The following is a 72,089-nucleotide window of genomic DNA, read 5'->3' as shown; positions in this document are numbered from 1 at the left end:
TTTCCTCTAGTTTCTCAATATTATTAAGAAAAAAAGTAATCTTCATGATTGATCTGTCTGTATGTCAGCCATTATAATTGTAATTTGTAATATGTACTGTAATTGTTTTCAAAAATAAATTCATGTCATTGTGGATGATCACAAGAGGAATTCTATTTGCAACATAGGACTCTAATGCTACGTTTACACGTGGCCGGCTATTTTCATAAACGGACATTTCACCCCCGTCAAAAACAACAATGTGCACACCTGTACCTGTGCCAAACCTGTATGTGGTAGTGTAACAAGAAGCTCAAGCCCACGTTAGCCAATCAGAATCCCGAAAAATAGCAACAACAGCAACAAATCACTTCCTCTTTCTCTTTTCAACCTGTGAACTGCAAATGCAAACATACAATGCACCAACATAAATGCAACTGCTACTTTGAATGCATCCATAATCACCATAGCCAAATGAAAGTGTAAACATAGGTCGCACTTTCGGCGCAGGTGCAAGTTTGTGCATAGGCTACTGTGATGTTGGCTGCCTAACAAAATCTCCGCCTCATCACATAAATCTCCGTTTGTAGGCTACCTGTTTAGACGCAAAGGAGCAAACAGAGTTTTCCCCAAAAAATCAGCCCAGAGTTTTTAAAAACTCCATTTCTCTAACCAGCCACTTCATTTACACATCATCAGAAAAATGATATTTCGCAGTCGCTCCCACATTCAGTGTAGAGCAAGCAGCTCAAACCGGCATCTTATAGGCTACAATACAACTCTGGGACATCATGGCACTTAAAATAAAATTAAACTTGAAAGCTGTCAAACTGTCTCTGCATATCTAATGATAAGCATGGAGAGTGTTTCTGTTAGAAGGCTGGCTTTATGAACTGATATTCGAGAGAAAACTCAGCCATCAAACATCAATTTCAAGTGTTGTTCAACAGAAGTGTCAACTGTCAGTAAATTCATGTCTTCATATCACACATTGGAATATGGAAATTACATTCTGCATGCACTTCTTTCCCCCACATTTTTAGTTAAAGGTTTAGTTAAAAGTGAAAGGTCCCATGTCTTTGGTGTTTGAAACTTCCATAAACTGAGACACGAAAATATTAAAAGTGACTTCTATAAATAGCTCCCACCTATACACTATTGCAAGCTATTTCTGATGCAATCACAAGCCTTGGTAATATCTTTATTTGCTCAAATGAATGTAATTTCCAGCTATTCCCACTGTATAGAAGAGTGATTGAGCACATTTCTTTACCCCTTATTCTCCATGGGACTAGAGGTATACACACTTTTCTTATTACATTTATGAATGTAAAGACATTCTGAAAAGAAAAAGACATCATCATTGTGTTGCGCTGAGATATGGCTGCCTTTGGAAATGTGACAGAGCATCCCCGCTTCCGAATGAGGGAGAAAGAGAGAGAGAGAGGGAGAGAGAGAGAGAGAGGGAGGGAGGAGAGAGAGAGAGAGAGAGAGAGAGAGAGGAGGGAGGGAGGGAGGGAGAAAGAAACATCATAATTTTGAAATGTGTGCCTAAGCAGCATGAGCAACACTTGAAAAGGTTTATGGAGATGTGCTAAAAAGCTTCCCTCACACCTGCCGCTCCATCAGGGGCCGTTTGCTAAGAGTTTACACGGCATTTCTCATCACTCCAGCATTATGGATGTGTACATTGTGAGATGGCCTTGGTTGGAATTCGCAATGGGTGTGCCAGTCTGTGCAGGAATGTGAGGATTTATTCTTCTTTGCTGGTTTGGCATTCTTCTTTGGCATTGTTTATAAATTCAAAGCAGAGATTAAATCATGTATAACACAGGTGTTTGATATAGAAAGAAATGACAGAAAAGGTCTTATACCATAATATGTGAGAGAATTCTATAGGCTGCTAATACTTGTGAGATGCTTATCCTGTGCCTGCCTATAGGGAGGATTCACACCACCTCAATAAACGGATTTATCATCTCATAAATCTGACGCAGATGTATTCAATGAGTTAACACTGAGTGCTGTGGAGTGATGCCTTATTTGAGTTTTGTGTATATACAGTATCCTAATGTTGACATTCTGTCAACATGCCCCCTTATCAGAGCCAACTGACAGGACTGGAACAATGACTAGTCTAACCGGTAGAGATGCATTCAAATGTTTTTTGACTTTTACTATTTAATAATAAATGCAGCATCCATTGAGACAGAATAAAGAAAAAAAGAAAGGAAAGAAAAAAGAAAGAAAAGCAGAAAGAAAGAAAGAAAGAAAGAAAACAGCTACAACCGTTACATTATGAAACATTATGCAATATAAAAGAAAATCAGACACCTTGAGTGCAAGCACATGTCCCCTTCAGGAGATGAAAGCAAGATGACTTGATTGTCAGGAAAGCCACAATTGAAATGCCTATTGATAATCTGGACATTGTGCATTGCACTGAAAGCGCCTATAATTTCATGACTACTAGAACTGCCGTAGCGGGCATTTTGACCCTTACATTTTAAACTTTATATTCAACTAGCAGGACTGTGTGTCTTTTTTGTTGTTGTTTTTAATCATTTTTGACCCTTACATTTTAAACTTTATATTCAAAAACAACCAGGACATAAAACTCAGTGCAGGGGACTGTGTGTCTTTTTTGTTGTTGTTTTTAATCATTTTTTAAACTGTCTAAATTACACTAATTCTGTTTAGTTCTGTCAGTGTCCACTGTGTGTAAGTGTTTTGAGATTCAGCTCCTGGCATCATCAGCCTTTCCACTGACAGTAAATACACATTGGAAGCAGCACTGGGTGTTATGAGGATAAGGCGAAAACAGACTTTACTATAATAAGAGGTATGGTGACCAACAGGGACATGACATCTGAGTAAACGTCCATGCTCTCTTTAGATGCTGTTGACCGACATCATAGTTACCACATACCTGGCTCATAAGAGAAATGTGTGGCTATATTTACTGGTTGAGCTTGACACCTTACCAGGCAGGCCTAATTAGCTTTAATTAAGCAGTCCTTTTCAGTCACCTACGCAATAATTTAACTCATTTGGTTGGACACTTTAAAATATGCAAAAAATAGAGCTGTAGGATCCATCACAAACAATCGGTACAACAACAACACATTGCATTTATATAGCGCTTTCTCAAGGCACCCAAATCACTTTACACCTAGATAAACACTTTACAACCGCCGCCCAGTCCAGCATATTTTTTCCACAAAAATAAGTCACGCTTGTCAAATTGTGTTCATTTCCTACTTTGTTACTGCTTAGCTTCAGTAATTCAGCAAAGTCAGGGTATCTGCTGGTCTGGGTGCTGGCTAAAAACAAAAGGTGAAAGGCATATGATTCTAACTGTCTCACTGAATTGCATTATGCACACTCAATGCTCACTGGTATCTGCTAGACAACAAGTACCAACACATGATTAGTTCATAGATTTCACTTGTAAAATACATTTTATACAACCATACCCCCATCTTGCCTGTTCATAATTCTGAGAAATTCTTGAATTGTGTGCATGTGTGCGTGTACGTGTTTTATGTGTGTGTGTGTGTGTGTGTGTGTGTGTGTGTGTGTGTGCGTGCGTGCATGTGCTTGTGGGTGTGCCTGTGTGTGTGCATGTGCATGCATGCGTACATATATCTACTGTGTGTGTATGTGTCATACTTATGATTACTGTGAATGTATGTGTGTGTGTGAATATCTGTTTATGCACGTGTGCATATGGAATTGGTTAACATGACCCCTGGAGGCAAACATATGCAAAACATTAGTCATCCTAGGCCCTACGGTTCTCAAGATATTCACAGAAAACTGTTGGTGTACGGTCACTGAAAAAATAATTTATTGTATGGCCCCCCATGAACGAAAGTCCACGAAACTTGGCATGCATTCAGAGGGTGTCATAATGATCCTACACTTTCAATTTCGTGCAGTTTTGACCATGTCAGCCAGAGATATTGTGATTACAACACCTAATTTTTTGCTTTTTAATTTTTAACTAGGTGACGCTTAGGGTTGGGTATTGTTTGGGTTTTATCCGATACCGGTGCTAAATCAATACTTTTAAAATGGTGCCGGTGCCTGAACCGGTACTTTGTTTTTAAATTAAAATGGTCTAAAGCATGAATTGCTTTTTTGTATTGATAAGACAAATTTGAACATGAAATTGAACTGTTATATTCAATTTACTATCCATATCTCATTGCTCCTACGCATAATACATTTAAATGTTAAAACAGCTTGCCATGGATGCACACAATGGTAAGCTTTGCTTTGAAGTTTACCCAGTGTATATAAAGTCATAAAGTAAAGTATGTTAAAACCGCTTGCCATAGAACTGCCAGGTCATGGACAACGGCATTTGGAAACAAGCTAATCTAACAGGGACTCTACTTTCCAGTTAATTCATTTCAGTGTGTTCCCAAATGCTTAAAGAAATTTCATGTCTTCCCCCATAACACGCAATAGTTTTGAACATGTAAGGCTACATTATGTCGGCGTTGAAGTGTTTCGATTCCCAGCGCTAGTAGGCCTAGGCATTTTAACAGCAACTATGGCTATGCGCTAACACCAGTCAGCTGAGTTTAATTAAATTAGCGATAACGTACGGAGAATCTCGGAGATGGTTCCGTTTCTGTAGCCTCTTTGCCAGCTAACTTTTAACATGGTCTTCATAATATGCATTGTAATGCTATATGGGCCTCATGCACAAGAAAGATTAATATCATGCCATTATGTTGTTCAGAACACACCGTGAAAACATTATTTCACCTTACAACTTTGCTGATAACATTTAAAATAAATGCCAGTTAGCATTAGCAAGGATATTGTGTAAGGTATACTGTGGATGTTGTTTCATAGCCTTTGGCTTGTGTGTAGTTAGGCCCACTGCTAGATTTTGACAGAAGCTCGTGATATCACTTTAAAGTAAGCTACTTGGGCTCACGCAAGCTGTCAAACACTGTCCACTCACCTATGTGGTGCACCCCTCTGGTTTATACATCCAGTGTTTATGTTAGCTAACTGTATCTGGATGTGTTGCTATCAGAGCAAGACGTTAGAGACAGCGCATGACATGCAGTAAAAAATCACGATTTAAGCACCGAAATGAGGCATCGAAATCCACGTTGTTATTCGATGCAGTTACTACCGTTTGCGTCGGCACCGGTGCCATATTAGAACCGTGTTTCGGTGGCCAAATCTAGTGATGCTATACATGAAATGAGTGGTTATGGAATGGGTTGACATGGCCCCTTAAGATCAACATCCAAAAAAAGGTGGTCCTCCTAAACCCTTCGGTTCTCGAGATATTCACAGAAAACTGTGTCAGCCCTATCCTCCTTTCGGGGGGTCCAGTCCAGTGGACGGGCTACAGATCAAAACGAAAAACAATGGTTCCATGCTATCCTTGTGGGGCTACATGCCCACCAAGTTTCGTGCACCCCGGTCTTTCAGTGTCCCGGGAATCCTTGACAGAAAATTGCTGCGCGGCGGTCATAATAAAGGGGAAAACTCACTAACCATCACCAATATGTTGCACACTCCTTGTAGATGCACGGCAGCTATTTATGTGCCAGAACCATCACCATGTACTAGTTTGAGGTTGAGAGTAAGAGCATGAATGGATCTGTCAATCACACTGGGGGATGATTAGTGGGCCACATTGAATTAGCCAGGTTGGGAGTTTAGCCAGGACACCAGAGAGCCCCTTACTTTTTGCGATAAGTGTCTTGGGCTCACAGTCAGAACCTCGGTTTAACGCCGGACCAGTCTGCTCCATGCTTTTGTTTCTAAAATTTAAGCGAATAACTGTTGTACTTTATCAATGACTTGTCTGTGAACACATTCATATCCGGAATTCTGCATGTTATAATTATGATGTGTACATATTTAAATCATCCATAAGATGTAAGATTAAAAGTGCTAAAACTTTTCGATAAAGTCCTTCATCTTCCTTGTTTTTGCACTGTAATTACTTTTTGCCTTTGGCGATGCTCAAGGCTTGGACGCTAAAAGCTAGATATGTCTGTACAGGGGACCCTGGGGACAAACAAGACCAAAAAAGAGATGTTGAGTGAGAAGCCGCTAAGGCCCAAATAGCAAAAGCAATGCATTATATAATTGCATGCATTATAATTTACAGATCCTGGGTACAACATGTGACATATTTTGGACTGCCACAAGCCAATTGTGTATGATTGTTGAATATTGCATCGTGTTGTGTAATTGGTTGTTGATTGGCCTCCGTGTAATACTGTGAAGGAGGGCTTTTACAGATCCTGGGTACAACATATGGCACATGACTGTTACCACCCAACTGTGTGTTGTCGTAGTGTGAAATAGGCTTGGTTGTTGATCTGCTACTATTGGAAATCCCCTACCTATAGTACAAGGAATTTAACACCTTTCCAAATAACCTGTCCGGAATTAGAAATGCACTTTTAGCATGTTTAATCAGTTGTGTGTGGTAGTCAGTGGATATATTGCATTGTCAATTCTCACGTTGGTCTTTTTCCCTCTTGGGACATTACAGTTAAAGAGGCATTTCATGGGTGACAGGGGTGACACAGTTACAATAAACCATTTTGTGCAAGCGCTATACTGTAGTCAATGACTGTAATAGTCCTGACCACCTAACCTTTTAACCTCCTAATAGATCTGGTAGTTGGGATCTTGGCAGCATCAAATGTCACTGATTTCAGGAGACATAAAGAAACACACAGGGACATTTAAACCATTCTCTCTCCATTTCTATATCCGGAGGATTTGACCTCTGCTGATGATAAACATAAGATCACAGAAATCATTCATATAATGTGTGTGTGTGTGTGTGGGGGGGGGGGGTTGCTGGTGCAGAGAGCCCACTTGATAATTCTATATTATTGTCTGTCATAAGGCTAAATTTTTTAGCAGCGCCCTTGGAGTAACATAGAATAGTATGTATCATTCTAAAAAAGATGTGCATCCTATAACTGAGATACTGTAACTTCCTACTGAAAATGAATTAATAGGACAAACCCATTAAGTATATGCTACACTATTTTTTGTTTATGTATGTTAAACACATGTATATTTAACTGTGGCCTGGAGGAAAGCAAGCCCCTAACAGCTTTGCAGCATTTTTTTGTACTCTGTGCTTTTGCTGGGTGCTTTAGTGGAGGCAACCAGTGTCAGACCGGTTGCTCCAGCCAAATTCAAACACTCTTATAACAGAGGTGCAGTGCGAGGGAATTGAATGTCACTTGCATGCTGGCTTGGGGGATCGCCAGGCCAGTGAACAATTGGGCAGAGGCTGTTTACAGCAGGCCATTGTGATGGTACAATGCCGCCTGGGAGTAGTGGGCCCAGGTGAGCCAAAATGTTTGACCCCAGAGAGCTCTATGGGCAGGCATCCACACTAAGGCTCATGTGCCTTTCAGGACTACAATGTGGACTTGCACATCAAAATGCACCAGCTATGTCCCCTGTTGAGATGCAACATTTTATCCCAGAACAATGCAAGTTCCTGAGAATGGATACAAAAAAAATATATAATAACAATTTGCATTTGTTTATATTTTTGGAAGTGATAGTCTTTCAATTATTTCCTTGACCCAATCAGGATTTTAGGTTGGAGACTGGCCTAAAAAAGAAGGAAAGAAAAAATAACTGCTGTTACGTGGGTCTCACTGTAGAACTTTTCAGGTGTGTGAGTCAATCAGATATAACTTTCCTGTCAGACTCTCCCATGAAGAGCTATTGTTCATCCAGAAAGCTGACTGTTGACATGATTTTATCCACAAGCTCTTCACTAGTCTCATGAACATCTCAACAACATGCCATTTGATCATCAGCCTACAATGTTATCAATGTTAATGTAACGGGAGCAGGAATTATGCTACTGACCCTTGAGGTACAACAACAGACACACTGGATATATATAAAACTCAGTTTTATTACAACATTAAAAAAAATGCATATAAAAACACACCCAATACATATATGTATAAGTAACTAGGTCCTGATGCTTCAAACCAGTGTGGAAGATCTAGAGAAAGTAGCTAGTTAACTACTTCAAACCAGTGTGGGGGATCTAGGGATGGCAGCTAGTTAAGTGCAAGCAGCTACACAATACTGCTTTAAACCAGTGTGGAGGATCTGGCGCCCTCTAGAGGGGAGAGAAATCATAGACACAGTTACTCTAACGCAGGTAGGCCTATTACTAGCGATTCACACTCGTGCACAAAATCACATCACACGCACCCACAAAAGATCACACTATTGTGAAAACAAGGGCAGAATAGCCACAAATGTAAATAGTAGAAGTATTCAATCGAACTAGCACAACACGTTAATCCAAAGGGTGACACGCCCACACAGTTAATTGCTACTATGTTAAAGTCCTGTTTACACAATGGATTTCCCCACCCTGCACACACTTCTAAAGAAACTGTAGCGAGCAGCCTGCCATTCTATCTTAACTATGGCCAGCCTAGTAACACACAATTGTTTGTACAGAGGATGAATGAATAGTCCAGCAACCACTCACGACCCAGCCCACAGTTCGTAATCCACAAACACAGAACCAGGAAGTAGCCGCCGCCTCGGCCTCCTTGTCTCTCGCACTGAAACAGGGTAGTTTGCGCCTCTCGTCGCCAATGCTCCTTCTTGAATGTCAACAGTCGGCACTCCACCAGGAACTGCGAGGAGGAGGAAGTGAATCAGCAAAGTAGCCACAATAAATCACGGGGTAAAACCCACTCACAAGACAACGGCACAATTACTTTCCTTCACATGAAGAATCGGGTGCGTTGGATAATCCTTTCGCGGCCCTCACGGTGTCCGAACGGATGTTTGGTCAATTCGCCGTTGTAGCTGGGAAGTCAGAGGCGGTAATCCCGACGTCTCGGCTCTCGTGGGTTGCGGTGCGTGAAGTATCCGGGCGCCTGTTGCAGATAAAGGGAACGCACCGATGAGAGGGCTTTTATCCCCTCCAGCCACCAATCACGGGTCTTGTCAATTGTCTCCATTATCGGCAGCACCTGTGGAGGAACGTCTCACAAGCATACACACACACACACACACACACATGCACAAACCCCGCCCCCAGACAGTTCATTCGACATTTTGACTGTAGAGCCCCACTACATTTCCACCCCCCTTTGATAGTGCTTGTCCCGAGCACCAAGCGTCCAGTCCAGGTTTGGTGTAGTGTCTCATTGTTCAGTTGGTTACACGGTCTGTTGCGACCTTTAAGGTCGGTAACGAGCAGGAGGGTTCCCTCGGTTGTGGCGGGCTGGATACCAACTAGGGACACGTGTCTCCGGGTTTCGGTAATGTCCTGGGGCTGGGCAGAGCTCTATTATTGTCTGTGGTGGAGCTATTATATCCTGACCAGTCCCTACTGTTCGCAACTCTGGGCCAGGGGCTTCATGAGAGGGCGCAGCGGAGGCAAGAGGAAGAGGTGACGTCGCTGTAGGGTTGAGTGGTATGTCGGCTGGCACTGGGGTCTGTACAGGGTCCAGCTGAGCTGGTACAGCTGGTTGGATTACCACAGGAGCAGCAGGCCTAAAGGGTTCTGGAGGATGGGCTGGCCCGTACTCGTGGCACCCATTTTGGTGACCTTCCTTGCTGTTAACAATCGTCACAGGGTCTCCTGGGCATGGTCGCAAGTTGTTGCGATGGAGGGTTCGACACGGACCATCTTTACCCTCTGGCCGTATCGTGAACACTGGCCGGTCACGATGGGGCTGTCCGACGATCACAAAAGGTGTTGGGAGCCACTGTGGTGCAAGTTTACCTTGAGCCCTGCAACGGACGTTTTTTATCAACACCCTCTCTCCTGGCAACAGTGGCAAGGTCCGAGTGTTCCGGTTGTAGTGCCTCTGGTTCCAGTGGTTGCGGCATTCTGCGTTGTTACGGACAGTCTCATAGGCTTGCAGAAGAGTCTGATGGTGGCTTCTGACCCACCCATCTAGCCCATCTCTACACTGGGGTGGTGCAACGTCATACAACATATCCACTGGTAACCTGGCATGGCGGCCAAAGACAACATAATGTGGAGTCATTCCAGTGCTTGCGTGTGTGGTATTGTTATAGGCCTGTAGAAGTGCAGGTAGCCGGCTGGGCCACTGAGACTGGGACTGCGTTTCAATGGTACCCAGCAGAGATAAAAGGGTGCGATTAAACCTTTCACATGCACCGTTGCCTTGTGGGTGGTACGGGGTGGTGCGTATCTTTCTGCAGCCGTACATCGTGCATAGCTGCTGCATCAGAGTCGACTCGAAGGCTGCCCCCTGGTCTGTGAGGATTCGCTCCGGGCAGCCAAAAGGGAGGATAAGTGCAGTCCACAGGGCCTTCACTGTGGTAGGAGCCGTCTGATCCCTGGTTGGTACAGCCAATGCGTATCTGGAGAATAGATCTGTGATGACAAGAACATATTGGTACGCATCTGAAGGCCTCCCAAGGGACAAATAATCTAAAGCCACAGTCTCAAAGGGGTAGCTAGAAACAATTGGGCACAGGGGGGCTTTTGGTTGGGCTCCCGACTTCCCAACTAGACAAGTGGTACACTCTGCTGCCCATTTCCGGGCATTTGTACTCATGCCCACCCAGTAGAACCTCCTTCTCAGCAACGAGACCATTTTGTCACCACTCGCATGGGCTGCTGCCTTATGATACTCTTCCCAAAGTGGTCGGGCCTGTGCTTCTGGGATGATGATCTGCTTCACCGATGCGCCCGTATCTGGTTCAGCGACACATCTCACCAGGGTTCCATCACACAGCTCTAAGCGGCACCACTCCCGGAGCAAGCAGCGAAGCTGTGGAGACAAGGTAGAGGGGTTATTAACTACAGGGGGTTCACGGCTCACCTTCCAGGTGTGCAGGAGTTGCAAATCAGGGTCATCCCGCTGTTGTTCCCCCCAATGTTTCTGCAGGGCAGGTGGTTCTGTCGGTGCCATGCAGGCCATGGTGTGCACAGTGTGCTCCGTTGCCTCTCCCGGTAGCCGTGACAGTACATCAGCATTTCGATTGGCTGTCCCTGGACGGTAGCGTAGATCATACGAGTAGTTTGCCAGCTGGGCCACCCACCTTTGTTCAGTTGCACCCAGTCTCGCTGTTTCGAGGTGGACCAGGGGGTTATTGTCGGTAAAAACAGTGACCTTAGCTCCCCATAGATAGTCTTTGAATTTGTCTGTAATAGCCCACTTTAGAGCCAATAGTTCCAACTTAAAAGAGCTATAATTTTGGTCATTACGCTCAGTGGGGTGAAGGCTGCGGCTGGCGTATGCTATGACTCTCTCTCTTCCCTCTTGGACCTGGGCTAGGACCGCTCCGAGACCGTCCAGGCTAGCGTCAGTGTATAATCGGAACGGAAGCTGGAAGTCTGCATAGGCCAAGATGGGGGCGCTAAGGAGGGCCTGCTTCAGACGGTCAAAGGCCAGTTGGCAACCCGGTGTCCATTGGATAGGGGCAGAGGGTTTGTTGGCTTGGCCTTGTAGGAGTTGATGGAGGGGGGCCGCTACCTTGGAGAAGGCTGGGATGAAGCGTCGATAATATCCGGCAAAGCCCAGAAAAGATCTCACTTGTTTCACAGTCGAAGGTGTGGCCCAATCACGGACAACTGCTACCTTGTCTGGATCTGTCGCTATCCCTCGGCTGCTGACCACGTGTCCCAGGTATGCCACTTTCCTCTGGAACAGGTGGCACTTCCGTGGCTGTAGCTTCAGGCCATGTTCTTGGAGGCGGCCAAAAACCTGCGCTGGGTGTTGCAAGTGGGTGGTGAAGTTGGGCGAGTAGACGATGACATCATCAAGATAGATGAGGAGATAGTCATACACTTGTGCTCCCAGACAGCGTTGCATCAGCCTCTGGAATGTGGCTGGGGCGTTACAGAGGCCAAAGGGCATACGTTCAAAGTGATATAGACCAAAGGGGGTGGTGAAAGCGGTCTTCTCTTGATCTTCTGGTGCAACCTCTACCTGCCAGTATCCACTGGCGAGGTCAAGGGTGGAATACCACTCACACTTGGACAGGCTAGTGAGGGATTCCTCAATGCGAGGTAGAGGAAAGGAGTCTTTGTGGGTTACTGCATTTAGCTTGAGGTAATCAACGCAAAATCTCCATGAGCCATCCTTCTTTTTGGCAAGGACCACTGGAGCAGCCCATGGACTCGAGCTCTCCTTCACAACCCCACTGTCCCCCCTGCAACTCAGTTCTGGATAGAGGTTTGGAGGAACATGCCCTGCAACAAGGGTGACCCCTGTTCAGTTCTGGATAGAGGTTTGGGCCTGTTGGTCAGGTCCAGACCATGATTTGGGGGCCAGTATTTTGGGGCCAGTATTCCGTAAAACTAGCCTTGTCCGTCCCTGTACATCCTTTTGGTCGATTTGGGTGACTGTGGCCAGGGGGCATCGTTGAGGTAGTTCCATGGGAAATGAGTTTGGATTACAGATACGCAGGGGGACTCTCCCTCCCCGGGTCCAGCTCAACGATCTAGCCACTCGCCATTCACATCCATGGTCCTCCAGGTCTTCAATCAGGACAGGGCAATCGGGCAGGCCAGCAGCTTGCGGTACATGGGCCCAGACGATCATTTCGGCGGAGGGAGGCAACACTACTGGGGGCTGCCGTTTGAGTCTAGCCACACCTTGGAGCTCTAATCCAGTCACTGATGCTTCGGCCCTCTGGCAGGAGGCGAACGCTGCATCCCAGACTTTTTCTGCAGAGGGGGAAAACACAGACTTAAATGCAGCGACTCCTGGGTGCCCACCTTGAAAGACCCCGACCCAACAATCTGTCAGAACGTTCATTCCCAAGAGTCCATATTCGGTGTTAATGCAGTCGTCACGGACAATAACTACTCCCTTCCCCTTAACATCTAGTCCCCCAATGGAATCGCCGTGGGCAAAATCTTTGGATGTGTCCAGCATCTCCACAGTCACGGCAGATAGCTCAGCCTTGGGCCTCTCACTGGTAGGAGGACTGTCCAGGAGGGGCTGATCCCAGGCGTTGACGTTGGGGGGCATTGGGTGGTGGACGCCAAGATGGTCGAGGGGCTGTCTCAGTCTCCGGCGGTGGCTTCCAGTGTCCTTGGATCTCCTCTATGATCGACTTGCCTAGAAGTGTTACCTGTTCCTTCAGCTCTTGGCGCAGCTCAGCCCGCAGGGCTTCCTTTATTTGTTGAAACTCGGTGGCTGGGGAAGTAGGCCGTGGCTGAGATGTTGTAGCAAAGGTTGGGAAAGCACTGGCTTCCTCTGTATGGACCAGCTCCCGCTCTAAAGCTTTTGCCTCCTCACAAGCCTCCACAAAGGTGAGCGTTGAGGTCCTTCGGAGCTGCCTCTGTAGCTCCTGCTTCAACGATCCCGTTCTTAGGCCCATGGAAAACGGTGTCCGCAGCAGCTCATTGTCGGTTCCGGTGTTGAGAGGATCCCTAGCTCTCCAACTGTAATGCAGCTCACGCAAACGGAGAATGAAATCCTTGACACCCTCCCCAGGTTCCTGTTTGCAGCTGAAAAACTGGGCCCTCAGCTGAGCTAGTGGTTGTTGGCCTCCATACAGCTCACCTAGGGCCTCTAAAATCTTAGTGTCAGAATCGTGTTTGTCCACTGCCAACAGCACCACCTCCCTTTTGGCATTTGCCTCCAAAGCGCTAAGTACAAAGTCCACCCGTTGCTCTGCATTCAGCCCCTGGGCCCGGATGAAGGCTTCAATCTGCGTTCTCCATTCTAAAAACTTTAATGCACCCCCTTCTCCACTAAACTTAGGGACCCATGGCCCGCCCATAAACCATGGCATAAATGCAGCTACCATTTGTGGCTCTGCACCTGCTACCTGAGGCTGCTCGCGGTTACTCATTGTTGTGTACGTCAAGGGTCCTGCCAAAACTACGCCAAAATTGTAACGGGAGCAGGAATTATGCTACTGACCCTTGAGGTACAACAACAGACACACTGGATATATATAAAACTCAGTTTTATTACAACATTAAAAAAAAGGCATATAAAAACACACCCAATACATATATGTATAAGTAACTAGGTCCTGATGCTTCAAACCAGTGTGGAAGATCTAGAGAAAGTAGCTAGTTAACTACTTCAAACCAGTGTGGGGGATCTAGGGATGGCAGCTAGTTAAGTGCAAGCAGCTACACAATACTGCTTTAAACCAGTGTGGAGGATCTGGCGCCCTCTAGAGGGGAGAGAAATCATATAGTCACAGTTACGCAGGTAGGCCTATTACTAGCGATTCACACTCGTGCACAAAATCACATCACACGCACCCACAAAAGATCACACTATTGTGAAAACAAGGGCAGAATAGCCACAAATGTAAATAGTAGAAGTATTCAATCGAACTAGCACAACACGTTAATCCAAAGGGTGACACGCTCACACAGTTAATTGCTACTACGTTAAAGTCCTGTTTACACAATGGATTTCCCCACCCTGCACACACTTCTAAAGAAACTGTAGCGAGCAGCCTGACATTCTATCTTAACTTTGGCCAGCCTAGTAACACACAATTGTTTGTACAGAGGATGAATGAATAGTCCAGCAACCACTCACGACCCAGCCCACGGTTAAGTAATCCACAACACAGAACCAGGAAGTCGCCGCCGCCTCGGCCTCCTTGTCTCTCGCACTGAAACAGGGTAGTTTGCGCCTCTCGTCGCCAATGCTCCTTCTTGAATGTCAACAGTCGGCACTCCACCAGGAACTGCGAGGAGGAGGAAGTGAATCAGCAAAGTAGCCACAATAAATCACGGGGTAAAACCCACTCACAAGACAACGGCACAATTACTTTCCTTCACGTGAAGAATCGGGTGCGTTGGATAATCCTTTCGCGGCCCTCACGGTGTCCGAACGGATGTTTGGTCAATTCGCCGTTGTAGCTGGGAAGTCAGAGGCGGTAATCCCGACGTCTCGGCTCTCGTGGGTTGCGGTGCGTGAAGTATCCGGGCGCCTGTTGCAGATAAAGGGAACGCACCGATGAGAGGGCCCAGTCAGCTTTCATCCCCTCCAGCCACCAATCACGGGTCTTGTCAATTGTCTCCATTATCGGCAGCACCTGTGGAGGAACGTCTCACAAGCATACACACACACACACATGCACAAACCCCGCCCCCAGACAGTTCATTCGACATTTTGACTGTAGAGCCCCTCTACATTAACCACATTTTCCCTGGTGATGCATCTGTCACAATTTAACTCATTTACTGGTTTGTGTATGTGTATGTTAAGTGTATGTGTTGGTGACTGGAAAATCTGGCTTAAAATCATGTGGTGTCGACTTATAGGCCTTGCTGTAGTTAGTGTGATTTTCCTCACAGCTTTTGAGGCCGCCTAGGGTTACAGATCTGTCTGGTGCTTTGGGTGTAGCCTGGAGACACATAATAGTCTGCTAAAAGAGCTTTAATGCCTTCACTCCTTCTTTTGACTGCTTTAGGCAAAAAATAATTTTAGGAAGTAAATTCATAAGGATCAATTCATAATTAAATCCAAAGTTTGAAATGACAGCTTGATCACGTCCATCGGAGACTAGAAGATCTATACTGTGTCTGGGAGAGGAATATGCATTAAAGAGGTCAATATAAAAATATCAACTGTGTACATCAATCATCACAGTTGTAAAATCACAAAGACTAATTAATCTGACTCCATTAAATTATACTCTTATTTGTAACATTACTGTGCACTTGCAACACTTGGCAAGATATTAAAGGCATGGTACAAAAGGAACTATATGTTAAATCAATGAAAAGTTAATTCTCACAATGCAGTTTTTGCTCACACACTTTTTGCACTATTTGGGTCATTATGTCAAAACTCTACACACAGCCAAATAAAACAGCACTTGGAGACAAACAACTCACATGTATGCCGAAATGAAACACTGCAATCAAAACTCAACAATCCTTTATAAAAATTGAATTATTGCAACAATAGGCAACAAAAAGCAATGGACAAAAACGGTAAAGACATTTTCAGATGTGGAAGCAGGAGATCTATAGTCATTTTCTGAACAAGCAGACATACATGTTAATTATGATCTATGTAAACAGATGGACTAATGTCAGACATGGACTTAAAAAGTACAGAATCATGTATGCAAATGTTTCATATAGGCACCATAAGGCCATGTGTTTGCTGGAAGCAACATACTTCCTAAACCTTGAACCAGATTTCTCTTCACTTAGTTTACTTTTAAATTGACCTCAATACTTTTAATATGACTGACCATATGCTCTGTGTGTCCTTCCCTTTACAGGAACTGTGAGCACATGTTGCAGGTAAGTGTGAGAGAGGGTATCGGGGGAAAGCTTAATGGGAGTTAGGAGAGAGTTAGGGACCTGTAGCCACGCAAGAGAGAATGTGTCGAGGAAATTGAACTTGGCATAATTACTTTGTTTTCAGCTAGGGGTGTAAATACAGCGAAGCTGCTGCTAGCCTCTGTGCATGGTTAATGACTTATGTGCACCAATATGTTTTGCAGGCTAAACGCTAAGGTGTCTTGCTAAGGGGACAGACCTATATGCGGATAGTCTGGATACATTCACAGGCTGTATGTAACAAAAAATGTTTTAGCTTAGAAACCGCCTCGCCTCGTCTTCCTCCGTAATGTCAGGTATACCTGTAGCCTGCACACATGCCTGCCAGTCACTCCTCCTCACGTGTGCAGCAACTGATCAGCTGTTTCCTTCACATGTGCAGCACGTCTTCCGTCAACAACATTTGAATGTAACATTCACATTTAGCCTTGACTTCATCCTTACAATATGATTCCCATCACTGATGTAAAACCTTTTTGACTTACGTTGATACCATGTACTCATCATGCTCATGTAGACAGTAACTATATATTTCCTATTTACTTTTGTAATTAGTAATTAGTCATTTTGTAATTACTTTTGCAATATGTTCCCCTGTCCTTCCTGTTCGTTCTTACAAGATGGCGGCCAGCGGAGAGATTCTCTGAAGGTGCTGCTTGTATAAACAGTCTTTTTTAATAAACTTCCTGTGCACTTCCAAAGTTCTCAGTATCTCGTTTTAAATGTCAGGACCCTCAGAAGTCTACCAATGCAGTGTGGAGTTACTTGGAACATTTTTAATGGTGTAAAAATAGCGATTTAGCTGCATAGGCTATGCTATGCCCCCACAGCTAGCAGAAAACCTTATGCAAGTTCGGCGAAAATCGGCGCAATTCGGAAAACTAGGGGGCGACCGAAGGTGCCTATTGGACACATGTAAGTACTCGGCAACATCTTTCAGTGCAGCTAAGGTCAATTTCCCACCGGAATTCTCCTTTAACTTTTACATTTTCGAGCTGGAATATTCAGTCATTGCTTATACTTCAGCCGTCCTGACAGTCCCTCTTTGTGTCCTCTCGGTTCCTCCTGTTAAGACCAGAGCACATTTATGTACAGAGAGGCAATTGCTTGGACTAGAATAGCTGCCTCAACAGTGACAGGCTTCCCATCCCTCATGTGGATGTGGTCTCTGTCCGATTGGCAAAGCTCGCTCTGCAGACCGTATTGAGCTGACGCTGCAAAATACAAACTTTCCTCCCTTTGGTCGCCAGCCAGGATTTTCGACTGGCACCTCTAATCGTGCTAATTCTGAATCGGTCAGGAGCATTCCACTGGATGTGTTCATTATGTCGGATTAATCTTTCGCTGAACTGATGTTGAACCCCTTATCGGCAAAGAGGGAAGAATCCATAATTGGTGGAGCAAGGTTTACGATTTCCTAGTTTTGCAGAACAATTTGCTTGTGTGTCCTATGGAAGACATTTGTATTATGCTGATGAAAATGTTTCAGCCTTGATGCACTGAAATACAGCCTGGCAACAGAACAATTGTGATTTTTGTGTTTGTGTGAAAGTGATTTTCCATTTTAAATATGGTACAAGCACAAATGTCTGAAATGTATCTAAGGCATTACATTAGCATTGGACCTTTCAATTAAACAGAGAGAGATAGAGAGATAATCATCTCAATAGCAGAGCTCAGCTGTGTTGCCCGATATTTTTAATGTATTTAGGGCTACTGTAGGTTGTCATGGAGACGCCTAAGTAGTGTGAATATCCATTGACATTTCCAGAATACAGGCTAGACCATTGACTCATGCTTCTCTGCTTGTGTTAAAGAGAGAGAGAGAGAGAAATAAAGAGACAGATAGAGAGAGAGAGAAAGAGACAGATAGAGAGAGAGATTATATGGGTAAGTGACAGATAAAATGATGTGTGTAATACTGGAGTATTTCCAAATACAGAGATTTGTTAAGAACTGGTAAATGTACAATGGCAAGGAAATGATAAGGAGAATATAAGAAAGCAGATAATGTTAGTGTGCCCTGCAGGGTATGGCACCAATGACAAAACTCCTTATTCATGAACTTTGTGCAGTTCAGCAGGCTGTGAACTTAAACAAGAAAGTAACTGAGTAAAGAAAAAAAGAAAAAAAACAAACAAATAAATAAATAGATACAGTAATTTACTTAACAGTAACTTACACTCCACATTGGAAAACATTTTTGTTTTTAAAATAGCGGGCAATAATGACTTTAAAATATATATGCTGTGTATAAAAACAGTGGGAACGCCAATAAAATACAGACTTGAATAATAAAGGTTTGATATTGTATGGATTCCCGGCACCCCTGAATCAGGCTATGTGCGGCAAAATGTCCAATGATTACAAAACCCTGTTAGGGCTCTGACAAACTGCTGACGACCCACCCTGGACATACGGCAGCCATTAACAACAACAGAGGGTACTGTTTGCTTAACAGGCTGTTTCCTGAAGTACCTAGACTGATCTGTGATGAAATGTGTGTGTGTGTGTGTGTGTGTTGGGGGGTATCTAAGCTTTCTAAGGTAACCTAAATAATTACATGGCTTGTTCTCCCACTGTGATTAATTATATCAGTTGAGAAGGGATTTCTTATTTTAGAGTTCTCTACAGACAAGGGTTAAGGGGAGCGAAGAAAAAGGCATCGCACAAGCAACAACTTATCAAAATCAGGTTGACAGAATCGGGCTACACAGAGAGGGATGTCTCAATTCTGGTGAAATTCAGCATGGATAAAAATATGTTTGCTTTTTTTAACGTGCATTGTGTTGTCCCGTCATGCTGGCATGATTAGCATATTGACATAGTTTCAATCCCTCACCATGCAGTTAACCATTTAGCTTGTGTGAGTCTCTCTCTCTGTGTGTGTGTGTGTGTGTGTGTGTGTGTGTGCATGTGTTTGTGTGTGTGTGTGTGTGTGTGTGTGTGTGTGTGAGAGAGAGAGAGAGAGAGTTTGTTTGCTACTGTATCATGACAGAGGAAGAGGCACAATGCTTGCCTTTGAGCTCTAAAAGGATATCAAAACATAGCCAACTGTCTAATCACACATGCACACACACACACACACACACACACACTGGATAAAAACTACGACCAAATTATTTCGGTAACACTTTACTTGACGGGTGAGTTCATAACCCATTCATGGCAGCTGTCATAAACTGCACATAAAGCATTCATGACTATTTCATGAGACATGACTCAACATTCATACCAAACCTTTCATGAATGTGGAAGACAGAACAACTACAGAACAACTTGTCAAAATAAAAGTCCAACAATCGCAAAGCAGCATTGCCGTTTTTCTCTCCAGCTTTTGTAAATATTTCATAAATATCTTATGAAGTCTACATCGAATGTCACTTTACTATATAAGTTGAAGTATTCTTAATTTTAACTCTGGGAGGTAAACTAGCCTCCATTCAGCTGACCCGTATTTGTGTAACCTGGAACGGTTGGACATTCCAAGTAGCCAAAGATGAGAAATCATCTGCAAAGGTTACATCATAAAACAAATACATTTTTATGAAACAAAAATTATTTGCTTGACCATGTTCTGTCACTTTGGCACTGCAGTAACCCATTGACTCAGATGTGACATGATCAGGTAAGAAGTTTGGAACAAAAACCGCAATGCTGCTTTGCAATTGTTGGACTTTTATTTTGACAAGTTGTCGTCGTTCTGTCTTCCATATTCATGAAAGGTTTGGTATGAATGTTGAGTCATGTCTCATTAACCAGTCATGAATGCATTATGTGCAGTTTATGACAGCTGCTATGAATGTGTTATGAACTCACCCGTCAAGTAAAGTGTTACCATTATTTCTGACTTTAATATCAGCGAGGCTAAACATATGGAAAAGTGGAAAAATGGAAATGAGAAAAAAATCAAGATAATCTTTAAATTAATCTCATCCATTGCAAACCGGGGACTGTATACTTATGGCAAATACAGTATCTCGACACTGAAGAGTTTCATGATAATGTGAAAAAATAGGCCTCAGGAGAGACAGAGCATGTTCTAGAGAGAGAGAGAGTGAGTGAGAGAGAGAGAGAGAGAGAGAGAGAGAGAGAGAGAGAGAGAGACGATGTTACCAATCCAACAGATATCCCCCGCGTGAACACCTCCTTGCCTTTGGCACCAAAGCCTACCAGCCCCTACAGAATTCTCTCCCCTGCACCTTTGGGATAAACATGTGCTTGCATGATCTGTGAGGACACCATTAAGATCTTCTTTCATATTTTCTCCCTTCCACAGAGCCATCTGCCAGAGGGTAGGGGCTGCATATGCAGGGCTGTTTGAACATGTTGATGGGCCTGCTGTTTGCTCTGAATGCACTCCATCTGGGTCTAAAGGTGCATCCTGTGAGCATCCCCCCTGGTGACAATATGCACAAAATGGAAGTAGGTGCATGAAAGCACTTCTATTTATGTGTCTTGGAACGCCATAAAAAGTCATGTCATTTTCACTCTTGCTGGCCTTTGAAAGCCTCCACAGACACATTTAATGTCATTAGCAAGGTATTCACTGCTGATGTTTGTTTATTTTGGGGGATGCAGCATTTACAGGGCTTTTGAGTCGAGTCTTAAACAAGTTGTGGAAATTTGATCTTTTCAGACGGCTTCTGTAGGCAGCTAAATCCCATGAGGATCGGCTCATGTTATGTGATTTTGGTTGCGCTCTGGGTTTTTAAAAGCATAACCAGGCAGATAATCTTATCTTTGATAGTGATATGCTGCAGGGCTGCCTGAGGCCAGCACATCATTAACAATACAGTGCTAATGGTGTGATCTGTTAACATGCCGAGGAGTTCTACTCAACCCTGTGAAAAATGAAATGAAAAAATAAAAAAGTATGAAGATGTTTGCTTGGGACAGTCTGTCCTGGACATAGCACACTAAAAATAAGTATGAGGTTATACCTAAGTGTCAAATATGATATAACACATAGCATAATAAAAAATACATCATGCAATTCCTCAAATGAAGATAAACCTTTGGGTCTTATTAAATACAATAGGTATTATGTTGGTTACCATTCACATTTTCAAAAAACACATTTGATTGGATAATGTCATGTTTTCCTCAAGAACAAAAAAAAAAGTTTTAGTTTTAGCAGTTATGATTCTTCATCCAATGTTTGAGATATGTGGCAGGCTAATGATCTTCTGAAAATGTTAAACTAGGGGCAATCATTATGTTTTATATCCACAAAATGTCTGAAAAACTACTTTGAACAAGGTTGGTTGACTGATGAAAAGGGCACACTGATGTTAGTGTGCCCACACAACCCGCTGTGTTGAAAAGCCATTCTAAAATGAATCCATTCACCAGTACAGAAAAGGTGGGAGCACAAAAAGCCAAGCTAAAAGCTTTGAACTTTAGCCTGAACTATGTTTAAGTGAAATTAAGACAGAAGTGGTGTATGATTGGCTACAATCATAGTGTCAGAGATGGCTTTTTTTGCAAGACTTTCTGTAAAACTTCCTCTATCTTGTGTGTATGATCAAAAAAACGAACTTAACACTAGTACCCGCTTACACCCCTTTGACTTATCCTACAGTATATGTTGCATGACTTAAGTTGCTTCATTAGATAAAAACAGAGTTTAAACTAATTAACATTTCTACATTTGTAAAGTAAAGCAAAGTATTTTTTCTAGCTTACTAGCTGGTATTTCCTTTCCATTTGCATAGTATTGTTATTCTTTATGATAATGATCGTCTGCCCTCCTGTCAGTCATGCCTGAATACTCATCTTACAAATGCTCAAACCTACATGCATGACAATGAACAATGACAGAAATGTGGATTAGGCCTCGTAAGGTATTCATAGGGAAGCTTATCCCAAGAGAACTCTCAGGAGATGGTTTGGCAAACACAGCTAGAATCAAAGTTATACTTTTGCAAAAGAGACACTGTTATTGGGAAACATAGCCCTGTTCAGTATGCACTGCTGTTTGGCACTATATTATTATATTCATGACAAAACGTAAAGTATCCAAGGCAATATGCATGGAGAAACATACCCAAGCGGATCATTCATGGGCCTGAGATTTCCCCTTGTCACATACTTATATATTAAATATTCTCAGTACACAGAAAGTAAGTGATGTTTATTTAGATGGTAGAGGCTTTTGGGAAAATGGGCCTTGGAAGATACTTTTTTGAGAGCTCATGATTATTCATGCCTTGAAGTGCGGGATAACGGCTGTCGATGTGTCTCGATACACGAGATTAATGGATGAGACGGAGGCAAAGAACTCCATGATGCAAAGCAGAGTCCATTAATTCCTTATATTGGGACACCTCGAAGGCCTTTATCCTGCTTATCCCCCGGTTGCCACCCATGTATATAGGTAAGTCTTGCATTTAAAGGGACACCAGGCAACGTTTTTGTGTTAATTAATCATCTTCGTAAGTCGGTATATGGTTAAATGACTCATTACAGGGCCAATGAAGGCTCTCTCGCCCGCCCCTATACTGCCTGTAGGAAGAATATCCCACTTGCAAGTTCGGTGTACCTGCCGACCTTTAGTCTCACAAAGTCTCAGACATTGTGAGAAGCAGGATCAGTTTACATCCTGCATCCCCAAAACAGAGACAGGCTAAAGAAACGCTAGAGATTGTTGCAAACGTGTGAATAATGGCAGAGCCGGCGAATAAGCAGCGAAAACCCTTGACAGAAGATGCAAAGAAAAGGAAAAGAGCTTCAGACCGAGCGAGGGCTCGCACATGTATCGACACATACAGACGGTAGGGGGAGCTTCATAGAGAAAAAGCATCAGGCTTGCCTGGTATCCCTTTAACACAGTTCAGTTTTTAAAAAAGCTAACTCATTCAGTTTGTTTTATTGCTTTCTTTGGATACTCACAGTGATAACGGTGGGTAGTTAGCTTGGTTACAGTTGATTCCATTGTTGTGATATCCTAGTTCAGCTGTCGTTTACTATGGTTGTCATAGTTCCCATTCAAACAACCATTGAACAGTGAATAAACTTTTAGTATTACAGGGAAGCTACACCAGGTCCCGGAACGCTTCAGTTACACATAGCTTAGCCCTTACAGGGAGGCTACACCAGGTGTGTAACTGTAATGGCTTCTACATACCTGACGCACCCGACCGGTAGCGCGACAATGTGAATGTCAAAATGACCTAGATCTCTCTGGCGCGCCAGGGTTTTGGCCGTGTAGCACACGGTAGCGCACCACTCATTTTTTTTCAGACGAGCCCGGACAAGGCGGAAACAGGAAGATGGACTAGTTCGAGGGCAAGCGAGTTGCAGTGTTTTGTTACAGTCGTGAATTTTTAATAGTTTGCTGGATAAGTTAACAAAGTTACCAGTGAGAGTTACAATACATGGAATTAAGAGGAAAGAATAGAAACGATTTATTTTCAAACAAAGGATATCTATTAAGGCCTGAACAAAATCTCTTTCCACTTCAGGAAATTACACAAACTGAGCCAGCTAACTAAACTGTTTAAATTATTAAAATTTCCCTCGGGATGACTAAAGTACTATATATCCATCTATCTATCTATCTACCTGTGCACACACCTTGGAAACTACATGATAATGATGATGGTAGTTGTGAATAGTAGCAACCAAAGTCTGAAGTACCATCACAGAGGCTAGCTACTGGTGTTTCTTACTGCAGCTTCTTCTGCTGTGTAAGTAGTTAATGTTAGTCTTTTCACAACAGTGACACCTCTGTTCAGGAGAATATTGCAACTAGTGTTGCGACCACCACGCGCGAGTATAAATGGTTACGGCGCTTCTGTGACGTCACATTGTCGCGTTACTGGTCGGGTGCGTCGAGTATGTGGGACGTTTAAGTGTTCATTCGTGTTTCGTCTGCTGCAACAATTGGCTTCCACTATAATCAGTGGAAGTAGCTACACCAGAAGTGATAGCGGCTCATACTGTACGTTCTAAACAAATAGACCAGTCTTCTAAAATGTTTTTTACGTGTTGTGAACGGAACGCTTCAATCACACGCCCATTGTAGTTTCCCTGTTACAGTTTTAATTCACTTTTATAGGAAAAACTCTGACTCTTATTCCATAGCTAATAATACCTCAGACTATATTTAGTCCTACTTGAGAGATGGTAGTCGTGGTGGTTGGATGGTGGGGGGCATGGCATCAAGGGTGGGAGATGAACCAGCATAAATCCATCCAGCGCCATAATCTCACAGACCACTTCAACGTAGCATTGGACTTAATCTCTGAATGTCCCCACTTACAGTAATCTCCTCGCAGTTCCACACACCACCACTGACATACATCAATCACTTCCAGATGCTCACACATCAAGAGTCATCTGGCTTAGAGGTAGTGCTCGTCCATTATGCCTCTGTACTGGAGTCAGAGGTACACGCAACGCCTGCTGGCTCAGTCACTATAGCCACGAGCGCGATTTACACATTAAGGGGCACATTTCAGCACACAGATCTCTGAACTGTAACTACATGGTATAGGAATGCATGCACTCTAATCAGAATATTTTTCTTTCTCTCTGCTCAGTCCATTTGTATAATGCAAACCAGCTATGCAAACAGAGACGCAGCCTTATGGCCATCTGGCTTCTGAGAGACTGCTCAGTCACAGCATTTTGCAAACACTTCCTGGCTGTAGTTTGTGTGTTTTAGTGGTCTGTGTGTTATACTGTTTTGGGGGTGGATGGGTGAGCGAGTGAAGTGTATGTTGGTCTGGGGTGTGTGTGTGTGTGTGTGTGGGGGGGGGGGTGGTTGAGGTGGTAATACAGCAACTTCCTGTTAATAAGTTAAAGGGGAAGCAATCCTGCCCACTTCCTCTATTGTATGTGATGGCAGAGGCCTCCGCGGAGTGCACCCCTATAATCCCTCTCCTGTCAGGAGCGTGGAAGTGCCGGTTGTTTGGGTGCATTATTAGGCGAGGTGAGTGCCGGCACTCACCAGCCGTGTGTGTGGACACTGAGAGCTGCGGCACTGTAATAGGATTATACGACTCAATGGTTTCCGGGGCCTTCCATCACTAAAGGCTAACAGTCCACATGATGGGAGCCAATTAAACATAGCCTTGACCACAGCAGATTGCAGGACATTGACCCTAACATGAAAGGTGGGGAAGTACACATATATCTGATTGGATTGATTTTTTTTTCACAAATCTCTCTTTCTCTTTTTCACATCCTGTCTTTGGAGAAGGCTATATATATTGTGAAGATTTAGAACACGGTCAAGTCTTCAAGGGTCCACAGCTTAACCACTTTAAGGCACTTTGCAGTGACATGTTATGTTACTGGGGGTAAAACAGTTTCACAGTTTCAAACTGAAAAGACAGAGAATCTCTATCTCTGAAAAGACAAAGTTATAGCGTGAAGGCAGATGGATCTACATCTTAAAATGAACTGATCCAAATGATCTGTATAGGGGAGTTTAATTATTATGGTGTAATGCACAATTAGCTAAAATAATTAACGAGAGTTTAGTCGGAGTACTTCATCAGAGCTTACAATTGCACAGGTCGGAAGCTGCATTTTTTACCCCACAGTTTTACAGCACAGCCCTGTTTTCCACACCCAAATAAACTTCAAAGATTAACTGATATAACAAGCAGCGTCCCAAAAAAAGATTCTCTTGAAGCAATTGAAATAAAAGTGCAGAGTCCTGTATAAATAAGCCTGCCCATTAGTGAGGGAATCTAATCTTTGTACTTTGGGAGTTATTAGATCTTTGGATATTTTTCTTCCCATAGATGATCTCCTCTCATCAGGTTTCCCACAGGAGTTCAGAGCCACTGAGATATCGTTGAGGGAAACAGAATATGTTATTTGAGAAAAATCCAGTCGGGTCACAACGGGCAAGGCTTGCTCTCCGCAAGCGTGAGGATGGGGGAAATATGAACTGCGGGAAGATTCCAATATGAGAATGTTTGGACCCGGATACAACCTTTTAAGAGTCCCGTCCGCAAAAGCCGAAACACTTTTAGAAACCGTCTGAAGTTTTTGATGAGGTCAAAAACATCAAAAGTCCTAGGCTACCCTTGAAGGCAAAAGGATGTAGGAACTTCAGCTAATTTTATTCTATGATGACATTTCAAGTTTCCAGCAGCTTCCAGTAGTCCAACAGCTTCTATGTTAACATGATAATAGCTTTGCATGTAGATGTAATTTATCATCCACTGTATGGATGGAATATCAGAAGCACAAATGTATCATCTCAATCAAAGGTGAACTTAAAATAGTTATTCATTAACATGTCAACTAAATGAAGATTGAATGTGCACATAATGATATGAATGATATGTGTGTAATTGTTTTTATGGACAAAACAAGTTGGAAATATCTAGGTTGGATTGAGATATGAGTATGCCTGTCAAAGCATTTCCATCATATTAATCCCATTAGGCCAGAACAATGACTTCTGAATGAAAGACTGCTTTCTCAATCTTTTGAGAAAACTTGCCTCATCATTCTACATTGTATCTTCTCTGAGTCCCAACCCCCACCCCCTGTCTGTCTCTAAGTATCTCATAGCAACTTCCCATCCCTGAACTGTGAATTCTGTCAATGCATGAGTGCAGGACGTCCTTGGTTTTGCTTTCTGAGTGAGTTGCTGAAGGCGTTCACAGACGTACAGTAGATTGTTCGGTGAATGGGAGGAAGAGGACAGAGTTGCTAATTGGAGAGCATGTGCCTCAGTGAAGGGTTAGAGGGTTAGAAGGTGACTCTATTGTCCACGGACCTTCACACAATGCTCCATCATGGAGGACACCACTACAGTCTGGAATGTAACACGCTCATTAAACTCGCCATTCCCGACCTGTCGCGCGACAGTGTAACATCATGGGAGCGGCGTAACTATTTATATTTGTGCATGGTGGTCGTGGTGGGGCCCCACAGTAAGTATTTTGGTTTTATCATTTTAGACAGTAAATAATCAGATAATGCATTGGGTTTAAATAAAGAAAGCAATATATAAAAAAATATATTATGACAATTATGTATTGGCATACTGTGCTGGGAATGGCCAGTCCGTCTCAAAATATATCTCCATACGATATGGTAGGCCACCGATATGGTAGGCCTACCGCCGCTGTGAATAGCCTTGGGTGGCATTTGCCATCTGATCATCTACCCAAACTAGCCTCTCCAGGTGAATAGCCTTGGGTGGCAAAGTTTTGCCATCTGACCTCCTGATTGTATTTTTTATTTCTTCCCAAACCCAAATTAGCCTCTCCATCCTCTTCTGTCATGTTATGAAGCGAACTAGCCGACAGGAACATTGAACACAAGGCGCAAGAAAATTCATTTCTAAAATGGAAATAAATGGTACCAACACAGTTGATACATGTACTACAGTATGTGGGGTATAAGGTGAATAGGTATTTAAATTTTGGAGCAATAAGTGTGTACCAACACAGTTGATATTTTTAAAACTGAGAAAAAATGCATGTTGAAGTTTCTTTTAGTTATTAATTAGTAATATTAAATTATATTGGAGTAGTTCCCCTTGGTTGACATGAATATTTCTGGCTAATATCTCTCAGAGCTTATCTAAAAATTTTGGAGTAAAATTAAAATGAATAATTTTAATGCCCCATCTTTTAGACATCATTTCCTAAAAATCCTGCTGTGTTATTACAATTGCAACTATGAAGACTTCTCTGAATAAATATTTGAAATGTTTTTCAATCAATCGTAGGAAAAATATACTTTCAGGCAACATGCTCCAGATTTTTCCAGAGGTCATTTTCTGATCAAACACAAACAGCGAGCATTATCATACTGTACCATTCCAGGCATTTGCAACAGCCCTGTCTGACTCTCGCTTCCAAAAATTCACATCTGGTGTAGGCCTGATTGTGTCTTGTCCAAAGCACACCCTGTTGCATAATTTTGTTTATAGTTTGTCCAAACAGAAAATATCCCACATTCAGCAGTAGAGGAGAGCCTGGCTTCCCCCTCTACCTTGGGATTTCAAACAGCATCTTTCTCTGTTTACCCATTAAGTGTTACCAGGCGCCATAACCCAAAAATAATGGCATTAATACTTGATTGAAGTATGCACAAGACCAGCATAAAGTAGAAGGAGGTGCAAGATTTTAAGTAAATTAGACACAGTATTTTTTTAAGCATCTTTAAGCTTGTATCAAAGTAAATATATATATGAAATAGTATGACGTGTGGGGTTTAAAGACTATTAAGTTAAGCTGAGTAATACAGAAAAGTGGCTGATACACATTGTGACAACAATTCAAAAATAAACATTTAAAATCACATGCCACTCAATAACCCAGTTTATTTCTGAGACTTGTGCAGGCCTACAGATGTTCTCCATCTACTGTTAAACACTCGTTCAACAGCAGTACCGTAGATGCAATAAAATCTTCGCATGAAAAGCAGTGTTTGTGTCATAAACCAAGAGGAACATTACTGTACACAACTCTATCCATGAGTGGATCTACAAATCAGCTTTCGTCACTTGTTTATAATTGTCTCGCCCAGGCTTTTTTATTTGCACAATCAGAGTGCCAAAGAAATGTCATTTCATTTTTCACATTTATCAGTTGTCTTTGTTAATACTAGTGCCTTAGATATGTCTCTTCACCGCTCTATTACTGTCAGTTTCATAGCAATCCCAATTCCCTGTGGTGGGTTCCTTTGACATGCTGTTGTGTACTAGCGTGATCAAGAGGCACTTTTGAGATTCATGTTTCTAGCCTGTGGCCCAATCCTACACTTGAGATAAGATTACGTAAGGTATAATGTATAGAACGCCGGTCATTATTGGGAAAATAAGTCCCTTCAGGGCTTAACCGTCTTGTTCAGCCTGAAGGGACTTATTTTCCCAATAATGACCGGCGTTCTATACATTATCCCACTTATTACAGGGCTACTTGCCAAAACGACACAATAAACTCCCCACGATATGACTCTTTAGCCTACATAGCCTAGGCTATAGCCTATATTTGTTACCGTTTCATCGTGGCTTTTGCTGAGAAACAAATAGTTTGCAACAACACGCTGAAGTTGAATCAAACATTCTTTAGAACACAGCTGATCAACCGTCTGCTTTCACTTTTGAATGAAGTTCCAGTCCTTTTAAAGTAATATGAAAGACGTAAATTAGAAGCACAAAGCCCATTTTCCTTGACAGCGGTCTGTTATACTTAGCAACGGTCTGTTATTGAGAATTAGCAGACCGCCGAACGTTGGGAAGGCCCATTCAAGTGAATGGAGCAATCTGCAGCACTCTGAAGAGCCATGTAATAAAGCATTATAACAACAAACAACAAACATGTACAATTAATTCCACTCCTCCAGTCTTTTTAGTGGGATTTCTTATGGACTCAAAGATCTAAACAGGTTCACCTGTTAACCCTCCTGTTGTGTTCGTGGTCAAATTTGTCCGATTGACCATTCTTTCCTCTCAAAAAAGTTGTTAATTTATTCTGGCTATCATGAGGCTCCATGACATTTGTTAACACAGGGCATCTGAATACACAAAATCATTTTCATAACAATTTGGGTGTTTAATTTAACTTTAGAACACCCATTGTGTTCCCGGACTCAAATGACCGGCCATTCGAAATGAATGGGTGAGAAAATGGTCAGTGTATAAAATTGAGTCCATGAACATACCTGTTGATCAGATGGACTGTATCTGTGCTTTTGTACATTCACACACCCACACACACACAACCCCCCATCACTCCCCCTATTTGCTTCTATGCCAGCCCTCACTGGAACCTTTCTCTGATAGAATCTTCCCCTTTCTGACTTGCAAGAGCTCAGGTCAATAAGGCCTGCAGGCCATCAATAGAAAATGGAAGTTCAGAACTGGTAATATCCAATAGAACATAAGTTGATACAAAGGTCTATTACAACATAAGATGATAATATGTGTGTTACTATGGATTTATAACAAGTTATAATGCAGCGGTCACGAACCGGGAACACAAAACTAGTGAACATAAAACAAACACAACAGGAGAGGAGCTGTGCAAGCTGTGATGTGTATGCTCGTATAAAATGTATATGGACACAGTGTGGATACATTCCAGCGCATGCATTGTATCCTTGTTTGACATAGTGTGTCACATTACTAGTGTTTTTGATAAATAAATCAAACACAATCCCTCATTCTTCAGTGTTATTTCCCGCCGTTCTCGGCTAATGGATCTGAGTGATTTATTCTGGATAGAAACACCAATGACATTTAAAAAGGCCTGGCATAAACAGCAGCTGTGTCAGACCTACCCCAGACTGAGGCTCAACCTGACGTTGACTTATGAAGTCTGAGACTTGTCTGTTTTCCAGAGACACCATAGAGAGAGAGAGAGAGAGAGAGAGAGAGAGAGAGAGAGAGAAAGAGAGAGAGAGAGAATTGGGAAATGCTTCAATGAGAGAGTGTTTGTTGGCGGCTGTAGGAACACAATGTCATGCTAATGGGGGTGGTTTGGAATGAATGACCAGTGACGGCCCACAGTCAGAACACAAAACATTGTGTGTGACTCATCACTTAAAAACCTTTATCTCATCTACACCCCAAAATGCATTCTGGCATCTTTTATTTTCCTTTTTGTTTTTTGATATTCCCTTGCAAATGTACAGGGCAGCATGACTAGTTCTGACTAAATTTCCACTCAGGATTTTGTTGCATCTGCATGTAAGTGGCTCTCAGTCCGCTCTGACTGCTACTGTAGCACCTGAGTTTGCAGTGCCATGCTGAGGACAGTTATGCAAGACGTTGCGCTTTTCCAGTAGTACATTTGTCTGTGCAAATGCAGATAAAACGCCCCAGGTATCCAGCACAATAATTGCCGTTGCTTGAAGTGACTCCCCTGCTGGGTTATTTATTGGCTGCCTGACTGTTTATTTTTTTAGGTGAGTGAGAGAGAGAACCCTCTCGAAGAACTGACTTTGAAGACATCCCTTTTTGTTCTTCATTTGAGTCAAGCAGGACATGCATTGCAAATGCAGATGTGGTGGACATGCTTTGTTACTTTGTTTAATTCTTTTCAAGGATGTCTTTGTAGTTTGAATTTATGTAACCTCCAAAAGCAGCACACACACACACACACACACACACACACACATATATTTTAAAGCACCATTTTCTCTATGTATTCATTTAAAAATAAAAGATTTGGCTTGAGCGGTGATGCTACCCCATACGTGTAAAAAGTGGTTCAACATTCATTCATTCATTCATTCAACACACATTCTTTAGTGCACCTTACTAGTAGTGTCGTGCCACTCTTAAAAATGCAGATTCGAACCTCTCTGAGACACAACCACCACACTGAATAAATTTACAGTTATTTATTACAAGGGAGCAGCAGCAAGCATACATGCAGAGCAGGCAGAAGATGTTAAGTGTACACAGTGTCAGGCCCGAGCCCACCCTCTGTTAAAGTCCAGGATATCACCCACACAGTGCCCGCAATACCAGTTTAAGCCACTAGAAGCCTAACTCTGAGCAACAAGAAAAACATCACAGGACTCTCTTAAGATAAAATAGCCCACACACTCAATCACAGCAAAGGGAATAGCATTACCAACACACACAGGCTAGCACTAGTAGAAACACAATATTATTCACAGCACTCCAGAATGTACCATTCAGAATTGCATAGCAATAAGTTTAACACCAATAAAGCCACATAGAAATAAGCACACAATAAATCACTTCAGTCCAGTTTGTTTCTTAATTGCCACACAGGTAGACAATTGTGCAATAGGCCCAAGCAGTTATAAGGAGGGAGGGCTCACCATGACACAGTCCACGCCCCCTCCGCTGTCGCGCATTGCTGGCCCCCGATCAGAGAAATAACATTGGTCGGCGGCACCCTCCTCGCCGACCAAGAAAACAACAAATCCCACAATGCACTGGTTGGTGTAGCAGCGCTGTCTCCGTGGAGTCCGCCTCCCTGCAGCCAGTGACGTCAGGGCACGCTCAGACTGCTGTCCAAAACGCGCAGAAGACTTCCTTGTCGGCAGGCGCGATCTCCCACACAGCAATCGCCCTCGGGGAGAGAACAATGTTTTAATACTTCGTAAACCTTGAGCTGGCCCATCCACACTAAGACAGAATGATTGTTTTACTTTCCTTTAGCAGACGTATTTATCGCGCATATCAGCGTCTCCTCTCTTCGGTCAGGCTGCACAGCTCCAGGAAGTCGGCCCCTCGGGAAAAGGACAGTTCTTAAAACTTAAACAGATGACCGATGGCCCACTCACACAGCAAGACAGCAGATAAGCAAAGTTACTTTCCTTTATGGATCGCTAGTTTATGCCTCTAAATCAACCCGTCAGAGGTCAGTCATCCGGCAGTCCACCTCGCATCAGCTGTTGCTTCAGGGTCGCGTCATCATGCCAGCCCTGGGTTCCCCCCCCCCATCCTCACCCTTTCCTACAAAAAGGATTTCCCCCCATTCTCCCAAAAAGGATTTCCTCACACCCCATTCTCCCAATCGCAACCCCTCACACCCCAGTCCAATTAGTCCATCCACCAATCACAGTGTTCCACATGAGAAAGCAGGAAAACGTCCATCACAGGGAATTGTTCATTGTGCACAAATAAGCATTTTCAACCAGCATCAGACATTTATACATGGAAAACCCCCAAAACCCAACATTCATGACAATACATCCCTCCTGACTGTGACAGTAGCTGTAGCTGTAGTTGTCTACTCTCCCTCACACTTGTGAACTGCAGACCTATATGGATGTTTAGACCTTTCTAAAGAATCTCTAACACATTATCAAAAGGTTTAAATCTACTCCATGATGCAGCTGTTGGGTGTCACTCTTCTTTGAGAGAAAGGCCTGAGGCAAGGTCATTGATTTTTTAAAAGGATAAAAGTGTTGTTTTTTTATAACATGGTGGAGTACAAATGCCAAATGTCTCTTTATTGTACAACAGCCAGACAGCGGGTGGTCAGGAAGCCATGGAGACCTTTCTGCTCAGAAATCTGCATAAAGTGTGTGTGTGTGTGTGTGTTTCCAATGCATCTGTGAAATAAATCTCTGTTTATGACATGAAATGAGAATGCAAATCAGTTGGGTCTTTATAACCTGTATCCTCCTAAACCCCAGAGCCCAATTTTTCCTCAAGAGTGATAAAACACTTTTGTGTTACGAACCCACCACCCACCACCTGGGTAGCGATTAGTTTGCACGGCCTGTTTTACACATCAAAACCACACCAAACAGTTACTTTAATTTCGTTCAGTTGCATAATTTGTGAAATACTGGATACAGAAGTTAAATCACCACTGCACTAAAAAACAAACTCCTTTACTCCTAAGATGTTCTATCTCACATGTCTCCTATGCACTATTTTGATAATGCATTTCAAAAAACAAGGACAGAATTAATGTCTTTTTATTGCTCAATGTAACGATTTTACAGTGTGTTTAGTCTCTTCTGACAGAACTCCATTCATCCTAACAAAACACTTATAGACCGTTTAAAAAAAAAAAATAGTTGCACTATTTAATTAAGACAATAAATACTTCAGTATTTGAATTAAGGATATTAAACATTTGTATTTGTCACTAATAACCAATCAGCGTTGAATAGAAAAGAAAGGGTAAAAACATATTACTCAATTCCAACAACAGAAAAAATAGTAACTTCATGTTAATGACAGCAAACACATCTCTGCAGTGACATATGCGTGTCTATGACAATTAAGAAGCCTATTGGCTCATAATTTGCAAACATTTCACACACTTCTTAATGAGTGTGTGTCCTCTTCAATCACATAATTGTCAATTTGGGCTTGCATTTATGAAAATGATTTCCCTTGGGCTGCTCTTCACATTCAACAATCAACACTGAATGCGGGGGAACAAATTGCTGTCTGTCTAAGTTTTGGAAGAAAACATTAATTTAGAGAAAAACAACAACTTTTGCTATTGCATGTGTGAAAAGGTGTCCCAAAATTCAGAATTTTTGAAGAAGTGTGGTTTTCATATGTCATATCTGTCAGCATGTATGTAACAAACCCAATAACAGAAAAAATAACAACTAAACTAGGGCAAGGGCAGTTGTGTTTCAAAAGGTTGAAAAGGTTGCATCCTTGGGCCTCTTTACTGTGTTTTTTTTCTATGATTCATAAAAGGGATTCCTGTTATGTTTGTGGTGACAATGATTCTTCAAAATGACAATGTGCCATGATGTTATCATTAATGTCTCTGACTATGGATAAGATTTATTTAATCTGTTTAATCTGTTTCATGTCAAAGGCCTGCCTGTTTCATGATCTTATTTACACACGTTTTAAAAATCATCTCTAAAAATCCCTGGAAACCCCTTCAAGACATTTTCATTCATCTAAAACAGCAGCCCTGATATTTAACCAAACCCTTTCAATATATTTACACTGGCATTTTTTTATGTTCATTTTTATGTTCAGGTGGATGAATATATGGGGTGGGCTCCAAAAGCTCTGAATGTATTATTGAGTTATCATGTTATCCGAGTTATCCTACTTTGGAGCCACTGCTCATGATACTGATTTTATGATGTCTGGCAATGCAAAATGTATCTAACATATTTTCATTTATGCATGCCAATTTACTCTAAATTAAACTTCAAGTTTTCAGAATACACAGAAGATGTGTTAAATACCATGTGCTATATAGGTCATATCCATGCATTGCCTCATGTCTGAATGTTGTTTCAGAGCCAAAAATCAAAAAGAATAAAGTCTCACTAACAAAGCATCCAATGCATAAGAGTATTGTGTAAGACATCTTATTTATCTTTCCTTCAGAACAACACTGCTGTTGTGTGTCACACTCAGTCCCAAAACATTTCTTCCTTTGGGCAACACAGAAACTATATGATGCACCTTTCAGCGATGGAACTAAACAAAACTCCCAGTGATGTAGACGGAAAAAAAAAAAAAAACCCATCCCAACTGACTTTGTCCTGTCACAAAAGCCATGCATGGACCTAGCGCTCAGCACTCACACTTGCATTCTTGTGACAGACTTTGGGCCCTCATCAAAACAGAGTGCCCGGAGACACGGAGGGAGAAGAGAGTGCAGCATTCACAGGAACACAGTCAGAACGAATACGCGTCCTACTAGCAGAAGTTCAGAGCAGGCTCCGCAGGTTTTTGTGTTTGTACAGATTAAAATGGCCTGACTCAGGGTCTGACAGTTTCAGGAGCTGGATGTGGAAGTCTCGCTTTTTTTTTGTACAAGGCATCACCACCGCCCCAGCCCAGCAGCACAGGCCCCTGTCACCTTTCCGGTAATTTCTAGTCACAGCCAGAGAGAAGTTTAAAAAAAAAAAAAATGGTGCACCTGTCTGACATCCCTGTGACCTGTCTGACAGGTTCTATCAGGGATTAACGCCTGGGTCTGCAGACTTGGGAAGTGGAAGATGTCTGACACCCTTTTAGCCATAACAAAAATGGCTGAACTGTGCATCAAACCTCTGTGTAAAGTGTAACCTCATAACATGAGGTGAATGAACTCTAGCAGCTAGCCCTAATACCAGCACAAGCTTCACCACTCCCTCCCTCATTGCCTCTCTCTCTCTCTCTCTCTCTAATATACCCATCAGCAGTTACTTGCTTACTCTCTGAGAATTACTCCTCCATGTCTGACAGTAAGCTTCAATCAGAAATGCAAGGGCTAAGAGTAATCCTGCACAGCTCTGGGAGAGGAACCACTTTCACCTTCAGCTGTGCTGGAGGCCCAGGACCATCCTTACCATTTAGGCATTTCACTCCTAAGTCCATTCAAATGAAGAGTGAATGTATACATTTATTAAGAGATGCTAATGCATGCTAGTAGAATCGGCATGGAAGTGATTCGCACAGGTGCTACAGCTGGGCCAAGTGAACTTAATCAGACCATTAAGTGTTAAATGTGATTAGAACATAACAGTTGTTTGTCAGCAAATTGGTTTTTTTGGAGGGGGGCTTGAATTGGTCAGGTAGACTGTATTGTTGGCCCTGCTCAAGTCAACCACCTGTATCGGAAAGTCAGAAATCAAGTAGCTTCAGTGGGAATTGATGATCTACACACCATCAGGAAATCTAATGCTGCAGGGTGCAGTGTACTGTAACACCCACCAACGTGATAAACCCCCAACGTAATAAAAATCTGCACAACATCAGCCTGTTTTAAACGTAATAATCCTGTCAACATAATAATTTCCCACCAACGTAATAACTGTTGCCCACTGCCAAAGTAATAACCCAATTTCCCACCAACTGCAGGAAGTTATTATGTTAGTGTGGAGGTTAAATAATTATTACATTAACTTCCCACCAATGTAATAAATCACTGATTTAGTGAAAAGTGATATTATATCTGTTTTATCAGTTGTAAGGGTATAGTTGTTAAAAAAATGTCACATCTAAACCATCTCATGACCATAAAGCTTTGTACCCCCTCTACTTATCTCTACTTATTATTCATCACATTTACTATGCCAAGCAAAAGCTACAAGTATAAGTATATATACTCTTTTGTATATCCCGTGAGGTAAATTTGGTCTCTGCATTTATCTCAATCCGTGAAACACACTCAGCACACAGTGAGGTAAAGCACACACTAATCCCGGCGCAGTGAGCTGCCTGCAACAACAGCTGTGGGGGTCAGGTGCCTTGCTCAAGGGCACTTCAGCCGTGCCTACTGGTCGGGGTTCGAACCGGCAATCCTCCGGTTACAAGTCCGAAGTGCTAACCAGTAGGCTGCCCACCAGGATACCCCTTCTGCTCTTTTGTTATTATTTCACTTATTTATAGGGACAGGTCCCTGACTCTTTATGCAAAGTTGGTTTGGCATCCATTGTGCTTGCCTTACTGTTATGTTCATCCCCTTTTTACTGGGGGCCAGTTGTGAATGCACCCATAGTGTGTCTACCTTCTCTTACTGGAGGCCAAGCAGCAAAGCCTGTGCTGTTTCCACCCTTCTATGTTTCACTAGTTCACATTCCGGAATTTGCATAAAGACATAATAGCATAATAGAAGAGTCTGGGGACTTTGGCGAAGTCTCTGGCCATGGTCCTGAAGTGTTTCGCGGGGTCGTACAGGAGTCGACTGTGCAGACAGGAGTCGAGCAGGATTTCGCCATTCACCCCTTTATTCTTTAACTATGGAAGACAGGAGGCGTGAGGGGAGGTGATGGGTTGCGAGCGGAGTAACGCCGGTGCTGCAACTTCGGCAGGTAGACTGCTAATAAGTAACCTGAGAAGGAGGCGTGGCAAATTCCGTCAAGCTCTTTCCGAAATTCTGTTTGTAAATTAATCGAGTTTTGTGTATTAGGCTACACCATAATATCACTATATAATGCCATTTTCTGCCGTTATAATCACTACACTTACATGCTTTACTGTTGTTTTGACTTGAGTGAAATTGTGATTTCAATTGAATTTGAACTTAGTGGTGGAGCAGATAAGCTCATATATAAAACATATTGTGCATTTTATGACTAAAGCATGACATTTTGTCCAGTGCTTCTAGAGACTGTAAACTTAATTTCCAGACGTGGAGCCATAGATTTTATGGCATTATGGCATCAATGGAATATTTAGTTGGCAACATTCTTATACAACCTGAATTCCAAAAAAGTTGGGACATCATATCAACACTATATTTAATTGAGAATAGTTCAAAGTCTAAAGACAGTCCAAAGTAGCCTGGGCTATTCATATAAGTGATATCACACTCTGCCTGCCACTCATTGCTTTGTTGCTGGTTATGCTTTGCATGTGTGGCATTCTAAGACGTTCTTTAATTCGGGACCATTATCGCTCGTTTCAATTTAGGACCTTGCAGTTGGAATTGTCGTTTGCTTATTCAAAGTCTAAAGACAGTCCAAAGTAGCCTGGGCTATTCAAAGTGTCCGTTTATTGCACATCATTTTTTACGTCATTTTCAAGAGCCACTGCATAGCCTACCTGTGTGTGTTGGCGTGTTGTTGCAAAATCTGCGGAGTTCACTTTATTGTTGAGGTCAGACATGTTAACACATATTGCACTTGCTTAAGTTTTTACCCGTGTAACCTACACTGATCCAGTTCTGCCAAAGCCCTGTTTCTATCCTCACTGGTAGCTTACAGTAGGCTACAGTGCTGTGTAGGAGGGGGAGTGGCTAGCAGCAAAAGCCAATGTGCTTCTTTTACCGATATATTTAACGATATCTTTTGCATTTGATATTCAAACAACGTCAAATTTGGCACTGCACTTACTCATGCCTGTAGCAAGACACCTGCCAAGTTTAAAATCAGTCTGACAAACGGTCAGCGAGATATGTGTGCCACAGACATCCGGACACACAGACACACAGACGCTTCTTGGTTTATAGATAGATAGTTTGCACAGCCGTGTTTTTGGCGAGCATGCTGCAACTTCTGTTTGGTTTTACATTTGGACCGTGCAGAGCTGTGGCAGTACGCTACACTGTAGCCCGGTCAGCTAGCTATTACATAGTATTATGATCTGTAGGATAATTGGGTTGATTGTGATTTTCATGTGATCATGCTGCACGAACATATTAGCCTACTGTGTGATAAGTTAATGCTCCCACTCCTTTAACATCATAGGCTCTTGTTTTAGCTACATGTCCACAGCCACTGTTTCCAGCTGTGGGCTAGGCTATATCCTCATGTGGGCTAGGCTATATCCTCATATATCCGCATGAGGCTATATCTTCCTTTTTACATGTGTTATTCTTTTTACGTTTGTCAATAACCGGCTTCAGACCGTTGAGCCAAAGCCGAGCTAGCCAGGCTGTGCCGGGGCTAATTGCTTTCACACCTTCAGGTGCGGGTGCTAACTGGTGCCACTTGAGGGCTATATTGGTGCTACTGGCCCCTGATTTCTGGCCCACCCTAAAAGTTGGGCCACTTGGTGCTAGAGCGGGGCTAGGGGTGGGGTCGAGGTGAAGGCAGGGTCAACCCGTTGTTGTGTATGAAGTCTAGAAACCTGATAGAATGGAATGGCTATGAAAGCACAGCAGTATTTGCTAGTAGGCCTACACCGAGTTCAGAGATAGCGGTTATGTCCGTACTCTAAAGGGCTAAAATTAAATGTGAACTTATGACTTAATTAACATAGACAAGCGTCCCACTAAATTATTCCTGCCAGTGTGTTTTATGCTATCGATAGGGTGGAATAGCCTAGGCCTATCATAAAAGCTCTAATTTCAGTTTCAGCCCCTTTTCCCATTCCCTTCACCCTCTCTACTTAATGTCCATTAGTGCAATTGTCACTATGGGGGGTGTACCAAGTGTACCAAGTTACATCCTTTTACATGTATGTGTAAACTGTACCAGACCATTGGCGCATGGACACAGCTTTCTTCAACGTTTTTAATGACTTGCGCCATCGCTGTAGCTTTGTTTGGTTGTACTTTAATTGGCAGGTCTTTGCCCCATTGTTCCTGAGTGTGGCTTTTAATGCCAGTCCCATCATCTAGCCTTTCAAGCTCTGGAGGTAATTTACCTATCTCCTTAGTCAAGAAGATCTGCTCTGCCTCTGCCTTGTCCATTAATTCTGTATATTGGGACACCTCGATTTATTAAACAAAACATAAGTCAGAAGAGTAGAAACACTGTAGCTTTACTGCTTGGCCCCCAGTAAGAGAAGGCAGAAACACAATGGGTGGATTCACATCTGCTTGGCCCCAGTAAAAAGGTGATGAAAATAACTAAAGGTAGAAAGACAATCATATCCTACTCAGTAATCTGCTTGGCCCCCACTAAAGGTGTTGTGTAAGGCAAAAAACATAATGGATGACAAATCAACTTTGCATGAAGAGTCTGGGACCTGTTTCCATTATTTATATTCTATAAATATACTATGTTTAAAAATAATTTACTATATGGTTCTAGGGCTGCCACAGACTGCAATTATGACATTTATTTAAATGAAATAATAACAAAAGAACACAAGGGGTGTCCATGTAGCTTTGCTTGGCTTGTAAAGGTGATGAATATTAAGTAGAGGTATAAGTAAAGGATAGGGGGGTATAAAGTTGTATGGTCATGAGATGGTTTAGATGGTGACAATTATTGACAATTATACCCTTACAACTGATAAAACAGATATATCACGAAATCAGTGATTTATTACATTGGTGGGAAGTTAATGTAATAATTGTTTAACCTTTCCACCAATGTAACTTCCTGCAAACGTAATAATTATTACATTGGTGGGAATTGGGTTATTATGTTATCAGTAGGCAACAGTTATTACGTAGGTGGGAAATTATTAGGTTGGTAGGATTATTACGTTTAAAATGTGCTGATTTTGTGCAGATTTTTATTACATTGGTGGTCTATTACATTGGTGGGAAGTTATTACGTTAGTGTATTGCTTAGTCTTTCATTCTGGCATTTTTGTTCATTCGTGTGTTTACGTGTTCACATGTGTGTGTGTGTGTGTGTGTGTGTGTGTGTGTGTGTGTGTGTGTGTATCAGGCTTGTGCAAAATTCCAGAATTGAATTGAAACTGGCTCTTAAATTCCAATTCAATTCATGAATTTTACTTGCATTTCAATTGAGGTAGCAAACAGGAAGCAGAATTGCAATTCGAATTGTGCACAACCCTGGTGTGTATGTGGTGCGGTGTGTGTGTATATATGTGTGTGTGTGTGCATGTGTGTGTGTGTATGTGGTGTGGTGTGGTGTGTGTGTGTCTTTGTGTGTGTGTGTGTGTGTATGTGATTTGGTGTGGTGTGTGTGTGTATGTGGTGTGGTGTGGTGTGGTGTGGTGTGGTACGGTGTGTGTGTGGTGTGGTGTGGTGGTGTGGTGTGTGTGTGTGTGTGTGTGTGTGTGTGTGTGTGTGTGTGTAAGTAAATATTTGTATACATATGCATACATACTGCATGTTGAATCAAGTCATAGAAGTTGAAGAAGAATTGTGTAAATCAGTGTTTCTCAAACTTTTTCAGACCAAGGACCACTTAATCAATAAAAATAGCCTCACTGACCACCTAGCTAAAAAAAAAAAGTAGACCTACTTCAACAGTAAATTACACAATAGGCCTACTCGCTGATTGTCTTTGCACCTTGCTTATTGTGTCAGAGAATTTATATGATTTAAACCTTGCATGCCAGTGTTGCAGAAATGTTTGGATTTACATACAAGTTGGTTTAATATTGCAAACAATTATATTTTACCACGTCTGCTCACGGACCACTTGGGCTAGCTTGCGGACCACCAGTGGTCCCCGGACCACACTTTGAGAAACACTGGTGTAAATCATCTCTCTCCATATTCCCCCTAAGAGAGGTTTAGGTACATTATTTCCTCATGTCCTTCTGGAGTGAATGAAGTAAGAATCTGAAATAAATAAATAAATAAATAGATAAATACATTATAAATTCAAGTGGTAATCTGATCAACCTGATCTATAATTACAACCCAAGCAGAGTGATGTGTGCACACTAGCGTAGGGGGTTTCTGAGCTACCTATCCAGCCACTATGGGTGTTACGGTAAAATTGCAGCATTATCTGCAGGGGCAAAAATGTATTTGTAGATGGCAATGTCCTCATCTCCAACTGACTGTAATTATTCAGACTAAATTAGAGGTTGATTAGTTCCTCTTGTGATTTGCAAAAATTCATTACTAGTGTTGCCTAATTGGCTTTGTGTTTTTTTTTTTTTTGTCTCTCTGACACTTAATACAGGCAACTTTTTTCCCTGTTCAATTATGTTATGATAATTATAATTATTAATGTACTACATGTTGGTATAAATTTACATTTTTACAATTTACAAATTAATACCTTGACAGGAATGCAAGGGCAGTAAACAAATTATTACGAAGGGTGGATTTTTATTCTCTCTTTTTTGACATACACCTGCACTGTACTTTGCCTTCAAAGGGAACTTGGATTATGGCAATTTGTTTAGCTCTGGGGGAGGTTAACGACAGCTGCCACTTTGCTTGTTAAATTGCTGACAAAGTGGCATGCCAACAATTTTTCCCCCAAATAGGCCCCATTGTCAGCTTATCCGACTCCCCAGGCCCTTGTGCATAGCGGCATTCAGCTCTCGAGCACCGGCTGCATTGGATTCACTTACGTCGAGCAAGGGATGGAGAAAAAAAGAGAGCCATCCTCTCTTTTCTGTCTCTAAGAGGGAGGGATAGAATTGGCTACTGTCAGCTAGTTCTGGACAGTGTGTTGAGTTAACCCATTTAAAATAACTTACTGATCTAATATTCTAACATGTGTGAGGCCAGTGGCAGACAGCAGAAGGGACTTAGAAAAAAAAGATACACAGCCTCTGTAGAAACTAGAGTTCCATTTAGAGAAAGAGAGAGAGAGAGAGAGAGAGAGAAAAGAAAGAAAGAGAGGAAAGTTTGACTCTCATGGCATCATCCATGCCATGTTGTGCATGTCAGTGGCTGGCGTGAGTGAATGATGACTGAAGTTAAACTTATTTATTTCACATATGGCCATTTGGGGCTCTTATTGGGCCTGAGTCCTCACACTTTATGAGAAAATACCCAACTGTGGCAATTTCATGTTGAATCCTCGTGGTCTTGATTGGTCCTGAATGCACTCTCCAAATATGCACTTGAGTTTCACCAGATGAATTTAGAGCAAATACATTTCTCCAGGATGACTTGTATATGAGCCAATGTTGATATACAGTATATATGGATGTATCCATTTCAATGCATTTTTCTTTTTAGTTTGTCTTAGTTTTTGTTGAAAACTCACAAAATATAGCTTGAAATGTATTTATGGTCTTTGAGGAAAACAAAAGAAAACATTTAAAGTTCATTGGCTATATAAATAAATCAGAAATTGAAGTAACACTACCCTGAAATATACTGGGTACCTATTTAACACTAAGGGGGGTATCCTACAAACCTCTAAAACCAACAAAAAGTCATGCTCCCCACCCATGACAACAACATTACATAGTGCAATACTAGGCGTTCCAGGCACACATCGGCAATATCAAGAGACTCCATTCCACTTATTAGAAGTCACTGTGGCATCAAAGTGAGTCTGAAGCTAGTGTTTTAATGATACAAGAATTACATTGTGTTACTTTAATATATGACCAGATATAATAGAGTATTCATTATTGATTACCACATTCTCCTATATAGAGAGGCTATACCGTTCACACTGTGTAGCAAGTCCTGGTCCTGGGCTGATACAGAGGGGATGAGGTGTCAGAGTGAAACCCACATCTAGACAATTAGACCAATCAGCTATGTGATGGCTGATGTGTTCCTCATGGTTGTTTTGCATCTTTAATGCAGATCTCGTGCCCACATGCATGTAATGCTATTTTGCACTAACTGACCAAATAAATCACTGGCCAGCCATTGCTTGTTTTAAAATTGATCAACGCAGCAAGTGTAGGATCTTATCTACTTTAGCATTAAATATAAGCACTACATTCTTAAAAGTATTCTGTAAAGTGACTGTAAAACATGCTCTTTGAGGGAACAATATATTAAATTCTTCTTCTAAAACGCTATCTGGCCAGTTTGATTCCCCTAGACACCCTAAAAAGCATCAACTGCATAAGCATTGAACTGATATTGAACTTTTACCTGGTCATTTCATTCCCTGCCCTCTTCCTTGTAGTCCCGCCCTCAGACCATGGCCAGTATCTGTCTCCCTCAAACTCTGCAGTATTAAAAGAAAAACACGGCATCCATTCAATTTTTTATGTTTTAAATAGCCTGCCCAATCTATTACAGATAGATTATCCCCCCTGTGTAACCTGTTCTGGCTGTGACAATCAATCTCCTCTGTCAAACACCACAATCATGCCTGTCTTCAGCTTGGCTCCCTTGCTGGGCCTTTACACCATGGTGGAGCCAGATGAGAGATTGGGACGTTTGATTACATGGCCCCATGACAAGGCCAGGTATTGTTACGCATGGCATGGGCTTTGGAAATATGGTTGATGTAGGAAAGAAACAGACATACCGTACGTTCACCACGTCTTTACTGTTACCTTACCTCTCACAGTACTAAACACAAGGCACACAGTCATGGGCGGATTATGAACTTTTGGGCCCCTGGGCCCAGATGTATTAAGGGCCCCCCACTAATTGTCGTATATTTGTGTGTGTGTGTGTGGGGGGAAATGTTTTAATTTGTTTGATGTGATTTCCTGTATTCTGGTGCATTTTGGGGATTGCCAATGCTAAATTCAATCAGATTCATAGCCTACATCCTGATTTGTTGATATTGAGGCAATGATTCCATGCAAAGGCTTGGGCTTCAGGGCCCCCTGACCCCTTTGGCCCCTGGGCCTGGGCCCGTGCAGTAATCCATCCCTGCACACAGTCAGTATAGTCTGAATGGGAATGCTTTCAGAGAGAAACTGTATTGGCATTCAACACTGTTCACAGCTATAGCTTATAAAGTGCAGTGGGCTAGAGGTAGAGTTGAGAGCCAACCCCTGACTAGGAGCTGGATGCACGTTGCCTTTTTCATAGTAAATGCATCGTCAATTTTAATTGCTTTGGGCACTGCTTGTCTGTTGCTGAAAGGATAGCTGAGTGAATGTGAAATAATGGGAGGAACCCGAGCCGAGAGTAATTTATGTTGCAATCATCATGAGCTTTTCCATGTCAGACAACACACTGCCTGCCTCGACACAGTGTTCCACAAAAATTGGTCATAAATAATGATTGCCTGGGCTTCTGTTTAACCTTCCTTAACCTTCATCCAAGGTCTCACATGTAATAGTTTCATTTGAGGCAGAGAGGGAATGCATGTTCACATATGTTTTTTACATTGACATAGAGTTGTTATATGTGCACCTTGAATCAAATTAATTTAGCCAAAATTACCCATGAAAGCTACACTCAAGCTGACAGCTGAAGTTGGCCACCGTAATTTGACTTTGTCATGCTCTTGTCAGTCTGGGAGTTTAAGCACAGATCCATCCATCAACCCATTTAGTAATTTTTTTGTCCATTAGTCCATCATTTTGGTTCAACGACAGTCCATGCAGTGCATTTCCACAGCGCATTAACATTTCAGGAATCGCATATAGACTCCGGCAACAAAGAGCGCCCAATGTAATTATGCCCCCATAATTGCAGGTTTAAAACGCAGTCACCTCCGCAGCACAACACGGCAATCTCCATTCTGCTATCTCTTCCATCACAAAATCCAATAATGAGGTCAGCTAATGAATTATGACTGTCATTCCAATGGGGGCAAGCCATCCCAAGGGCTGAGAGCCAAGAAGGCCTCCCTGTGGAAGGAACTGCAGGGCTGGGACTCTCCTGCACCCCCTTTGCTGGGGCTGCGGTGAGGGATTTGTCCTTCACTACGGGAAACTTCCTGTTGTTCGTGCAGTCCGTTAATGCGATTACCCGGACAGGGACTTTAAGATAATTTAATGCATCTCCACGGTTAATTTGGATGCCATGTTGGGGATGTCACTGGTGTTTATTGACATTTTGGGTGCCGTGCGCAGCGAGTGTCGACTCTTGAATTAGCATACAATGTGGACAAAAGGGGAGATTCCGTTGGACATGCCGGCACCCATATGCTAGATTTAATTCTATTTACACTTAGTCCTCTCTGTGGCTCTCAAGGTCTAATTGAAGCTGAGCCCCAGTGGATCTTTTGCCAACAGAGAGAGAGAGAGAGAGAGAGAGAGAGAGAGAGAGGGAGGGAAGGTGGGGGGAGAAAAAGCAGAGAGAGAGAGTCACACATCCACTTTGTGATTGTAAACCAAACAGTACTAATGCATACCACTTGTTACTTAGGCATCTGGACAGTCTGAATGCATTTAAACATACAGTATAATAATCTCTGCAATCTAGTGCTTTCAATAAGGGATTGAATTGTTCATGATGTTGTTCATGATGAGGAGTCAACATGCACATCTGTGACGGGATCATCTTCACATGTACAATCATATAGTTTTTCATGTGCATACAACCCTATTATTTGTCTGTCAAGCTTGCACCTCTATGGACGATAGCATTGTTGCAGTACACTGAATGTAAAATAATACTACTATACTGCTACAGTATTATACACAGTGGCTACAAACTGTGTACAATTTAGAGTCCAAACTTCAATAATCAACTTCAGAATAAATCTGAATAAATGGACATCACATTACCCTAAAGCAGCTTCTTATACACTGAACTATATTTTAAATGAGACCAGTAGTAGTGTTGTTTTTGGGTGGTAACCCTGGTGATGTTGTCTGCTTTTAGCTACTGGACAAGAGCACCATACACTGAGATAGCTATAGAGGTAGCACCAAAGAACATGGATCAAACACATCCTCATTTAATTAGTCAGTTTACGATATGACATTCCCATCTAATATTATGTTAAACAGAGGTCTTGTAATAAACCCAACACATAATAATCACATGTTTACCCGTGAAGGGTAACACTCCATAATAAGGTGCCATAATAAATAGCAAACTAGTAATTACCTAACTCTTTGTTAATTGTTACTAACATATCTATTTGGCACAAGTTAATAGTTTTTAATCATTAATTAAATATTAGTTGTTTGCATAAAATCTGTATGTTAATGTTTTAGCAAATCTATTAACTAATATTGTATTAATATGTGTTAATAGGTAACTAAATGTATTTTTGGCACTAATTAACAGTTATTTCTTGCATCATTTAAATGTTAAATGTTTATTTGCAAACTATATGTTAATAGAAAAGTTAATGACTTATTATTATTTAACTAATTGTTATTAAACTGTGCTTCTGCCTATCCCAATATGAACCGCTCTCCATAGGACCCTTACAATAGATAGATAGATACTTTATTGATCCCTAAGGGGAAATTCAAGAAAAAAACACGGAGCTATCTTGACATGCTGCCACTGTTGTCGGCACCGGAACCGCTTGCAATAAAGTTGGTTAAGCTTAATTAATATATTAGTAGTATATAGCTATAAGCGTGGGGCCCCTTATAATAAAGTTGGTTAAGCTTAATTAATATTAGTAATATATAACTATCAATATGGGGGACCCTTATAATAAAGTTGGTTAAGCTTAATTAATATAGATAGATAGATAGATACTTTATTGATCCTCAGGGGAAATTCAATATATTAGTAGTATATAGCTATAAGTGTGGAGCCCCTTATAATAAAGTTGGTTAAGCTTAATTAATATATTAGTAATATATAACTATCAGTATGGGGGACCCTTATAATAAAGTTGGTTAAGCTTTATTAATATATTAGTAATATATAACTAGTCAGACGGTAAAGGGACTGAGACCAAAACTGGCTTATCACATTTATTCCTTTAGGAAAAGTTAAAACAAAACAACAAGTAGTTGAATGGGCTATATTACATGCATCATTCCTATACCATCACTGTCAGCCCTACTAGCAAGGGAGACATGAGACATGGAATGTTCAGGTGCACAGAACAACAGTTTATAATATTCTGAGACTCACTAAACACTCACAGACGTAGACCATACGGAGGTAATGCATAAACATAATGCTAAACTAAATGTACATTCATTTCCTGCTAGACTGAATTGCACTTTCCATGCACACTAAGCTAAACTACACTGAATACATGGAACGTTGCTAGCGGAGTTTACAGCTAGTCACGTTAGACTCAGTGTGTATGAACTCGTGATCATAATGAAAACATTAATAAACGTTCTCTAAGTTGCTAGAATTGCACCCACATCTTAACAATACATGTAAAGTAACATAAACGTAAAGTAACATAAACAAACAACTAATATTTAATTAATGATGAAAAAACTATTAACTTGTGCCAAATAGATATTTTAGTAACAATTAACAAATATTAACAAAGGGTTAGGTAATTACTAGTTTGCTATTTATTATGGCACCTTATTTTGGAGTGTTACCAAATTTTCTTTACCCCTTCAAATACAATTGCCATGTCTTAGGTATAGCAGTAATTAAACAGTGTGGAGGACATCTCCCCTCAGAGTTGTGTGTTGATAAATAAATGTGGCATAACCACTACGGTAGTCTTAGAAATCTCCAGAGGTAATCTCCGCAGCAGTGATTAAGAGGGAGGATAGTGTTATTATTATGCAGAACATCGACCAGCCTAGATCTTCTGTCTCTTTAATTCCCAAGAGTTCCTGAATGTGTCAGAGAATAGTTATGAACAAAAGAAAGTTTTGGAAGTACCATGGAAATGCCAGGAATAAAATGTCCTTGTCTTTGCTGCACTTACTCAGAGTAGGCTATACAGTATGCTCACAAATAACTCAATCCAGCTTTCACGAGTGGTTTGCACGGCTAATAACATGAATCAGATTTCAGTAAAATCATTTCCTGTAAGATACAACACAGTCTATCTGTGTTTATATCTGTAAAATAGCTTATAGACCGGCCTATCAATTAATACAATTATTTGTATTTTGTATGCCACATACCAACTGTCATTAAACCAAATTTTCTGTTTCATCATTGATTGCGCCATAGCCCTTTTTGTTGGTCAAAAGCCATGGGAGCTTATGTTAAGTAGAACTATGATATGATGAAACTCACTTTTAACTAGCAAGGTGTTCCTTATGTATGCTGGAAAGACTCCAAACAACAAATATTTTATCGCATTGTGCTGCCCTCTATGGGCACGTCTCTCTCTCTCTCTCTCTCTCTCTCTCTCTCTCTTATGCTTTCACTGCTTATGTGTTTCCAATTGATTTAAATGCAAAATACGCAATAGAACATTTTGATCACGCGAACAGCTTTCTAAAATCTCTAGCCTACTTTCTTTCCTGTAGGCTATCTGATGTCAGTAATTTGGTACCGCCTGGACAAAAATCTGCATTTGATCTGACAGTGGTACAGCAACAGTGAGCCAATCGAAATCCAAGTTCCACTAGTTGAAGCGCTGGTTAAATTTGCCTAACAATAATGCCTATGCAGTTCTACGCCGTATCAAGCTGATAATACCGATGCTTTAGAATTATGAAATAAACGGATTGCAACCCGGAGTCCGGACATAACACCTATGAGATGAGCGCTTGAGTGAAACATAAGGACACCTTGGAAAGATAGAGCATATGAGGAGGGCGATATAAGCCATACCACTCAGAACAGACCGGGGGATGCGAGCTTTGCCCATCCGTTTTCGCCGGTCTACGTTCCAGAGGGAGGGTGGTCTCGATCGGGATGAATGTCTAGATGGTGGCATATACATTTCTCGCAATATTTCACTCTTTTATGAAAATGGACATTTTTTCCACGGTGTGGTTTCGATGTGCTGGTGGACATTCACCGTGAGAAACCCATAGTCTGACGGTGTCTTCTTGACCGTCACATCGCCAGCTTAGAGAGACAGTTTGTACAATTCAGTGCATGTATTCAAAGCTGGAGACTACGGACCTTCGACTCTGAGGATTTTACAGTTGGGAAAGCGGGACTAATATGATCCTAAAGGAAAGTACACATTCCTGGCGGTAGCAATGCTATCACGTTCTCGAATTCCAACCCGGTAAGATGTTTTTTTTCACCTAACGAATTAGTTGGTGAAAATGCATGTGCAGCCATGGTCTGTACCGGGGAGCTGTCTGTGGTGCTGAAATGTATGTGCCACTGATGCACTGCGGGTGTTAAGTAGTATACTGAATTAAAAGGAGGTAGCAACTGGGCATTAGAATAATTAGAATAATGTTGTGATGTTATAAATTGTGATATTTTCTTGCGAAAGAGTTATTATTATGATGCCTTCTGTTCTGTCATCCCTTTTCCCCTCAATATTTTCTCTATGGTTAACTTCCATGAAGAACGCTTTTTTTTCAGGCCGGTTGTGTTGCTACATTTGAAGTGTCATTTAGATGAGTCGGACGTCAATGCCTTTCTGTTCAGTTGAATTATTATCACTTCACAATTTAATCTTTTTCAGTCACAAATGATGTAGACAATTCTTCAGCATAATGATAAGTATATCGTGCATCACGGTATGGATTGCTGCTTTTGAACATAGCACAATAAATAGACGCAAAAGAGTTCGTGTTCATCTTGGTGTGCGCTCAGTAGGTATGTGTGTGTGTGCGCAACTGAAAAGAGAGAGAGAGAGAGAGAGAGAGAGAGAGAGAGAGGGGAGAGAGAGAGATTTTGCGCCTGAATCAAGTCATCTTCCTTCCGATAAGCTATAGATATGTTTCTAATCGGCGTGATATAGGCTACACTACTATCGATCGTTTCACGTTGGTAAATAGGATATTTGTGTATTACGAATGACGTAGCTTAGTGAATTTTGTTTTTAATGAACTCGGGATTTCTTTTTGTCCGAGGGGTGACAGGCTCCGATTGTCGCGGCTGTTACAATCACTGTTTCTAGCGCCTGTGAGAGTGGCGATGAACGCTATCTTGGGTTCGAGCAGAAACCGTACATTAATGTACTCACTGGGTTGCTACCACGAAGGGAATACCTCAATACTCGTGAGTTATCGCTTAAAAACTTACAGTCATCGGATATGCAGGGTGAGTACAGTATGTTTTTCATGTTATTAGCCTAAGGGATGCGATCGCTTTGGCATGGTACAACTTTAAAAGGCTCCGGTTATTGTTGATATCGATGTTTTAGGACATTTATTTGGATGAATTATTCAGTGTGGAAACAAATATGCCTCCATTCAAGGGGAAGCAACGCTTGGCATTTGTGCCCACAAGCACTTTGCCATCGAGAGGATGGGATATCTAGGTTGTCTGTGGTTTTTGAACAACACATCCGCTCAAGTTGTGTCCTAGGATTTAATTCTGCAACATTACGCAGCAAAATAGGTACGCGTTTTTAGCCCGCAAACGGCTGTTGTTGTTACTGCCTGATGTTCAGACAGACGATAGCGTTCTTCATGTTGGCTAGCTGACTTCATAAGAAATGCAAGGAATTGAATGATGCTCCTGCTCCTCTAAAATATGAGGGATACTGCACACTCTCTTGCAACAAATAATATGTAGCAAAATATGTTGTCAAGAATATGACTTGACAATACTTCAAGGTTTGCACCTTGATGGATGTATGGCATGGACTATTAGTACAGAAAATGCTAATATGTATTTCTAATGCAAACTCCTCTTGCTCTTTAATCAAATGTATAGCTTCCTAATACATGCAATACACTATGCTGTGTTTTTTGTTTTAAATTAGGTATGCTTCAATACTGTATTTTGGTATTTTATGTTTGCTCCATTACTAATATATATATATATATATATATATATAATATATATATATATATATATTTCCATGTCTTCATATAGTGCAAATGCATATGTTTCAATTTACAGATGATGCTTGCTTTCTCTTCTAGATGACAACACAGACAGCATCTGCACTACATTGAGTTGGGCCATTCTCTCCCATGAAAATGCATATCTGGATACTGAAAATAATCCTTTTGGTCGTGGCATCTCTGAGTTTGGTGGAGATGTATGACAATTATGGGGAGATCTGCAGAAAACTGTGTACTTGTGAGGAGAAAGAGGGGATACTATCTGTCAGCTGTGAGAACAGAGGGATTGTCCGACTGACGGAAATAAGCCCTGTGCATTTTTCCACATACCATCTCCTGTTGACAGGAAATCTCCTGAAAAAACTGGCCATCAATGACTTTATCAATTACACCGGCGTGACCATTTTGCATTTAGGAAATAATGATATATCAGAGATTGAGACTGGAGCTTTTAATGGGCTCCAGGGCCTCAAGAGATTGCACCTGAACAATAACAAAATAGATGTTCTAAGGGATGATACCTTTACAGGGCTAGAGAGTCTGGAATACCTTCAGATTGATTATAATTATATCAGTAACATAGATCCTAATGCTCTGAACAAGCTCCACCATCTCACTGTACTCATTTTGAATGACAATTTGTTGTCAGTTATGCCTGCGAACATTTTCCGGAACGTACCGTTGACTCACCTGGATGTGAGGGGGAACCGTTTGAAAGTGTTCCCCGTCGTGGGTTTGTTGGAGCATATGGGCAACGTTGTGGAATTACAACTGGAGGAGAACCCATGGAACTGCTCGTGTGAGCTCATCGCCCTCAAGGCTTGGCTGGAGAGCATTGCCTACACAGCCCTGGTCGGGGAGGTCATTTGCGAGACCCCCTTCCGCCTGCACGGCCGGGACCTGGACGAGGTCTCCAAGCAGGAGCTGTGCCCGCGACGGCCCATCTCCGAGTACGAGATGCGCCCGCCGCCACCCCTGAGCACCAGCGGCTTCTTCCAGACCACCCCGGCAGCGGTCACCACCTCGGCCACCTCCTCGGGCGTCTTCAGGTCGTCATCGAGGCCCACCAAGGGAACCAGGCCCCCCAACAAAACCCGCTCCAAGCCCACCTCCCGCATGCCCTCCAACCCTTACAACTACGGGCCCATCATCGCCTTTCAGACCAAAGCCCCTGTGCCTTTGGACTGCCCCACTGCGTGCACGTGCAATCTGCAAATATCTGACCTCGGGCTGAATGTCAACTGCCAAGAGCGGAAAATTGAGAGCATATCAGATCTTAAGCCCAAGCCATACAATCCCAAAAAGTTGTACCTCACAGGGAATTACATCCCTGTTGTGCGTAGATCGGATTTCGTGGAGGCCACGGGATTGGATTTGCTTCACCTGGGAAACAATCGGATAGCAGTCATACAAGACAGAGCTTTTGGGGATTTAACTCAGTTGCGTAGGCTGTACTTGAATGGCAATTTAATCGACCGTCTCACGGCAGATATGTTTTTCGGGCTGCAGAGTCTGCAGTACCTGTACTTAGAGTACAACAAAATCAGAGAGATTGTCGGGGGCACCTTCAGATTCTTGCCCAACCTCCAGCTGCTGTTTCTCAACAACAATCTCCTGAAAACCTTGCCAGGGGGTGTCTTTTCCAGTATGTCCCTCTCTCGGCTCAATTTGCGCAGCAACCACTTTCAAAACTTGCCCGTGAGTGGCGTGTTGGATCAGCTTAAGTCGCTGGTGCAGATTGATCTTTTCGAGAACCCCTGGGAATGCTCATGTGATGCCGTGGGGATGAAGATCTGGCTCGATCAGCTCAATCTGGGCACAGTGGTCAACGACGTTATCTGCGAGAAACCACAGCAGCTGTCGGGTCAAGACATGCGCTCCGTGCTTGCGGAGCAGCTGTGTCCAGATTACTCGGACGTCGTCGTGTCCACGGTGGCCCCATCCGATGAGCCGTTCGCCGGCCGGGCCACCACCGCTGAGCCCTCGCAGCCCTTCCACCCTCCGTCCAGCACCGTCCCGCTCTCCGTCCTCATCCTCAGCCTGCTGCTCGTCTTCATCATGTCCGTGTTTGTGGCGGCGGGGCTCTTCGTGGTCGTCATGAAGCGGCGCAAAAAGTCCCAGAGTGACCGCACGAGCACCAACAACTCGGACGTGAGCTCGTTCAACCTCCAGTACAGCCTTTACAGCAACCGTTCTGTCCCCAAGGGCAAGGCGCCTGCCGGACACGTCTACGAGTACATTCCCCAACCGCTGGGCCACATGTGCAAGAACCCCATCTACAGGTCGCGGGAGGGCAACGCCGTAGAGGACTACCGTGACTTCCACGAACTAAAGGGGACGTACCGGAGCACGGTGGATGAGGAGCGGGACAGCAGCACCATGCGGAGTCCAAGCTACAGCGTGAGCACCATCGAGCCACGCGAGGACCCGTCCCCCGTGCAGGACGCTGAGCATTTCTTCCGAGGAATACTCGAGCCAGACAAGCCGCCAGCGACCCCGGGCAACACCTTCGAGTACAAATACACTGGACCGGCTCCGTACACGTACAACGCAAACTTTGACGTTAGACGTCAGTACTTGCACCCTGACAGAATACGAGAAACTATGCTGTATGGAACCACACCGAGTACTGTTTATGTGGAGCCCAACAGAAACGAGTACTTGGAACTGAAGGCTAAACTTCAAGTTGAGCCAGACTACCTCGAAGTTCTTGAGAAACAAACAACATTCAGTCAGTTTTGAACATTTGTCTATAGAAAATCAAGCATTTTTTCCCCCAATTTATTGTGTGCTGGCTCAGAGAGAAGGGTGCCTTGGCACAACATTCATCAACTTGAAAAACAAAACAAAAAAAAGGATCCGAAATGGGGTGTGCCCAACTGTATTACGTTTTTTTTTTCAAAAGCTACATGACATAACAAAAAAAAATAAAGTAAATGCTCTCTGAACTTGAGTGGAGGAACACAACTGATGAGTAGTGACACAAAACTGGTGATGCAAAATCTATTTTTTTATGTCCAGAATTGAATACACGTCTATGTAAGTGTACAGGCAATTACCCAAAATACATTTTCAGGAATATAACCTTACATATATTGTGAAATACAAAAAAAGTTCACCACCATTCAACAAGATCAACTGTACAGTACATCCAACTGTGCAGGACAATTCTCTGCTCTAGTCTGTAAGTAAGTACTGTATTTATTGGTATAATCTCTGCCATGTATTTCCAATCTCTTTAATTAATCATCAATATTACCTGTTCCATGTCCCATTTTCTTCTGTAAAGCTTATGTTTGTAATTTCAAATCATTAATTGTAGCGCGCATTGTACAAGTGGCTTTCTTTTAACTGTGGCACACCCCCCAATGTCAAAGAGAGACTTTTGCATCATCTCAAAAAAAAGAGGAAAAAAAGTGTCTTTGTATGCTTTCTGCACTTTTTTGGAAATGGAAGACCCTAGGGTCTCCCCAGCTACCATTAGGAAAATTATTATATATTAAAAATGAATATGTGCATTCATTCTTAATATGTATTTTTAATATGTTATCAGAATTCATAAATAATAATTGAAGTAATAATTATGTTGTGTAATACGGATATTTTAATGTAACACCTATTTTTATACAAGCATTCGCAATTCTCTATCCCTTCTTGTTTTCATGGTTTTGATTGCTTTGCACTTATTGCACTATATTGACCAAAATATGTTAATGTCATCAATAAATATGATGTCAGGTTCATATATCTTTGTTGGACATGTAAAAAGATTGTTTGAATATTATGATTTTTCAGGGGGAGTTACAATGGTATGCCGCAGTGAGGCTAAATCGGTTAGGATTCAATTATGCAATCAATGACTAAGTTATTACCACCATGCAAAGATTTTTTTTATTCCTAATTGATTTGTGAGAATGGAAAACCTTGAAAAAACTACTTTTTAAACTGAGATATTGACACAGGGAAATAGTCTGCATTGAGCTTGGAGTGTTTCTCTTCCTCAGGCTATGAAAATGAGCAGACTGCAGAATTGGCATGGACAAATTCAGCAAGCATATACTGAGGAAGGAGGAGGGGAAACACCCTCCATTTTGATTCATAAGACCATTTCAGAGTGACATGATAATTGCTTTTATATTGGGGTTGGACTTTGGTAACTCAGTGAGGCCTTGTTCAAATCCCTGAGACAAAGGATTTTGACCACTCTCTCTCCCTCCCTCTCTCTCCCTCTCTCTCTCTCTCTCTCACTTTCTCACTCTCTTTTTCTCTCTCTCTCTCTCTCTCTCTCTCTCTCTCTCTCTCTCTCTCCTGGATGGGAAAAAAGGCCTACTATGCACTTTCTGTGTTTCAACACTCATGGGTCCTGTTTCGAGTGTAGCATAATGGTGTTCTTTACATGCCTGGAGAAAAACAGCAAACTTTTAAGCTCTTAACGGAGGAAGGTGAATGCTGTGCCATCCTGTTAACCCTTAAGTAATCAGGGCTAACCTGCTGCAATAGATTTCTGCTTGGTATTCAGCTGATAAATATTTAGCTTCGTCGTCTTCATATGCAAATGCCCAATGCCAGAGTTCAAAAAAGCCATTTAGATGCTAATTGACTCTTTTGCAGCACAGTAGTGCTCAAGCTCCATCAGTGGTTTAGGTTGAGTTTACCAACTACACTCATTCCTAAAATGTTTGCTATGCCTATCACTCCAAATATTGACATCATATTTCATTTAGTGGGGGAGTACTCATCACATGCATCCTGACTGGCATTGGTATGACCAAAACAAACAAAAAAGGTTCACCTTAGCCATAATTTTAGACATACATATTTACATAACAAACACTGGACCTTTGTCATGATATACAGGTGAAGGTCATTCAGGTGTGTAAGTTAAAATAGCTGTATGGCTGTGTATACTATAACTCAGGTGTTTCTTACAATTCATTGTGTAAGATATTTCACACAAATTATAAATGATTATGGTGTTTAGTAGTTGTGGTTGTCAGTGTTGCTACTACATGTGGTTTGTCCTCTGAAATGAGCTAAATTCAGCACCTTAGTCAAAATGGACAGCGCTCAGGCTGAACTGAGGAAGCCTATGAATGTTCACCTGGTTTGTTTGTTCACACCGCCCCTCTCTGCTTTTCGGATCACGCTTTGGTGTTTAGATGACCCTGACCGGCTCTGCCAGTGATGACGAAAACAAAAAAAAAAAAAAAAACCCCCTCCTTGATAATGGATGAACGCATTACGCACAGTGCATTGCATCCCGAGGTGGGAGCATGCTGTGCATGTAGCTTTCACCTCACAAATAATGCTTTTAATCAGCGGATAGTCCTCCGAGAGGTGGAAGGGGGGTGGAGGTGTGTATGTGGGGAAGAAAGGAGAGAAAGAGAGAGCGGGAGGGGGAGGGTGGGAAAGAGAGAGAGAGAGAGAGAGAACAGGGCTGTGAAGAAGGCCAGAATGTTTAATTTCCCCCTCGATTATTTCACTTATCTTGTTCAGGAGGGCTGCCACGGCCGGGGAGGGAGAGACGAGGGACCTGCGAGGAGATGGTTTCGTGATCATGATGTGTGCAATTGAGTTCAAGGAGATTTGGCTAATTGAGAAGGCAGAGATGCTATCTGACAGGCACCAATGAGTCTGTTGATTAGTTTAATCATGATATTTAATGGAAGTCCTCCAGGCATGTGAAATGATAAAATGTTCCCTTTTGCAGGTTGGGGCTGCCTTTGTCATTCACCTACACTGGGACTGTGTGTGCAATCTGTGTGTTGTTATGTTGTTTTATTCGCTGTCTTAATGTCAAAACATGCTAAATTATGATTTATAAATGTATTGGCATGCAATGGAATATCAAGGGCACATAAAGGGATTTTAGTATGCCTATTTTCATATGTAATTATCAGCTGTGGGCTTTTAATTAATATGCGATTTGTTCATTTGAAATATTGCATTATTTTAAGGACTGTGATCACATTAATGTAAAGCACATATATTAGTATTGTTGGTTGGACTGTGTGGTATGTGTGTGTGTGTATGAGAGAGAGAGAGAGAGAGAGGGAGAGAGAGAGAGAGAGAGAGAGAGAGAGAGAGAGAGAGAGAGAGAGATGAGGTCATACTACATGGCCAATTCATTTGAACACAGTTTCTGACCTTATACAGGTATATCAATTGACCTATAATGGTTTTGGGAAGTGTTCGATGGAAACCTTGGGAGATGTCATTCAATAGAAATAATGTATTTTTAAGGTCAGTGCACAGTAATACAGTTACTGTTATTTTCTAAATTGATCATATAGCTACAAAAAGTGGAGTGCCCTTAACCTATTTGAAATAAACATGACAATAAATCATATTCACATAGGTTATCACACACACACACACACACACACACACACATATATATATATATATACACACACACACACACACACTGGCGCCTTAATGCAGGGGCTTCAGCCCAGGGGCCTCGACCAATGAGGGGCCTCCTAATAATAATAATGATAATCAGTAATAATAAACGGCGTGTCCATATTCGCGGCGTCATTAGCCTACTCTGGAGCTAGCCTAAATAATTGAGCACATCGTACTGCTCTACAATTACATCCATGCAGAGTGTAACAAAATGTAACAAAACGTAATAAATCCCAACGGGTGTAGCTAGAGGAGAGGCTGAAACTGACTGACAAACTTATCATACAAACTCTGGAGATAACGTGGGTAGGATTGAAGCAACAATAAACGAATGACGTGGATTCCTGTAACTGTCCATTAAAACAGATGGCATAGCAGGTAAATATCGTAGCAAATAGCATCGAAATGAAACGGCTTTAAAAACGTATTCCACTTGTCTCATTGGAGTGAACGCAAAACACGGGCTGTGGCGCAAAGAAATGACTTAGTGCTCTGCATCTCCGTTCACCAACAGCTAAGTTTGTGCTAACCCATTCGCACATATAGTCTATGTTATGTTTTCTCCATTGTTAACGTGATATATGTCTCCATGTAGTGTAGTGATAATGCATAAGGTAGCCACGTTCACGTCACATGAGCCAGCTTGTTCTGTAGGCTAAAAGTATTTCTGTCCCCCCCAAACTGCGTTAAATTGGTGTGTTAAGTAGACAGAATTTCAAAAAAACTCCTGGGGAACCCCCCAACACGACAAACACATGCACTTTTGAAAAGCTTTATAAACGTCCATATGTGTACCCATCTTTTAACTTGGCCTACAGCCAGTGTTATGAGGGATTTCTGTTCCTGTTTATCTAAAGGTTTTACATAGGCTGAATAATGAATGGCTACACTGCATGTTATTAACCAAAAGTGCACGTTATGTGTGGGGTCAGATCATGGGCCGGGTATCATTTAATCATAATTAATATTTGTGGTTGGGGGGGGGGGGGCCTTAAAAAACATATAGCCCAAGGGCCTCGGGTGGTATTAAGGCGCCCCTGTATATATATATATATATAGTTTCATCCAAAGCATATGGTTGAAATCCACCAAGAGATGTTTATATCAGGTTGCTCATAGATGTATTTTATTTTTATGTGTACTCTTTGGAAATATAACCACTGGCCTTGCTGTTGTCAATCCAACGAATCGTAGACACAGAAACACAGCATAAACAACAAAATGGGTTTCTTTCCACTGATTGTGAATGTGTTAATGCACCGCAATGTGCTAATGCTTGCTAATGCCTTGTTTAAATAAGAGTACCACCATGTGTAAATTGTCTTACCAGTTGTGGATTGCAAATTGTTTTGAGTACATTTTCATATGCTACAGTTACTGACCATGTTTTGAATCCTATATAATGTTAAAAAGTCCTCATAATCTTCTTAAAGGTGCAGTATTAACTAAGCAACAGGATGCTAAATAGTTCATATTTACTGAAGGAGTATGGTTTGATGGCATGATTATACCACAGTTTTGTAGAATATTGAATTGTGTTTCATGATAGTGTATTGAATCTAGCTGTTGGCCGCTAATTTGTTGTTGTTATGTTGTTAATACACAAAGGTTAAAGATACGGCCTGTGATTTCATGTTAGCTTCTCAAACCCTTGTGGGGCCCTACCTTATACCTGGCGCATCAGGTGTGTGTGCTTGTTTGTCACCTGTGTGCTGTTTGTGTTTCACTAATTCACCGATTGGGTTAAATGCAGAGACCAAATTTCCCTCACGGGATCAAAAGTATATATACTTATACTTCATACATCATGGCACCAGGCGCCAGCTGTCATTGGCAGTTTGTGGCACAATGCAGTTATCAATGTCCCACCAGGCACGCACGCTGTCTAAATAGCAATAGCAATAGCAATTTACATGCACTTGGGCATGTTGATGAAAAAACAAGGTGTAGCCAATCGCACATTGTTATTTTGACGCCAGTGACCTACCTAATCTAAAGTCAAATGCGCAGTATTCTGAGAGCAAACTGTCAAGAAGTCTAGTTTGTGAACTGCCAAGTGGTGGGACCTTAATAATAAGTTCCTGGCAACGCAAAGACTGTGCTAGTGTGCTTGGATGAATGCCCTTAAGATTTTCAATCAGTCATTCGAATGTTATTGGGGTAAGTGTTGCTTTTTTCATGTTTTCAATTGTAACCCCTTGTCAGGCAGTACTGGGAAAGTAAATCATTTTAAATTAAGTGTAAGACTTAATTTTGTCATTCGCCTGTGAGTTCAATTACTTGTTGAGGACAGACATGTGTATACCATTGCTTGTCACACACACCTGTTTTAGCAAAGCAAGCTGTTGCATAGAGGGTTGTGCGTGCAAGCAGATTCCTTCTGCAGAGATGCGTTCACTCGTCATCATAATACCAACTTGCTTTTAAAGGAAATGGCAGATGGCACTCTAATTGGTTTAATGGATGTAACGCCCAAAACACACCCATGATTAATTAAGAAACATACTAACAACCCTTTTAAACCATGCACCTTGCATCTAATTACTTATTCTGCTGTTTAACTAGCAAAAGTGGACTGGACACACTCTGAATACACTTAAACCATACACTTTGAATGTGTATTAGATAGTCAACATATGGCCCTTGATCTCAACAGCTAATCCAATGTTTTTAACACAAACCCTGAATGGACAGCATAACCATGAGGAGAAATGTGTTCATTGTCTGTATGTACGTAGATGGGGTTAGAGATGTGGACAGTACCTTTGAATAGTTTAGTGAATACAATGCTGTGAATTCAACCTCAAACCTTGTTTGCTCTCAGCCTCTCTCAAATGATGTTTTCTTTATTTCTATTCTTTTTTTCTAAAGAAAAGATTGCAGAACAAAGCCAATCAAACCAAGAATATGGACACCAGACTGTCCCTGTTGTTCGCCACTCTAATTGTGCTGATTTTTATGCAAATGTGACAGTGGATTTAGCTCCGAGTCTACTGTACCTGTGGATGTGAACATATCTGTGATTGTGTGTGTGTGTGTATGTGTGTAAGAGATAGAGAGAGAGAAAGAGAGATGAGGGGAGGAAGAAAGAAAGACAGAAGGAGACAGACGGAAGGAGAGGACTGTGGGTTCTGGCTGGGGCGCCATGGTCTGCTGTAGCCATTAGAGGTGTGTTTTGTTTTGTTTCGTTGGAGCGCGACGGCAGACTCCCGTCGACGTGGAGCTGCAGTAATCCTCCCATTTGATAAATGGCTGCCGTGCATTACTGACTCCTCGTGCCCAGGCCTTGTGATGTCTGGCCAAAAAAAAACAACAGGTTGATATATCACTTCCGGGAGGGCGTCAAGTCATTTTACTCTGCCTGGAGCCAAATCTTTACGTCATCGTAAGCACAGAGAAAGAAAAAAATCACTCACTTCTCTGTTTTATGATCACAGGTTATTCATGCCATGCAGCAATAACAATTTATTTGCCTCCTGTGATCTTTTGTAGTATATTGATCATAGTCTGAGTCACCTGAAATGAGGAGTAAGACTTGTCTTTGAAAAGTCAAACACTCACATATTGGGAGATACCTGTTTAATGGGGACTATGTGACTTCACATGACAATGTCATTATATGCAAGACATGGAGGCCAATAATCTTGAGATTGCCTTCCACCCAAGAACACATTTTTAAAATGCTGTCCACTGGTGTCTGTGGTGCTGCCACAGTCCATTGTCACTGCCGAGATTATTTTTATTCTTTCATGATTTGAAGGAATGTCAGTGCTGAGGGGATACATTGAGAGAAGTGAAAGAGTGTGTGTGTGGGTGTGTGTGTGTGTGTGCTATGTTGTTGTTGTATGTGTTTCTATGTTTCTATGTTTGTGTGTGTGTATGTGTGTGTGTGTGTGTGTGTGTGTGTGTGTGTGTGTGTGTGTGTGTGTGTGTGTGTGCTCTGTTATATGTGTTTCTACGTTTATGTCTCTGTGGGTGTGCATGTTTGTGTTGGTGGTGGCCTATGTTTGCGAGCACACTTTAACCGAAGACAGATTTTCTCATTGTTTCTATATATCTTTTATTATCTCTCCCTCCCTCTCTCTCTCTTCTCTCTCCCTCTCTGTACCTTTCTATGTCTCTCTTCCTCTCTTCCCCTCTCTATATTATTTGATGAAGAGAACACAAAGCACAGCAAGAGGGCCCATGCTATTCCAAATCAAACCTGAGGAGAGAGAGAAAAAAGAATAGTGACTGTGGGCAATGAGATGGGGGTGATAATGAAGTAGTAGGAGGGAGAAAACTCATTTCCTGTTGTTTTTATCTTTTTTTTAGCAGATGTTGTCTTAATGTGGACACTGAAGGGCAGACAAAGGCAGTGGAAATGAAAACAATTTGAGATAGGTGGGACAGACAGATGGGGAGTCCATAACTATGTTTGCACTCATTGATTTTATGTGTGGATCTGTTTATTTGTGTGTTTGTGTTTTACCAATAAGCTGTACCAGCATGTGTGTGTGTGTGTGTGTGTGTGTGTGTGTGTGTGTGTGTGTGTGTGTGTGTGTGTGTGTGTGTGTGAGAGAGAGATTCTTTCAGAGTATAATGTAATGCGTCCGATGGATGCTTCTTCAGTCATTTACTTTTTTGTTAGTTGTTTTTGAGTTAATGAGTTAATGTGTTCACAGTCTTGCTTCAATGTGTTGCAGAGGGTCTGTTTAAGTAGAGGAAACGTGCATACCAATATACATACAGATATGTGAAGTAAACCTAGATTGCAAAAATTGGCTCTCAGTGCCCTTGATGTGGCCCTTTAGGTCTGACACATTATGATTTATTTTTATGTGTAATGCCAAATGCATAAGAATGCACGATTTGCAATAGGTTGAATATAAGAATGCAATGGTTCTCCTTCTTTTGGAAAATTATAGCTGAAAGAAGTGCATTTGCAGCACCTTTACTTATGTTTCATCAAAACGCCTGCTAAAGAAATGTCTGCAAACGCCGATAGCATTATACTTTGGTATCATTAGCTCTCATGGTCATATTTTGCTAATGTATTCAGTCTACAGCAGCGAATTATAAGAATTATTTATTATTAATATTTATTTTCATATGCACACTATATACTTTACCTTCCATGCAAAATATAGTACACCATTTATGATTATCTCAACATAGAGTGAATTATAGATTTATGGCGTGAATTTCAGTTGTTTCAACATAAAAACAAAAAAGTTTTTTGAAATTGACCTCCAGGACTTGAATGGACTATTAACACTTGCACTCTTTTGGTGCTCTCTCTCTCTCACTCTCTCTCTCTCACTCTCTTTAATCTCTCTCTCTCTCTCTCTCACCCCTGCTGCCAGTCAGGCTTTGAAAAATGTGGCCCCCTGAAAAATATGCCACAACATTTTCTGCTGGAGTAATGTCCTTCTCGTGGCGTCGAGTCTCAATCCTCTGTCACAAATGTGGAATGACTAAAACAGATAATTACCACTTTTCGAGGGGCCTCCTGATCCCAGAGGCGCCCGCTGAAAGCTGACAATCACGGCCCGTCCAGCGGCTCGCACTTCCAAAGTGCTGAACGCTAAATCTCACTGACAGCATCCGTCAGCATGGATGCTATGCAAACTACTCTCCCTGTAATCCCACCAGTCATGTTCTCATGTGTAGGGCCAACACAAGCCTCTTCAGATATGAGAGAGAGAGAGAGAGAGAGAGAGAGAGAGAGAGAGAGGGAGGGAGGGAGGGAGAGAGAGACTGGTCAAAATCTTTATTTATTTATTTATTTATTTATTTATTTATTTATTTATTTATATCATCATTGTTGTTATTGTAATATTTCTCATGATTACATAACTGATAGTCAATCTGTTGTGTTTTATTCATGTTTTATTATTTTAAGGTTGAGGGCTACATAGCAAAGGATCTTACATAACTCTGTGTGTGTGTGTGTGCTTCTTTCTCTCATGGGTACTTGCAGAGAGCAGGATGAGATTTTGAATGAACTTCTGTGTGTTCTGTGTTCTGTGTGTCTAAACTCCGTGAGGCTCAGGAAAACGGTCTGATTTGTTTTAAATCTTACTTGCACAAAAGTGCTCATTCAAATGTTGTGATGCTGCTGCTCGTCCATTGAAACTCAATTGGGTATTGTCTTTTCTAGCAGGTACATGCTATCTTGAACTGGATAAATCAAAAAGATTTAACAACATTGCTCTGTCATTCATACATAATTGTGATGTTCTTCCTCATTGTTAACATGGACGATCATGTTTTTTTTATTTTCACATTTTAAATAATAGTAAAAAATAATATGCAGGCAGATAAGAGGGGTACTATTCCTGGCCGTGCAACATTGGTGAATGTGCAGGTCAAAATGATTTAGATTAGAACTGCATATCTCATGCAGTATTGTTTCATAATTCTTGCTTTGAATTGATAACAGCAATTATGTGTCCTGAGGTATAGCAACAATTCCTACTTTTATGATTAATTATCTTACATTACTTTGAATGTCAGTCTTTTTGTCATACAATTATTTTATTTTTTTGAGGAAGGATGTTTTTTTTCTCTCTGTCTCTCTCTCTCTCGCCCCCTCCGCCTTAATCTCACAAGCTCAGTTTTTGCCACAAGGTATTTGTGTGGAGCCCCTCCCGGAACTGTTTCCTGTAATCAGCCAGGATGAGTGGTTTATTTGAAGACAAAAATAAGTCCTTTGTTTTGAGAACTAGCATCATTAGTTGATGACATTAGAATCTCTGAGATGACATTAGAATACATCATAGTATAATATAACATGACATAACCAAGTCATGAATATGTCAAATTCATGACATATTTGTATAGTGAACATTCATGACATCTATTATTGCCATGACAGCTCTCAGAATATTTGATGCTATGACAACTCATTGGTGAATAGCATAGCAGATAAGAACCACCATGGCCAATACCAATGCATAGTAGCATGGTATCAATTCATTAAAAATTGATGATTGTGTTGATGAACATGTTTTTTGTTATAACATGTTTATGACATGGTTATGTCCGTCTTCAACTGAAATACTAGCTGTAGAAGGACAGCAGTACAACTGAATGAATGACTGTGTTAGTAAAGATTTTCAGTAGGCCCACTCCCAAGGATTAAATGATTAAAGTAATATAAAGTGATTCACTCTGCATGGAATGTGGTAAATAGCTAAAGGGTGTGCGATTCAGCAGTGTGTAGCATATTATTTTATGTGTGTTTCTTTGTTTGTTTATCCATTTAAACTTGTTTATCAAATACCAAGCAGAAAATGGGCAGAGATGCCCAGGCTGGTGGTGATATCTAGTGCAGATAAGTTGTGAAAGCTGTTAATGTCACAGCACGGAGGGGATAAAACAGCCAGAGGAATCGTGGGTTGTGGCAGTAATATACTTTCACCTGATTTATCAAGGCCTCAGACAGACGGAGTCAGTGTTTGAGATAGACACGGGTCATTAGTCCACCCCCTCACTTCTCCTAAGGACGCATGGGACTGCAGTCTCCCTTCCCCTCAGGATCATGGCAAAGGGAAAAGGATTGATTTTGAGTCTGTTTTTCCCCACACATTTAATTAGCCTGTTTTCCATCACTTTCAGCTCAAAAAAAAAAGGAAGAGAGAAGAGGAACAGGAGGAATGGAGAGAGAAAAAAGGAGAAGTGATGTGGCCCATTTCCTTCTGATTGACACATTTCTGTGGAAAGCTTTGTATCACGTCTTCATTTTGAGCTTGGTGGATAAATATCAATTCTAATCAGCTTGCCCTTGCAATCTGGAACATATATTATAGGGCCCATTGGCTTCGACCAGCAGGCTTCGCAGTGACCTGCAAATATCTGGTATTAAATTAAAGATTATTGGAATTGATGAGACAGCCAAGGCTGGTTGCTCGCTCTTCACCAAAGCCAAATGGCACATTGTCATAAGGCTACCGTCAAGTCATTGTGAACTGCTTTCCTACTCCGTATTGATCGTTTTAATGATCCTGTTGTCTTACAAGCAACACTTCCGACCACACCATCACTGTTGATCATTTTCTTCTTTTGTTTTTGTTTTGTAATGTTTTTTATAATTATAGCATTTTTTGTTTGTTTTATCTTCACATTTGTGTGAAATGAGTAATGTTTCATGTTGTACCTCTTTATCAAAACACATGTTTATCTTACCACAAATGTTCAAAGTGTTCTATACTCGGATTGCATATGAAATGATTCCTATGACATTTTCTTAGGCTACATGCCAAAACCTCTCCCCAACCCTTCTTTAGCTAAATGCATCAGCAGAAAAAATAACCCAAGACTCAGTACCTTTGGTGACCAAATTGCCACATTTATTTTCTGCTTTAAGTCAGGCAGCCATGAGAGGTGGATGTCTTGGAACTGGTGCCCAGGATCTGCCATGGAAAAAGGGGAAAAAATGTCGGCAGTGTTAATGAATACACATTCATCTATTCACATACACCACTAAAGCACGGCCAGGCCAGGCCAGATTGCTAATGGATTGGAGTCCAGCATACAGACCTCCGACTAAGAGCAGGGCTGTTCTCTCTCTCTCTCTCTCTCTCTCTCTCTCTCTCTCTCTCTCTCTCTCCCATCCCTCTCTCTCTCTGTCTCTCCCCTGCCTATCTCACTCTACCTCCACCTCCCACTCTACTTTGGCAGTCGTTCACGGAGCCGACTGATACACGTCTCTGTCAAATGCACATTCCTCATTATCAAGCCCATGATTGATTCACCAGTTCTCCTGACTGCAGATAAGGGCAGACGGTTTGTGACTATGTATCACTCTGCTACTGGAAGTTTTAAGAGATTCACTGATAGTGCAAAAGTGCAGAAAATTTAGCTTAGAGTAGCTTGATGATATATAGTGGGAATGTATATAAATCTAAATCTAATTATATGTTTAAACCCATAAGATCGATTGGATTCTGGCCTCAGCTAATGTTGTACACACCAAGAGATGATTTTTTTTTTCATTTCGATATTTTTACAATTTCATACAAGACGAAAGGTTCAACTGCTCTTATTATTCTCTGACAAATATAATCAAAAATATAATGCTTATTAACTAAACCATGCTTAAAATGCTAAAAACATTCAGCACCAGCTGATTAAGACAGAATATGACTCACGTCCTGAATGTCGAAAATGCCAGACTGTTATGAAGAGAGAGGAAAGAGCAACAACACATTAACTGTTGCCTCACACAAAAATGTCTCATATAAAAAAGTGTTTCTCACAGAATAATGTATACAGTAGATGCAATGCCAAGCCAGCACATCTTTGATAGCCAGATGCAGTCCTATTTGTCTTCCTGACACACACACACACACACACACACACACTTACAAAGACACATAGAGAGTTGTGGAATTTGTACGTTTATTCATTTTGCACAACATTTTAGTTACCCAGTGTGAATCAGATCCAAAATGTTTGTGATCCTATGTTTCCTATGTTACTCTGTTCTACCAGTTGATATGAATAAATACTGAGATTCAGCCGAAACAAGCTGCTTGGAGCTGCTTGACTAAGTCTACAATGAAAGTCAAAAAGGGCCAATACCCAATAAGATATTCACACGTCTTCTTACTTCTCTACCTAAGTGGAGGATGCCACCACCACTCACTCACTGAACCCTCCAAGACAGAGAGGGGCTAAAATGCTCAATGCAGGGCAGCAACGATGCGTGGCTCACATGCAAAATCACTCCCACTCTCATTCATCTTCCCCAGAGAACAGACAATTGATGCTATGATAATTTCACGCCGGCCCCTCTTTGAATAGGCGGGCATTTTACTGCTTGACCTTCAGCTAAAATGTTGAGGGCACTCACACAATGCACACAGAACGACTCGAGTTCCTCTCCTCTGCTCGCCGCTCCTCTCGCCGAGTGCGGAGATAGGGATAGGGATCAAAAATGCACCATTGACTTAAGCCTTTTTAATACAGGAGGAGAAATGGAAATAAGGTTGCCCTTCACAAAGTGACTCACAGAGGCTTGCCAGCTTAGCATGCATTGCCTACTGCCATCAGTAGGAGGTCATCTTTAAAATGATAATGCGCAAAAATGAAGATGAAAGTGGGTGATGAATCGCCCATCCAGACTAGAGGCCAAAGAATGGGGTCTATTGAGGTAAACCTAATGCAAGTCAGGACCTGAAATGAAGTTTATGAACATTCATGTTTACTTAATCACATTACAGAGGTGTTGTAAGCGAATTAATTTGACGTTATTATCGCACTATCTATTTTTCATTTTCAACAAGCCTCCTGACAAACAAGATAGCAACAGAAAGTCCCACTGGATTGTTATTATGTTTAGGTCAGTTTTTTTTTTTCTTTAGCCAATTAGCAACTGTGTCCCTAGACGGTAAAAAATCAAACATAAATCATTTACACACATACACTCGCTGATTGCATTGTGTTCTGAGTCATTTTCAGCCATGCTCCTAAAAAAAAAGCACCCAGTCAAAAACATTTTTTGCCAAGACGGCAATCAAGGCAACAGATCTGCATTAGACGTCGTGTGTCTTCAAAAACAAAACCTGACAAAGATTGTGGCATTATAATGCTAGAAACGAGAAAATAGAAATGCAGCCAGAGCGGATGGATGCCTGGCCGCAGTGCACTGCTGGAGTTTTTCAGTGGAGCGGCCAGGGCTGCACTCACTGGGCAAGATCAGCCGCTCGGCCAGCCAGTCACTCAGTCAGTCAGTCAGTCAGTCGGGGGGTGCAGAGCCAGAGAGGAGCGCAGAGGGAGGACATGGCAGCTGTGGAGGAGCAGATTAAAGCAATGGGGGGTGAGGAGGGGGCTGGGGGTAGAGAGGGAGGGGGTGGAAGGGGAGGTTTGGAGGCGTCCAGCTTGGCCCTGCCAACACATCAAGCTGAAACCTCTCTCTCAGTGTCCATGTCTCTTGCTCGCTCTTTTCCTCCATCTCTCTCTCTCTCTCTCTCTCTCTCTCTCTGCCTCTCTGCTGTCTTGCCCAAACCAAGCCATCCGGGCCATGGCAGTGCCAGGATCAGGGCCTTCACTACATACACATGCACACCCCGCCACCGCAATTCCATCTGATCCCCAATGCCCCCCCTCCCCTCCTCTCCTCTCCTCTCCTCTCCTCCCCCTGCACCTCTCCCCTCCCATCCCATCCACCTCCCCTCTCTCCCTCTCGCCCCCTCCACCCACTCTTGGCGTTGGTGTGGAGCCCAGACCACAGTCACGTGCCATTGAACCCAAGGAAGTACCAAGAACCCACCCATCAGCCTTGTGGGAAAAATAAACAATAAAATATGAAAAAGAAATGAGAAAATCCTTACGCCACGAGAAGCGCTCCTTCTTTTTTACTGACCCCCTTCCCCAGCTCACTGCCCAGGATCTGGCTGAATAGTTATACAGCCGCCTGCCATCTTTTTTTTTTCTTTTATCAAGGGGGAGCCTTGGTCATTTCTGCTGAGGGTGGACTTTTAAATAGGGGAGGACGGTCCACAGCACACTCCGCTGCCGGGTAGACTGTGATCACTCTGGCAAGTTAAAGCAGGCGGTTGGGTGGATGGGTGGATGTGCATATGCTGCCTCCGCCTTCCATCCCACTCCACCCACACACACACACACACACACACACACACACACACACACACACACACACACTCTTCATCAGAGCTTTGCACGCACTCACAAAAACCTGTGGGGAAATCAAATATGCAGTGTCTATGCCACCTTAGAGAGAGAGAGAGAGGACGGAATAAGCTCATTGTTATTGCTAATTGATTTTCTTCTTTGAGGACCATTGGGAACTGGAAGCACAGTTTCTTTTTCTGTTTTCAGTGTCAGCTGTCAGGCTAAGGGTGAATTAAGACAAAAATGTCTATTTTCAACTTGTGCATTTTATTTTCCTGAATCTGGTCTTGATCTTTTCATGGATGTGGTTTGCATGAATATACTAGCACGCATAACAATGCAATTTTAAATAGTGATGTAATTGAAGAATGTGAATTGGATTTACTGTAAAACTATGCATTATTCAAATTGTAATATACAAATCTATGTCATCCCAGTTTGACACATTCTCCAAAGGATCCAGTATTTCATGCGTATATAAAAATACTATGTCACTCCAAGTTATATCACAGATGTCAAGAAATGAATAATTTTCATTGAAGGTATTGCTATAATGGATGACTTAGACACTATAAATGTGGATGGGTATGGCCACCATTGCAGCATGCTATTCATTTCCTGCATGCCATTCACCCGAAAGGGTATCATTCAAGGACAACTCTTCCACTGCCATAAAGGAAGAGGCCACTTCATGCTGTGCTGACAGAATATAAATCACTTGGCTGTTGCCATATAATCACTCAGCTACGCAAGTAGGCAAAAATGCAAAACAAACAGAGCGGTTACTAATGTTTAGCCTTAATGATTATGAATGAACCGACTTCACACAGAGCAAAAGAGTACTGTGTTTGATGTATGCTTGTGTGAGCTAAATCAGCTAAATTTTATTTCATGAAACTCTTCATGACTTTGAGGGGTTACGCCTTATTTTCATCTCAAAGGGAATGTTAAAAATCTGGACTATGAGGAAATCTATATTTGACCTAATTTAGAAAATTCCCCATTCGTGAAATCTCTGATATTAATATAACATAATATTTGAATTCCCCTTTTCATGAATGTTCAACTTAGTGGGTACCCATTTAGAGTGAAGGGGGTGCCAAATTTGTCTCAAACTGATGGAATGAGTCATGCTCATACATGCTATTCAATATTGTTACATGTGCAATTCCAGGCACGCACGACAATGCCATGAAACACAGTATGAGTTTGAAGCTGTCTTAACTTAAAATATATATATTGTTTTGCTTTAATAACTGAAAATGTGGGTGGATTAGATGAAAGAGGTAACAGGTGAATTGTTTCGATGGACCAGAAAGGAAGTTCAAGGGTAGACTGTGTCCCATGGGAGCATGTCAGCACTACAAAATGATGGCTTGTCACTTGTGCTCCTGAGCCAAGGAGGAGATGTGACAACGTGTGCGTCAGTCCATATCGTCGCTGTCGTAGACTCAGCACACACACACTTACACACACACACTCTATTTCTCTCTCTCTCACACACACACACACACACACACGCGGCCACACACACAGACATAAAGACAGTGTGTCTGGAGAAGAGTACGTCTGACTGTGACAGAGGGAGAAGAGGTCGAAAGTGACGGAGTGCAATTCTTCCTCGGCAGTGCGCAGTTCTCCGGGGAGTGGCATGGAGAAAGTCCTCAGCCACTTAGATGTTGTTCTCCTCCATCATCCTCTCCTCTCTCACTCTCTTCTTAGATTTCTCTGTCCCTCAATCATACCTATACCCAGCGACCCCCTTTAAGTAACTTCCACCCCTGTTGGAAAGTATTTCCAGTCTGTCAAGAGGGGTGTGATGGATTGCTTAATTACGCTGAAAGACAATGAGTGAGCACTTTCATTGTGTTTGTCCTGTGTGGATTGAGGGACAAAAATTGATTGCTCTTTTAAGACAGCGCTCCGTAGGGAAATGTCACACATTTCATTTACACACATCTATCTCTCCCCGCCGGCAGATGAGCCCGGGTACAGTTGAGCCAGGGCGTAAAACACAGTCCGTCAAACTGATCTGAGGCCTGATGACATGGCAAAATGTTGCATTGTCTTAACGACTGGCCACTGGTCAAGGATTTGTTTTCAAAAGTCAATCTTAGGACCTGGCAGGTAGACAAGATCCTTTGTTTGAAAGGTATTCCCTTTCAGTATAACTGCTGTTCCATACATTAAAATGTTATGTTTTACTTTATTAATAGAAGAAAATATGAGAATATTGTGTATGTGAATTTATGAGGACTTGTAAGAGAGATGATCCTACAAATATGTATAAACTTTTTGACTTTAGCTGTTTAAAACATTACAGCATTATCTTGTGATGTGTATTAGTAAGTGAGAATATAAGAATTTCTTTAGATGTCAGATCGTGTTTTACACACTTGATACACTAAGATAATAAAAAGATACTCTCACACATTTATTTTTAATGTAGCATCTAGAATCCATTACCAAAAAGAGCTGCTTGATCTTGCCAACAACTTTATATTAAACCTTCACTTATTAAAATATAACTGCCGTACACTTTATAGAACATTTTAT

The 72,089-nt window shown here is 41.9% G+C and overlaps 1 protein-coding gene across 2 annotated transcripts; it reads left to right on the top strand.

Annotated features, from left to right (window-relative positions):
* Positions 1-49,093: 49,093 nt before the first annotated feature.
* Positions 49,094-55,218, top strand: LOC125288106 (SLIT and NTRK-like protein 5). Of its 2 annotated transcripts, none has more exons than XM_048234204.1 (2): positions 49,094-49,762; positions 51,585-55,218. In XM_048234204.1, exon 2 carries the CDS (start codon positions 51,636-51,638, stop codon positions 54,246-54,248), a length of 2,613 nt encoding a protein of 870 aa, XP_048090161.1. In that variant the 5' UTR covers positions 49,094-49,762; positions 51,585-51,635; the 3' UTR covers positions 54,249-55,218. The 2 variants fall into 2 exon arrangements, with proteins under 2 accessions (XP_048090161.1, XP_048090162.1); XM_048234205.1 differs by lacking the exon at positions 49,094-49,762 and adding an exon at positions 50,376-50,754.
* Positions 55,219-72,089: the final 16,871 nt, after the last annotated feature.

This window comes from Alosa alosa, chromosome 23 (genome assembly GCF_017589495.1).
Source record: "Alosa alosa isolate M-15738 ecotype Scorff River chromosome 23, AALO_Geno_1.1, whole genome shotgun sequence".
In the NCBI taxonomy this organism is placed as follows: domain Eukaryota; kingdom Metazoa; phylum Chordata; class Actinopteri; order Clupeiformes; family Clupeidae; genus Alosa; species Alosa alosa.
This window is presented reverse-complemented; position numbering and strand designations above follow the sequence as displayed.

What these genes read in the sequence shown, in the direction of transcription:
- LOC125288106 (XM_048234204.1), top strand. Translation starts at nt 51,636, where the DNA reads ATGAAAATGCATATCTGGATACTGAAAATAATCCTTTTGGTCGTGGCA.